This window comes from Halichoerus grypus, chromosome 2 (assembly GCF_964656455.1).
Source record: "Halichoerus grypus chromosome 2, mHalGry1.hap1.1, whole genome shotgun sequence".
NCBI lineage: Eukaryota > Metazoa > Chordata > Mammalia > Carnivora > Phocidae > Halichoerus > Halichoerus grypus.
Window position 1 is genome coordinate 45,531,678 of NC_135713.1, and position 72,089 is coordinate 45,603,766.

The following is a 72,089-nucleotide window of genomic DNA, read 5'->3' on the forward strand; positions in this document are numbered from 1 at the left end:
TAAAATTAGTACTAGCCATCAGTGTTTATCATGTGCTAGGAACTCTAGGGTGTGGTACATTAATTATTTACCCACCACTGACAGAATAAAGTGGGTATTATTCTTTTCATTCTAGAAGTAATAACATCAATTTTATTGAGCCCTTTTAAGTGTCAGGTTAAGTATTTTACTTAAAGTATCTTATTTGAGTTCCTTAAGAAGCCTATGAGGTAATTATGGTTTTTATTCCATTAACCAGTGAGAAAACTGAGCTCTGGAAAGTTATGTGACTTCCTCAAGGTCATTGACCTCATATTAGAGTTAAGATTTAGACTCAGGTTTACTTGACTCCACAGTCTCTGCTCTCATCCCATGGCTTATAGTTGTTGGTTTTTTTTAGGAAATTCTGCCCTCTAACATCATGTATCCTAGTCTTGTGCTTTTCAGTTAAAATAGTGGAACCTAAATGTGGATGGCAAAGTTTTTGTCAAGTATTTTGATGGTACTGATCTTAATATCAGGATGTAAAATGGTGAACTTGAGATAGAGTAGGAGAAATGAGCCAGTAGGAGAATAGATTTTTAAAATTCTTTAGCCTGGGGGAGCCTGGGTGGCACTGCTGCCCGCTCAGTGGGGTGTTTGCTTCAGGATTCTCTCTCTCCCCCTCTGCCCCTCCCCCTGCTCACGCTTGCTTGCATTCTCCCTCTTAAATAAATAAATCTTAAAAAAAAAATTCTTTAGTCTGAATGGTTTAAAAACTAAAAACAAAGGCCTTGCTAAGTGTATTATCCAGTTGCATAAACTGTGTGAAAATCTGCCAATTTACAACAACTTTGAATATTTAAGTCTGGGTTAAATACTCAGTATCCATGTGCCAGATTTTTTTTTTTTTTAAGATTTTATTTATTTATTTGACAGAGAGACACAGCGAGAGAGGGAACACAAGCAGGGGGGGTGGGAGAGGGAGAAGCAGGCTTCCTGCTGAGCAGGGAGCCCGATGTGGGGCTCGATCCCAGGACCCTGGGATCATGACCCGAGCCGAAGGCAGACACTTAACCGACTGAGCCACCCAAGCGCCCCTCCATGTGCCAGATACTGTCCTTAGTGCTAGATTACAGAGGATGGTATACTTGCCTTCACAATGCTCAAGTGCACATTTACTACAGGAACTCATTCTTATACAGCCACCTTAGAGTACCATAGTTCCAACTCGCTGCTGCATGGCTGGTAAGAACAGAATACGAAGATAGTGGGAAGAATGGTTGTCTGGGAGAAGGGATCAGGTGATGCCTTGCATTGAGGTGACAATTGAGCTGGAGCTTAAAACAGGATAAGCATTTCATTCAGGAGATGATGATTGAGGAAAAAACAATATAATCAAAAGTATAAAGATACGAAAGTATGTGGTTTGTTCAGAGAACAAGGAATGTTTGTGTGGCCAGGCCATAAGGTGAATGAGCCAAGGTGGCTGTTGGGGTTAGATTATAAAAGGCCTTCTGTGTCTTCCTAGGAATTTAGACTCTATATTTTGCACAGCAGGGAAACACCAAGTTTGTGTGTTATTTGGATATACCCAGACGTACAAAAGTAGATAATATGATGAACCCTCATGAACTTATCACCCAGCTTCAACTCATGGCCAATCTTATTTTATCTATGGTCCCTACTCTCTCCCATCATATTTTGAAACAAATCCCAGACACCATATTATTTAATTCATAAATATTTCACTATATATCTCACTAAAAAGTATCAAATATCCAGTTAATGTTCAAATTTGCAATGGTTAAATAACTGTTGTACTTTTAAAATTTTAATCAACACATTGAAATTAATTGATATTTCTTTGAAGTCTCTTAATCAGTTGGTTCTTTATTCAGCTCTTTCTTTTTCCCCTTGTAATTTATTTGTTGAAGAAAGTGGCCTGTTTGTCTTGTAGAATTTGTACAGCTTGGATTTTGCTGAGTGCATCCCCCTCATATTGTTTAATGTGTTCTCCTGTCTCTCTATTTCCTGTATTGAATCTAGAAGCTCCATTAATTCAGGTTTGTTTTTTGCAGAAAGACTACTTCATGGATGGTGGGTAGTGATTTCTTTCCTCAGGAGGCATGTAATGCCAGCTTTATCTTTTAATTTCTTAAGGATTACAAAATATTGTGATTTGTCCTGCCTACTCCACAAAATTGAGGAATTCCACAAGTTAGGTCAGGGATCCATTGTATCTTCTTTAACTCTGTTTTAGGACTGAGCTGGCTTATATTAAAGAGTCAGTACTTTTTGGTCAGTCAGAGCAAGAGATCTTGAGGTAATATCTGTTTATTATTTGACTTAACGCTGGTTATCAACGTTTTACTCCTAGCTTTCAGTGAACTAGCTCTCTATGGTATTTTACGTAAAATTGTTCTCTGTTAATTAACATCTAGACTGTTTCCACTTGTGATCCTTAAAGAGTTTTGATCAAAATGGAGCTGATGTGATTCAGGAGATTCGTAAGCTCTGGAAAAGATTCTAAGTGTCTTTTGTTTTACAGGCTTCTTTCATCTCATAATATTTTACCCCAATCACATATCCACACAAGTGGGTCTCTGGACATTTCTCGAAGATGGGAAAAGAAGAATAAAATTGTTTATCCTCCACAATTGCCTGGAGAACCTCGGAGACCAGCAGTAAGTTTGTGGGTAGAAATAATCTCTTGGGGCACCTGGGTGGCTCAGTTGGTTGAGAGTCCAGCTCTTGGTTTCGGCTCAGGTCATGATCTCGTGGTTGTGGGATTGAGTCCTGCATTGGGCTCTGAGCTCGGTGCAGAGTCTGCTTCAGATTCTTTCTCCCTCCTCCTCTACCCCTTCACCTCTGCTTCTTCCCCTTGAGCGCATGCCCTCTCTCTAAAATAAATAAAATCTTTTTTTAAAAAAAGAAATTATCTCTTAATTTTGATAAAGAGCTGTTACTCTTATGTGGCTAGCATTGATTTATTGTTCCATGTGAAGAAAGGGAAAAAGTATTCCACAATTTGTGTGATCATTAGACTGTTACAGAGGATGTTCTAGATTTATCTTCTTGTTAGTTTTAAAAGATTGTCTTTGTTTTACATATTTGTTTGCCTTGACTTAACCTTCTGTTTGGGGACCTTAACTCTAAAACTAAGCTAATAGCTTGAGACACACTGACAGCTTTTTTTTTTTTTTTATTTGTGGGTTTTTTTTTTTTTTTTGACAGAGTAAGAGAGAGAGACAGCGAGAGAGGGAACACAAGCAGGGGGAGGGGGAGAGAGAGAAGCAGGCTCCCCGCTGAGCAAGGAGCCCGACATGGGGCTTGATCCCAGGACACTGGGATTGAGCCCTGCATCATGTTTCCTGCTCAGCGGGGAGTCTGCAGCTCCCTCTGCCCCCTACTCTTGCTCTCTATCTCAAATAAATAAATAAAATCTTTAAAAAAAAAATCATGTTTGGTTTTCCAACATCTTAAATTTGAACATAGACACACTTATTTGTGATTTTTGTTTGTTTGTTTGTAATTCACAAACCTTTAAACTAAGGTTTGAATTTAATCATTGGATTCCTTTCAGAGATACCGAGTTTTATCTCAGCTGCTTGGAATTCTTTTTTTCTTTTTTTTTTTTTTTTAATTACTCCTTTGGGCCTACTGGCTTTTTAAAGAGATTTATTTATTTATTTATTTGACAGAGAGATAGAGAGCACAAGTAGGCAGAGTGTCAGGCAGAGGGAAAGGGAGAAGCAGGCTCTCCGCTGAGCAGGGAGCCCGATGTAGGGCTCGATCCCAGGACCCTGAGATCATGACCTGAGCCGAAGGCAGCCGCTTAACCAACTGAGCCACCCAGGTGCCCCTTAGCTGCTTGGAATTCTTTTACCCTCTCCAAACTGCTTGTGAGTGCTCTAGTCTGAGATACAAGACTAATTTCCAGCTTAATGTGAATTTGCTGTGGAATACATAGGTATCTGTTAAAAAGCTTAAACAAGTAATGATAGCATAAACAAGATGGAAACATTTGGATCCTTAAGAAAATAAATTGTGGTGCTTAGAATTAATTATTAATTAATTAATAACTATTAATATATTCAGTGGTGTTAATTATAAATCATTCAGTTCAGAAAACATCTTTTAAAGGTCTTTGGGATTTAAGGCTACTGGATAATGTATATCATCTCAGTAATGTCATTTGCTTAGTTTTTATATGAATTTGACAGCTTGCCTTTCGTTAGGATTCAGTTGGTAAGTATTGGTCTGAGTTAGTACAGTTTTATGTTTTCTTTTTTTTTCTATTTAGGGGAGTTAATTTATTGATTTAAAGAGCTCCCACCTCATTGGGGAATAAGGGGGAAAAGAGATGCTAATAGTTTAAACAAATAACTTTCTTTCATATTTTATTTTGCCATCAGAACTTAATAGTTAGATTTGTGACAGAATCTGTGCTATTAAGTATTGACTCCATTTTATAATGAACCAAAATTCAGGAAAAATTGCATATTTGTACAAATATCATAAATAAAATATTTCCTATTATTAATGAGCTTTCTTCTTACTTGAGTTCTTTGAACTTAGATATTAATTGAGAAAGAAATCATAACATTTGTCAGGTCCAGAATCTAAAAGCAAAATTTTATATTTTATAGTACTAGTCTTTTTGTATATTAAACTAAATGCACTTCAGGATATATCCCAAGCAGCAAAATTCAGGTAGTTAACAGTAGATTACAGATTTTGTTTGAGTGAGTAATCCTTTTGAGAACAAATTATGACTTTTAGAAAATACTTTAATGTTTTCTGACTTTAACTAGTACTTGGTAAATTGACATTGGTGCATCATTTATACCTGTTATGATTGAAATATTAATGCCCTTCATTAAATACATAGCTTAATAATGGAATAGTGTGCACACCTAGCCACATAGTTCTTATGCTGCCATTATGTACAGTGTGACCTTGTACTTGCCAGTCTGCTAACTGCAAACATCTTAAAAATTAGTTTTATCCCTAATTTAAAAGGGGGTCAGACAGAGGTTGCTGGGTGGCTCAAACATCCAACTCTTGTTTTTGGCTCCGGTCGGGATCTCAGGGTGGTGAGATTGAGCCTGGTGGTGGGCTCTGCGCTCAGAGGGGAGTCTGCTTAAGATTCTCTCCCTCGGGGCACCTGGGTGGCTCAGTTGTTAAGCATCTGCCTTCGGCTTAGGTCATGATCCCAGGGTCCTGGGATCGAGCCCCACATTGGGCTCCCAGCTCAGCGGGAAGCCTGCTTCTCTCTCTCCCACTCCCCCTGCTTGTGTTCCCTCTCTCTTTTGTCTCTCTCTCTCTCTGTCAAATAAATAAATAAATCTTAAAAAAAAAAATTCTTTCCCTCTGCCCCTCCTGATTTGTGCTCTCTCTCTCTTCCTCTCTCTCTAATGAATAAATAAAATCTTAGAAAAAAAATAAAAAGAGGTCAGATAATATTTACCATTCTAACTCATTCTGATCTTCAGCATTGAAATATGCAGTTAAATAATAGTGAATCAGGGGTGCCTGGGTGGCTTAGTCGGGTAAGCATCTGCCTTTGGCTCAGGTCTTGATCCCAGAGTCCTGGGATTGAGCCCTGCATCAGGCTCCCTGTTCGTTGGGGGGCCTGCTTCTCCCTGCTTATGTTCTTTCTCTCTTTCTCTCTCAAATAAATAAAATCTTTAAAAAAATGATAGTGGATCAGTAGTGAGTAAATCCTATAGCGGTAAGTTAAAATGAATGTCACCAATTTGGGCATGTTTTAGGCCACTCCTATTATCTTTAAGACTATTTTCCTAATTTAGCTAGCACCAATTTCCAAACAATATAGATTCCCGTGTAGACTTTATCTTACCTGTGGCTTCATCATGGTGAAGAAAATAAGCCAGAGAGAAATTAAATGGCTTTCTTCGTAATAGTCAGCCCTTGTTAATTTGGGCTTGGGTTTACTTTTGCAATATCTATGAAGAAAGCTATGTTAAATAAACTAAAAATATAGTGAGACTATATCAAAACTGAACAACCCTTTCTTTTTTTTTTTTAATTTTTTTATTGTTATGTTAATCCCCATACATTACATCATTAGTTTTAGATATAGTGTTCCATGATTCATTGTTTGTGCACAACACCCAGTGCTCCATGCAGAACGTGCCCTCCTCAATACCCATCACCAGGCTAACCCATCCTCCCAACCCCCTCCCCTCTAGAACCCTCAGTTTGTTTTTCAGAGTCCATTGTCTCTCATGGTTCTTCTCCCCCTCCGATTTCCCCCCCTTCATTCTTCCCCTCCTGCTACATTCTTCTTCTTCTTCTTTTCTTTCTTAACATATATTGCATTATTTGTTTCAAAGGTACAGATCTGAGATTCAACAGTCTTGCACAATTCACAGTGCAGCCACTCTGGAAAACAGTATGGAGGTTCCTCAAAAAGTTGAAAATAGAGCTACCATACGATCCAGCAATTGCACTACTGGGTATTTACCCCAAAGATACAAATGTAGGGACCCGAAAGGGTACGTTCACCCTGATGTTTATAGCAGCAATGTCCACAGTAGCCAAACTGTGGAAAGAGCCAAGATGTCCATCAACAGATGAATGGATAAAGAAGATGTGGTATATATATACAACGGAATATTATGCAGCCATCAAAAGGAATGAGATCTTGCCATTTGCAACGACATGGATGGAACTGGAGGGTATTAATGCTGAGTGAAATAAGTCAAACAGAGAAAGACATGTATCATATGACCTCACTGATATGAGAAATTCTTAATCTCAGGAAACAAACTGAGGGTTGCTGGAGTGGGGGGTGGGGTGGGAGGGATGGGGTGACTGGTGATGGACACTGGGGAGGGTATGTGCTCTGGTAAGCACTGTGAATTGTGAACAACCCTTTCAATAGGAGGCATGTTTTTAATTTATGGAATGACATACTGATAATAAGTCATACTTATAAGTCATTATGTGGATCCCATAAGGCCCTAGTTTGGACTCTTATTAGGTGACACTGTTTTTTTGAGAGAGAGAGAGTGTGCGGGTGGGGAGGGTAGGGGAGGAAGGGGTAGGGAGAGAGGGAGAGAAAATCTCAAGCAGGCTCCATGCCCAGCGCAGAGCCCCATGTGGTGCTCAATCTTAAGATCCGGAGATCATGACCTGAGCCGAAATCAAGAGTCGGATGCTTAACTGACTAATGACACTGAGTGTCATTAGGTGACACTTTTTTTTTTTAATCATTTGAGTTATTATATGCATTTTAAAATAAATTAGTTTCTTTAAAAGTTACTGGTTTAGACATTTCATAATTTAGACTTACTTTTACTTCATTTGATATTGCTACTTTGCACATTATATCCTAACTTAACTTTATCTGATTTACTGTATAGCTTGGTTAATAGTGACATTTAACTGGACCTCCTGTCCTCCAACTTTGCCACTTTATCTATTTGCTATGATAGGTTTGTCTGGTTTATCTTTAGAAAATGCTTTTAGACATTGCACCTGCCTAAAGGAAATGTTGAGCTTTTTCGTTTTAAAAGAGCATGATTGAATAACTTTCTTCTTTTTTTGGTAAATACTTGATTCCTTTTTTCCCCATGCTCCTGCCAGGAGTACAGTATCTTTTTTACAAAATTTGAAGATAATCATATATGGTTCAGGTTTGGAAATAGCCCACCATGGGAAACCAAGAATTGAAGGGTTTCTATATAAAAGATTTTATTGAGTGTATTAATTTTTGCAGATAATATTTTCAGTCACGACAGTTCTTTCCCCTCCAGTGCTCCCCTGGACACTTTATTGCTGAAAACGTAATTAGGCTATTGCTATAGTTTTCAGCCTGTCAGCTTCTGTTGCAACTGAAATGAAATCTGCTACATATTAAAAGATGGCCACTTGAGAAAACTCTGCTGTTTCTAAGGCATTTGAAAATTTCCAGCAGGAGTCAGAATGTTAGAAAGTTCTGAGGTCTCCTTGCTATTATTTGCGTTGACAAATGTTTTCTAATTTTTTTTTTTTTAAGATTTTATTTATTTGACAGAAAGAGACACAGCGAGAGAGGGAACACAAGCAGAGGGAGTGGGAGAGGGAGAAGCAGGCTTCCCACAGAGCAGGAAGCCCGATGCGGGGCTCGATCCCAGGACTCCGGGATCATGACCTGGGCTGAAGGCAGACATTTAATGACTGAGCCACCCAGGTGCCCCAAATGTTTTCTGATTGTTTTGAAGGGCCAATATAGGTGTAGTAGTGGAAGGAATGTGGGTTTTATACTCATAGGGGAACTTTAAAGTTACACTTGCCAGACATTGTGTTAGACACTTCATATACTTCCTGTATGGCACTTTGACTTCCAGCTTTGTCTCTCACAAACTTTGTGGTCTAGGTAAGTCATTTGATTTTTCTGATTTTTTTTTTTCTGGTTTTTACTTTGTGAAAGGATTATTATTATTTTTTTTAAATTTAAATTAAATTAGCCAACATATAGTACATCATTAGTTTTTGATAAATGTTCAATGAAAGGATTTTTTTTAAAGATGTATTTATTTATTTGAGAGAGAGAGACTGGGGCGTGGGAGGGGCAGGGGCGGGGAGGGGCAGGAAGTGACTGGGGCAGGGAGGGGCAGGAAGAGAGAGAATCTGACTCTGCACTGAGCGTGGAGCACAACACGGGGCTCTATCCCACAACCCTGAGATCATGACCTGAGCTGAAACCAAGAGTCTGATGCTTAACCAACTGAGCCACCCAGGCGCCCCTGTAAAAGGATCATAAAGTGTTTTCTCTCCCAACTCATAGAGTTAGATCAAATGAAATAATGGGCTTGGAATGTACTTTGTCAACTGTAAATTGTATAATCGATGATTGATTAAAAAAATTAGATGGGATATACTTACTACTCTAAATAGAAGATAATAAAAACTGATATTTACTAGGATCTTACCAGGTGCTAGGCACTGCAAAATGCTTTCTTTACATAGATTATTTTCTTTAATTCTTACTATATTTTTATGTGGTTGGTACTATTATCTTCATTTCAAAAAAGAGGAAACTTAGGCAGAGAGGTTAAAGAGCTTGGGTTCTGTAGCTAGTAGATGGTAGAATTAGAATTCAGACCCAGGCAGTCTGATCTAGGACCTGTGCTCTTGACCAAACACCTAGAATGTCCTGTGAAACCAGTTATTTTGTCTCTTTCACCATATTCTCTTATTTTCCCCACTGAGAGGAAACTTTTTTCTTGTACCTTTTCTTTTGTTCTTTTATCCAGCTAAATGTTTTCATTTAGATCTTTTACTATTCCTCTGGATAGAAATGTTGCAAATTTTGGCACAAAGTAGCCATTTTGTAGTTTGTATCAGTGCCTTAATGATCTTTTTAATATAGTGAGACTTTGGAAAATACAACGTAGCATTTTTACTTCTTGTGGCAGCATTTTCATTAGGCATAAAAAGTTAAAGTTTTATTGACAGTGTATGTTATTGTTATTTTGATAAATTTGCTAACGTTTTTTTCCCCCCTATTTGTAAGGAAATCTACCATTGTCGAAGGCAAATAAAATACAGCAAAGATAAGATGTGGTATTTGGCAAAATTGGTAAGCTAAAATGACATTACTGTATAATACTTAGGAAAAGAAGCTGTGACTTTTCCCCCAGGATTTGAAAAATCGAAAAAATTTGTCCTGATTTCTCCAAAAAGTGAGGAATATAATTACATGTTCAGACAGTTGACAGGTAATCCACAAATGATTGCTCAGAGATGAGTGATTTTGCTTAATTTTTACTTTTCTTCTGAGAAACTGAATCATGTTGGATACATAGATATTTAGAACAAAGACGTCAGGAATCTATACACTGAAAGAATCTAGGAAGCAAGCTTATTTATCTTAAAAGTTAATTCAACCTATTTCAAAACCCTTGCTTTTTAAGATTTTTCCTGGGAGAATGAAATTTATCTATGAGAGAAGACAAAGCCCCAGATAAATATAATACACTTATCCTGGAGAAGAAGATGCCTTTCACTCCTAGTGTGGTGCTCGCCACCCTGTGATTTCTGTTATGTCTGCTCTCTCAGTATTACTAAAACATTTATAATCTAGGTTTTATGGTTAAAATATTTGTTTGATTTTGACTTAAAGAGAGTGGCACCCTTCTCAAACTTGTTTTCTTCTTCTCTGCCTACATTTAGTTAGCTATTTTTAATTTTTTTAAATCCGCCCCCCCCAGTTATATTAACTAGCTAGCTATATGTCAATTGAGATATAATTATATGTCAATTGAGATGTAATTGACATATAGCTAGTTAACTATTTTTAGAACTTGTTTGTATTATGTAAAGCTTTTAGTTTTCATTGCAAAGGGAACGTTGACTTTGTAAACTAATTTGTTTATCTTTTCTTGTCTGTTACCCTTTAATTCTAGATACGAGGAATGTCCATTGACCAGGCTTTGGCTCAACTGGAATTCAGTGACAAAAAGGGAGCCCAAATAATTAAAGAGGTAAACTAAGATTTGTGGGGAGGGAGTGCATAGCTGTCTTGCTGTGTTAGTAAGCTTAGCCTAAATCCTGAATTCCCTGGTGTAAATGCATAATTCATATAATACAGATTCAGGGCACTCAGTTTTATTAATGTCCTTATACCTTAGGAATGTTGTATGCCTTAAGTTTATTTTTTTTCCTGACATGCTTTTATTTGTGCCAGACATTTATTCATTTTTTACTGTCTATGTGATAAATCTTTGTTTTAGTGATTTGGGATTTGATAGATTTTTTTAGAAGATTGTTTTTTGGGGTTTTTTTTTTTGTCAATTCCATAACTGAGAGCTTATGATATTTTAACTAATTGGGTGGAAAGAGCACTTGCTGGGACTCAGGAGACTTATTAGAGTCTACTCTTTTTTGTGACAGTTTCTATTTTGATGATGGGCAAAACACTTAACCTGTCTGGTTCCATTTTTCTTATTTGTCAACTGGGTGGAATTGGATTAAATGATTTCTAAAGACCCTTCCAGCTATGAAAGTAGCTGAATCACTATGTACAAATGTGCTAATGGTATTTGTGCTGACTCATTGTAGGCACATGGTGTTTGTTGGTTTGTTTGTTTTGTTTTGTTTTGTTTTTTTTGAGGTTTATCAATCATTAATCTTTTCAAAGAACCAGTTCCTGGTTTCTTTGATCTATTGTTTTTTTTTTTTTAGTTTCTATATCATTTATTTCTGCTCTGATCTTTATTATTTCCTTCCTTCTGTTGGCTTTAGTCATTGTATGTTGTTCTTTTTCTAGCTCCTTTAGGTGTAGGTTAGGTTGTTTGAGATTTTTCTGCTTCTTGAGGTAGGCCTATATTGCTGTGTACTTTTCTCTTAGGACTGCTTTTGCTGCATCCCGAAGGTTTTGGACTGTTGTATTTTCATTTTCATTTCTTTCCCTGTATTTTTTAAATTTCTTCTTTGATTTCCTGATTGACCCATTCATTGTTTAGTAGCATGTTGTTTAACCTCCACGTGTTTGTGGTCTTTCCAAATTTTTTCTTGTGGTTGACTTCTAGTTTCACAGTGTTACAGTCTTTAGAAAAGGTGCATGGTATGATTTCAGTCTTTTTGTATTTGTTGAGACCTGTTTTGTGACCTAATATATTAGGTCATATATATATTAGACCATAATACATTCTGGAGAATGTTCCATTTGCACTTGAAAAGAATGTGTATTCTGCTGCTTTAAGATGGAATCTTCTGAATATATATGTTAAGTCTATCTGTTCTAGTGTGTCATTCAAAGCTGTTGTTCCCTCGTTGATTTTCTGTTTAAATGATCTGTCCATTGGTGTAAGAGGGGTATTAAAGTCTCCTACTATTGTATTATTATCCATTAGTTCCTTTATGTTTGTTATTAACTGTTTTGTGTATTTGGGTGCTCCCATGTTCAGTGCATAAATATTTACAATTGTTATATCTTCTTGTTGGATTGTCCCCTTTATGATTATATAATGCCCTTCTTTGTCTGTTTTTACAGTCTTTGTTCAAAGTCCAATTTGTCTGATATAAGTATTGCTACTCCGGCTTTCTTTTGGAATTCATTTGTATAATAAATGTTTCTCAACTCCTCACTTTCAACTGCAGATATTTTTAAGATTAAAATGGGTCTCTTGTAGGCAGCATATAGATGGGTCTTGTTTTTTTTATCCATTCTGACACTCTATGTCTTTGATTGGAGTGTTTAGTCCATTTACATTCAAAGTAATAATTTATTCTTTTAAAGTAATTATTGATGTATATTTACTGCCATTTTATTACTTGTTTTGTTGATGTTTCTGGAGATTTTCTCTGATCCTTTCTTGTCTTTGTCACTTCTGATCTCTCCTTTGCACTCAGAGTCCCCTTTGATATTTCTTGCAGGGCTGGTTTAGTGGTCACGAACTCCTTTAGTTTTTGTTTGGGAAACTCTTTATCTCTCCTATTCTGAATGATAGCCTTGCTGGATAGGGTATTCTTGGCTACAGATTTTTCTTATGCAGCACATTGAATAGATCACGTAGTTCCCTTCTGGCTTGCCAAGTTTCTGTTGAGAAATCTCCAGCCAGCCTTATGGGTTTTCCCTTGTAGATTAAGGACTTCTTTTGTCTCTCTGCTTTTGAGATTTTTTTTCTTTATCACTGTATTTTGTAAATTTAATTAAATATGTGTTGGTGTTGGCCTTCTTTTGTTGATTTTGATGGGAGTTCTCTGTGCCTCCTGGATCTGGATGTCTGTTTCCTTCCCCAGATTAGGGAGGTTTTCTGCTATTGTTTCTTGAAGTAAATTTTCTTCCCCCTCTTCTCTCTCTTCTTCTGGGACTCCTATAATACAAATGTTATTATGTTTGCTGGAGTCACTGAGTTCCCTAAGTTGGTTCTCGGATTCCATAATTCTTCTTTTTCTCTTTTGTTCAGGTTCATTATTTTCCATTGTTTTGTCTTCTAGGTCACTAATTCATTTCTCTGCTTTTTCCAGCCTGCTATTCATTGCATCAAGCCTGTTTCCAATCTCCTTTATTGCATTCTTCATCTCTCACTTTTTTTTTTAAACTCTTATCTCTATGCTAAGGGTCTCGCTGATGTCTTCCATTCTTTCCTCAAGTGCAATGAGTGTCCTTATGATCATTGGTTTAAATTCTTCGTCAGGCATGTTACTTATATCTGTTTCACTTAGATCTCTGGCCATGGCCTTATTTTGTTCTTTCATTTGAAATAAACTCCTCCATCTTGGCATTCTGTCTAAGTCTCTGGCTTCTTTTGTGTGTTAGGAAAGTGAGTTATGTCTCCTGTTTCTGAAAGTAATGACCTTATGAAGAAGAGATGAAGCCCAGGGCCTGGTGCTTCAGGGAGTGTCTTTGGTGTGTGCTTTGTGTGTTCTGCTGTTGTGTTCTGGCTGTTCTATCCTTCGGGTCATCTGCAGAGGCTCTCCTTGCCTGTTGTGGGCAGTGTTTGGTCCCTGGCCTGAATTTGGCAAATTTTAACTAGATGTGCTCTGGTCTGCTTGTGAAATGAGACCTGTCACCACCTCCACTGGAACTAAGGCCCTGCAAAACTCTCTGGTCAGGAGACATGGTGTAGGCAGGGGTTTGTGCTGGTCTTCTGGGGGAGGGGCCTGCCACACTGGGTCTGAGCCAGCCTTGACTGAGAGGGGCAGTCCCACCAGAACACAGGGGATTGGGGTTTGGTGGAAGCAAATTAGGCAGTCAGTGTTGGTGCTGAGCTGCTTCCCTCAGGTGGCTCTGAGTTTATGCTGAGGGGTGGGGGTGGGGAGGAATGCCACTACCCAGCTCCTTTGTTCCTAGAGGTCTCTGTGATCGCTGCCTCTCAGGGAAGTGCTCTGAGAAGAGTGAATAATTTCCCCACTGTGTGCCCTAGGTGCTCTTCAGATCACTATTTCCATGATGTCTTCCCCTGGGTTGTTTGCCTGCCTTCTCTGCAGGAGTAGTACAGTACCCTCTGGGGTCTCTTCCCAGCCAAGCCTGATGACCATTAAAACTCCAGGCTTTAAGCCCCACTGTCTGTAAGAACTCACGAAATTCAGCCCCTCTTGTTTTCCAAGCCACTGGCTATGGGGAAACGTTCTTGTGCATTCCCCTGTGTGCTCCTCTCTCACCCTTATTTGCGACGATGGCTCCCTCCCCTCTGCAGCACCTGCAGTCCATTTCTCCCCTAAACCATGTCCCTGCACGTCCTATCTTCCTCAATGTGGATACATGGTATTCTTCTTTCAAAATGCTGGGTTGAGGACATCTGGGGATATCAGCAGTATTTTCTCCATTTCAGTTAGTTCTCACTTAAAAGCGAGATTTTTTAGTTTAGTAGTTCAACAGTTGAGATTGATGGGTTCAGACTTCAAGAGGTTCCACTGTAATGCCTATATTTAATTTAGTTCAGAATACAATGACTAAGTATCTTTTGTGTACTCAGTTTTTTGTTTTTTTTTTTAAAGATTTTATTTATTTTTGACAGAGAGACAGCGAGAGAGGGAACACAAGCAGGGGGAGTGGGAGAGGGAGAAGCAGGCTGCTGGCCAAGCAGGGAGCCTGATGTGGGGCTCGATCCCAGGACCCTGGGATCGTGACCTGAGCCGAAGGCAGATGCTTAACAACTAAGCCACCCAGGCTCCCTGTGTACTCAGTTTTGTATTGTATTCTTTATCTTTAAATGAGTGAAAGATCTAGGTTTTGATTTTTTTTTTAAAGATTTATTTTATTTATTAGAGAGCTTGCATACATGAGTGAGCAAGGGGAGTGGCAGAGGGAGAAAGCGAGAAAGAGAATCCCAAGCAGACTCTGTGCTGAGCACGGAGCCTGACAGAGGGCTCGATCTCACAACCCTGAGATTATGACCTGAGCCGAAATCAAGAGTTAGTGCCTAACCGACTGAGCCACCCAGGCACCCCACGGTTTCTGTTATTTTTAAAAAATGTGTTCTGGAGCAGGTTAACTTAATTCAAAATATCTACAGAGTATAAATTTAATAATTCTTAAAATTTTCAAGTATGATTTTCTCTACTTGTTTAATGTTGTTTAATGGTTATTTTGGATCCAAAGTTTAAGAATTTTCAATAAGGGTTAGCTCTTAAGCTTCTTGAACTTTTTGACAATCTCTGACTCAAAGGCATAATGCTTATCACCAAGGGTACTGCCAGCAGTACTGCTGTTTCCTCCTTTCCAACTCATACATTCCATCGTACACTTAGCAGGATGGACTGTGTTGCCTGCATTCGCAGTTCTTATCTGAGGAAGGAAAGCTCAGTGTATCCCTTCTCCTTAGTACTGTTATCATTTAATATTCTCTTTTTAAAATTGGCTATAAAACAGAGGCATTTGATTAGCAGTCATATTATAGAGATAACAACAAGAAATGAGGAATTTAATTCCATTTTAGTTCAGGGTCAGCCGTATCAATGCCTGTCTTTTCTTTGTTTAAGATTCTCTTAGAAGCACAAGATATGGCAGTGAGAGACCACAATGTGGAATTCAGATCCAATTTATATATAGGTAAGATGTTTAATATTCTTAGCATTGGAGAATGTCTTCCAATAGTGATGCCGAGTTCATTATCTAACAATAGTCTTTGATATTTAACTACTTAGGACTGCGTTTGCCAATGAAAATTGCTGGTAATAGCTTATTCTTCTGCCTTCAGCATGCTAATGTTAGTCTGTTATAAATGGTAATAACCTCACTGCTTTCTTGTTACCTGTTCTGTAATGCGAGTGAGATCATGAAACCTATTGCCAATAATTACTTAATAATGGGTACAAGATTATGGTACATGGAGTGGTCCTTTAATCATGATAAAAGTGAGAAGGAACAGAACTGATTTTTTAAAAAATGAATTCTTTGTCAGCCTGAAGGAGGTAAATAAAGAATCACAGGTGGACTTTAGAAAATCTTTATTTATAATGGGCCAAGCCAGGTGCCTAATCCATAAAGGTGTCCCATAATTTAACGTTCCAATTACCAGAATGGAAAATCTGTTGAATTGTAAAAGCCAAGGCTCAGATGACCCAAACGTGTTTGTTTCCCTTTGTTATTACATTCTGAAGCATTATCTCAGGTTTTGTATGCTTGTTCCATATCAAATTAAATTAATGTAAGTGAAAATGCTTTGGGAAGCATGATGCACCATACAAATGTGAGGGATTTTTTTGTCGCATACCTTCATACAGGTCTTTTTCTAGAAAGAGATCAGTGCTTATTACAAAGCCCCCTTGTCCCCCTCCCAACACCACAGTGAAGTGGAGTGCTGGGTAGAGTTGCTGTTTTCCTTTTCACTTCAGCAGCAATTACTCCTGACCTCAGCAATTTTGTAATCTAACAAAGATGTTGATGTCAAAGTAAAATTTTCTCAATCTGCCAAACCTATGTATAAGAAGAACTGAAGATATTTTAAATTCAAGATACGGGGTACTGCTACTGTCCAAATAGAGGAAAAAAGGCCGAATCATTATGGGAGAAATTAGTTGTGCCTTATGATTTTTTAACTATTAGAGTAAAAACAAATCATCTAAATTCTACTTTGTCACATTACTTCTACCCTCCTGGAGATATTTATTCTGGTTAAGTTAAAACCTACCTCAGCTCACCTGGAATTGGTGCTGGCAACCACACCTACTCCTGAAATTCAAATGAGTTATGATTTTCAATTGAAATATCTTATTTTAAAGCTGAATCTTGTATAACTGATTATATTCTGCTACATGCGTAGATGCAGAGAGAGATCAAAATGGCATCTCAGAAGATGCAGGGCCATCGTAGTTACTCACTCATAAGCTTTTTCTTCTGAGAGCAGCATGAATAAATAATGCAGGGAGGGCCCAGAATCATTGGAAGAGATGAAATGGATGAAGAGCAAGACCATTTGCTTAAAACCTCTTGGTGACCTTTCCTGCTTTATGATTGGATATCAAATCCAATTTAATTAATTTTATTCATTTTCATAGGAATATGGCCTTCTTAGCTGACAGACAAAACTTTGTAATGGAATTCAGATACAAATGAAATAGAATTTGTTTTTAAATCCTTTTCAGTAATTTTAGTAAAGTGAGAAAGGGTGAGGAGCTTAATCTTATCTTCCCAAACAAAGGAGCAAAGTCCAGTGTTGCCATTAAGCAAAAATAAACTTAACCAATCCTACGTGAATGGGCCTTTAATTCATCGGTCTCCTTATGCACATTTCTGCTGAAAAATCTCTACTGACCTGCACCCTTTTTTCATTCAGTTTTGTGTAAAAATCTCTTCTCTTGAGTAGGGCTGATAAATTTGGATTTGTCTTATGATTATAAAAACTCATTTGCTAAGTATTTTGCTGCCTAATTCTTTTATGAAGGTAAAAGAGAGGAGTACCCTCAGGAAGATGAAGTATCTTACCATGACATATCAGACCTTTTGTCCCTGGATTTGCCAAACTTCCCTTATAAGAATCATCTGAGGTTCTTAGTAAAAAAATACAGATTCCCAGGACCCACTGTAGACCCACTGGGTCTGAAACCTCGGGGGAGGCCTGGAGAGCTATTTGTTTAATTAATATCCCAGTGATTCTTACCTATAAAATACAGGAAACTGATTTTTCTCATTGTATTCTTGGAAAAGGCCTAGACATTTCATTCCATAGATAATTGTCTTTTAGAGTTTTGAAAGACTAGTCACTTCTTGGCCACGATTTCAGCCCAGCAATGGCTCCTCAGTCTCTTGACGTAAGTAAGTGTAGGCATTTTAAGGCAAGTGCTTTTTTCGTAGCATATGTTCTCATTATATGGTAATTCCTTCAAATGACTGTCATCAGTCTAAAGCCAATACCTGGTGTTGCATGACCACAGATTTTGAAAATTCATTTCCTTTTCAAACTTACAGTGATGACTAATGGCACTGTGAATAGACCTTAACAAGTGGACATGGACTAATAAAATGTCACTGCTTAGTGATTCATGACATCTAAAGTGATTCACTTTAGGGAAAGTGATTGACTAACTTTGTAAATCAGTCTTCTGGGCTAAGAGTGATGAAGGGGGAAGAGGGTTTCCAATTTTAAAATGTCAAGATTTACATTTACCTAAATACTAGTAAATAGCAAATATTGACAATATTTTAAATATTCTTGATACCTGTTGGGCATCATCTTTAGATGAGCATCATCTAGGGCATAATCTTTAGGCTGTTCCCATTTTTGAGATGTCTTAATGTTTTTTCTCTGATTCAGAAAGTATTTGAGTATCTTCCGCGTGCATACTGCCCACACAGTTTGGTGATGGTATATCTTATTAAAGCAGTTTAAAACATTTAGCACATATAGTTTTGTTCTTTGACAGTAGTCCCTTGGAAGGATACATAAATTGTGTTTCTGAGTTGGAACAAACCATATACGTTATTAGTACTGTATGTACTAATACATAGTTTCACCTAGGGCCTCCGTGAGATAAGGAAAGAGCTACTGTCCTTATAGCAACTTCATCACTGGGTGCTAAAGAAATGTGTTGAAAACTTTGAAACTTATTTTAGAATTTGAGCAAATTTACCAGATAGCTATATTGAAAAAATGGTATTAATTAGCAGAGGTTGTATTTCAAAATCATTTCTATTCTTTATTGAACATGAACTTTAGGGGCAATACAAAAGACATATAAGTTTGGTTGAGGAAGTGACTTTTACAGATTACACATGAACACTTATACAGGATAGCATATGGTTTGAGACCAAAAAGTGTAATATAGGTAAATAGTAGTAGACAAGAGGAGGTCAGTATCGGTTAGAAAAGTCATGGTAATTTTCTAGAAGAATTTAGCTATTGAAGATAGGGGTTTGGGTATCCAAAGAGCATCCAGGAAGAAAGAAAGTTTTCAGAGTGGAGTAACCACGTGAGCTAAGGCACATAGGTTGAAATGAGCAGTAATTGTGTGGTCCAGTGAGTAGAATAATTGAAGGAGGCAGAGGGTTGACCTTGAGTAAATAAAACTGAAAGGTGGATTGGGCCTAGATCCAGAGGGCTGAGCATGGCAGGCTGTGGAATTTGGTTCACACGATAGTGGAGAGGAACCACAGAAAGTTTTGGGGTAAGAGATTTATGTTATTAAGGCAGTGTTTTAAGACTATTAACTGTAAAGCAATGGTTTTGAAATTGTGCCTTGGGGCCTCCAGGGGTGGGGCATAGGGCAAACAGAGGGGTTCCTTGATATCTGGGTCACTGTCGCAGCCCTGGAGCCCAGGATGGAGCCCAGCACCCTGCAGGAACTCAGAAATATTTGGTGAGTGAATGAATGGCACGGTTTTGGATCTCTCCCTACTCATGTTTCAATTAGAACAGAGCCACAGGACAGTAGGCTTCTATTTATTGTTTCATTTTCATTGAAATGGTTCTATATAAAAGCAGTTAAAATCCCTAACATACAGAATTAGTAAAAGAGACTGGAGGAGGGGAGACCAGAAACCAATTTGGAATCTATACTCCTAAGTCCTAATTTCATTCAGACCTCACAGTGGCTGTGTTGCATATTCCCATTACATTGTATTAAAGAATCCTGGTGTTTCAGAAGAATTGATGCTTTTGTTCTGACATAAAAAATGTGGCATTATGTACTACAAGATAGGCAGATGGTATTTTATGGCTTTAGGATGAAATCATGACTGGCAATTAGCAGATATTGATGTTTGCTTTTACATATTTGGGGGAGATGTAAAATGGTAGTTAACCCAGATCCTGATAGGCTGATCATTGTGCTTGGATAGGTTATGTAGTACTGCATAGTTAGCTAGTTCAGATACTATTTTCACTGGAGTAGTGTTCCTTTTCCTCAAAGTATTTGGAAATGGCTGCTCAAGTTGAGTTGAGTCATAATTTTGGATAGAAGCAGCCATCATGTTTGTAAAATGCCTTTTAGAGGATTTCTACACTTTTCTAGTGACATTGTGCTTATTTGTAGGTTTCCTCCTGACAGGTGGATCCAGAGGAACTAGTGGTACTTCATTCTAAAGTGATTTGTGTAATTTGGCTTTCTCTTTGGAAATCCTCAAACACATTTCTTTAGCGCCCAGTGATGAAGTTGGTATAAGGACAGTAGCTCTTTCCTTATCTCACGGAGGCCCTAGGTGATTTCTTAATCACTTTCATCCTTAGCTTTCTCTCTGGCCAAGCTAGGACGTTTCTGCTGAAACCCATTTCATGGAGGACTGTAGTTAGAGGGTTGTCAAGTGTGTACTTTGACATAGTCCCTGTATTTATAAGGTTATGTCACAGTAAGAATATAAGAATGGTGAGTATTGAAGTAGATTAATTTGATATGTCTTCTGTAGGTTTTGGCTTATTAAAAGGCTTATTAAATTAACTCAAGGAGTAACTGACTGGGACACCTGGGTGGCTCAGTCGGTTAAGTGTCTGCCTTCAGCTTAGGTCATGATCCCAGTGTCCTGGGATCAAGCCCCAGGTCGGGCTCCCTGCTTAGCGAGGAGCCTGCTTCTCTCTTTCCCTCTGCTGCTCCCCGTGCTTGTGCTCTGTCAAATAAACAAATAAAATCTTAAAAAAAAAAAAAAAAGGAGAAACTGACTAAATTCAGAAAATAGTAGAAGGTGGTTACTCCTCTTATTTACTGTGGGTGAAAACTGGTGAACAGATTTCTTCTTAACTAGTATTTGAAAAAATTCTTTAAATTTACAAGGTCAGATGTTGACATGCAGAATTGGGGAGGGGAGATGAGGGAGCAGTTGTGATGTGGGAGTTCCTAAAATTGGCTACAAATGAGAATTACTGGGGTAAGGGTATTGGTGTGTGTTCAGAATGTAATTTCAAAGGCCCACCCCAAATACAGTAAATTAGAATCTCCAGAGATGGGCTCTCAGCATCTGCATTTAAAATATGTTCCGTAGGTTAGTCTGATGTAGCCAGAGGACCAGCATTTGGGAACCTTTGGTTCCAGGGGCTTCTTACCACAGTTGGAGTGAAATAAAAACTCTTTATCTCAGCCTTTAGGGCTCTCCGTAACCTTGCCTTTACCACTGATCTCCTTCCCTTGTTTGTACCACTCTTTGCCTTGTTTACTGTGTTTCAGCAGGCTGGTGTTTTTTCTGTTCCTAAAACAAGCCAGCACGCCAGTCAGAATGGCTAAAATTAACAGCTCAGGAAACAACAGATGTTGGCGAGGATGTGGAGAAAGGGGAACCCTTTTACACTGCTGGTGGGAATGCAAACTGGTGCATACACTCTGCAAAACAGTATGGAGGTTCCTCAAAAAGTTAAAGCTAGAACTACCCTATGAACCAGCAACTGAACTACTAGGGATTTATCTGAAGAATACAGAAATAGGGATTTGAAGGGGCACCTGCACCCCAATGTTTATAGCAGCAATGTCGACAGTAGTTAAAGTATGGAAAGAGCTGAGATGTCCATCAACGGATAAATGGATAAAGAAAATGTGGTATATATATATATACAGTGGCATTTTATTCAGCCATCAAAAAAATGAAATCTTACCATTTGCAACGACATGGATGAAACTAGAGGGTATTGTGCTAAGCAAAATAAGTCAGTCAGAGAAAGACAAATACATGATTTCAGTCATATGTGGAATTTAAGAAACAAAACAGATGAACACAGAGGAAGGGAAGGAAAAATAAAATAAGACGAAAACAGAGAGGGAGACAAGCCATGAAAGACTCTTAACTATAGGGAACAAACTGAGGGTTGCTGGAGGGGAGGTAGGTGGGGGGAAGGAGGAACTGGGTGATGGGCATTAAGGAAGGCACTTGAAGTAATGAGCACTGGGTGTTATATGCAAATGATGAATCATCACTAAATTCTACCTCTGAAACTAATAATACACTATATGTTAATTGAATTGAATTTAAATAAAAAATAAAACAAACCAAGCACATTCCCACCTTTGGTCTTTGCACTTGATTTTCCCTCTGCCTGGAATACCATGCCCCTATATATTTGCATGGATGATTCATTCTGGTCTTGGATCGAATGTCTCTTCCTCAGAGATGCCTGTTGACACCCTCCGGTCTGATGTTGCCCCCAGCACCCCATCAGTCTCTCTCACGTCACTGTTTAATTCATTGTACTTGTCACTAACTGGAATGATCATGTTTATTTTCTGTCTCTCTCCTCTAGAATGTACACTGCATGGAGGCAGGGTCCTTGCTAGTCTTGTTCACTCTTCTCTCTCCAACACCTAGAAGAGAGGCTGGTCCTTAATAAGTACTCAAGAGACACTTGTTTTGAGACAAATCTGCTCTTACCAGCCAGTGAACTCATGTAGTTTTAGAATCTAGTTGAGGAAAGGACAGAAGTTGCTCAGGTGATCGAGCTATAGTCTTTTTATTTTTAATTTTAATTAAAAAAAATTTTTTTTTGAGCTATAGTCTTACGGATGCAGTCATTTCCTATAACTCTCTTTGTCTTCCTGTTTAGCTGAGTCGACCTCAGGGCGAGGCCAGTACCTGAAACGCATCCGATACCATGGCAGAGGTCGCTTTGGGATCATGGAGAAGGTTTTTTGCCATTATTTTGTGAAGTTGGTGGAAGGCCCCCCACCTCCACGTGAGGCACCGAAGACGGCAGTCACCCACGCCAAAGAGTATATTCAGGAGCTCCGCAACCGGACCATTATTCACACTCTGTGATAGGGGATTCAGACTCCACAGTGTATATATTTTGCCATTTATTTCTTAAAAACAAACTGAAATTAAAGACAAATGCTTTTTATGATTTGTCATTGAGTTATTGCAATATGAAGTATAATTGCTCATTTTATATGAGTATTTATAAGGCTTTGCCCATCCCTTTTGAACCTCTGGGTATATTTATGCATTTGCAACTTGGAAGGGGAAATCAGCTTTAAACAGAGTATAATTCAGAAGGTTTATTTGAGTACCTTTGGCAGGGAATGTTAACTTTCCAACTGCAGGTGGCAGTTTAGATACTGGCCTTGAGTAGAATGTTACAGAATAAGAAAGCTTGTTCTTGTTTCACTTGGTTTTCTCTTGGGACTGGGGAGGAGGTAGTGGAGGTGAGCATAGCTACATGTATTTTAGGGCATTCTGTAATTCTGTTTTTGCTTTCACTGTTGGCATAGGCCAATAGGTGAGGCATTATATTTTCCGTTACTGCTTTAGCAGTAACTTGGAATTACAGAAGTTTATTAGATACATTAATCTAGAACTCCAAGAACGCTTTAACTGAGAAAGTTTTCTTCTAGTTAAGTCTGTTTTCATGTCTCCTTCCAACAATGCTTTCTTTCTACTGCTTGAATATCTTGTTCTGGATTGATTAATTTTTCACAGTGAATTCAATTACTGAGAGAAGAATTGAACCAGTCTGAGCGTTGCATTCCAAAATAAGGCAGTAGGTGGCACCCATTTACCTCTTATTAACAGAAAATTGTTAGTATTAGAGTGAGTGTTCAGCACTAGCTGGCTTTCATTGATACGAGTGTTTTCACTGACAAGAAGCCCTAGTCCAATGTTGCTCAAACTTAAGTGTACAGAGGAAGACCCTGGGGTACTTGCTTGTTAATACAGACTTCTGGGTCTTGCCCCCACGATTCTGATTCACCAGGTCTTATGAGGGGCGAGTTTCAGAAGTCTGTATTTAAAAAAAATGAGGACTTCTAGATGATTCTGTTTATAGGGAACCACACTTGAGAATACTCCTCTAGTCTGAAGAATGAAGTTGAAGTGCCATGTTTTAAGATGGCATTAATGATAGCTACTATTTACTAGAACCTCATTATTTAGCAAGCTCTGTGCTAGGATTTTACATAAGTCTTCACAATATCCTGCAAACCATAGGTGTTATTTTGTCACTTTATAAAGGAAGAAACTAAAGCACATAGAATTCAAATAACTATCTCAGTGTCACATAGTGTGTAAAAATATTGGAGCGATGATTGATTTAGAAACTAGTTTTCTAAAGTACCTGGTTCTGTATACCTAATGAATATACAGGTGGGTTTTTGTGCCTTTCCAGTTAACCTAATGCATGGGTGAAAAGGCAAAGGGCTCAGTGGAATAAGCCATTAGGGCTTAGGACAGATTCATTCTGGGTCCTAAGTTATTGTGGCATGAATTCATGGAAATAACACTGGAGTGGTAAAAGGCGACCTTCATTCTCGTCCTGGCATACTCATTAACCAGAAAGAAGACTCTGGGCAGGTCCCTTCCCTCCCTGGCCTCTATTTTATTCATCTACAAAACAAGAGGTTGTTTCTTGTAGACCACCTTCAGAATCACTCGAAGAGCTGGTTAAAAAAATGCGAATTCCTAGGTGCTACTGTCACACTAAGTGAATAAGAATCTGATGTGGACACTTGAACTTTTAATAAGAGCCCCAGTGATGTGCATACTGGAGAATCACTGGACCACAGAGGGTCTCTGTGCTTTCAGTGCAGATGTTCCATGATTCTTAGCCTGGGAGTTGTGAATTCCTCAGGCATAACTAAAACAAACCAGGTGGCGATGTGGACTCCATAACTATTTTGAAAGAGTTAAGGGCAAAGGAAATGAAGGAAATTTGCTGTGATCTAAGCTGAATCCTTCATTCATCTGGAAATGCTTCTGATGTGTTAAAAAGTGTAATAGTAGCTAACATACAGCACTATGTACCTAGCACTGGTATAAGAACTTCATGTACCTCATCTCAATGACTCTTTCCCATTGTGACTGGTGCAGTGTACTTCTGATAGTTTCCATGGCCAAGACTGCATTTTCTTTTTCTTTTTTTTTTTTTTTAATTTGCAAAGTGAATTCTAAGTCTTACGTTTATTTAAATAACCTCCAGTGAGAGGAGAGTGGGCCAATTACTACCCTTTCCTCGTAATACCAATGGACCAAGACAGGGAGAGTAAGCATACCCTGCAGCCAGCCTGCCAGCCACTCGCATGAGGGGCAGGGTGCCTCTCAATGAGGGCGGCCCCGGCCCTGGCCCCGGCCCCGGCCCCGGCCCGCAGCTGGGGGAGCATCCACTGTTGAGCGAGGGTTTTTGATGGTTTCATCTACTGACAGGATAAGGCAGGCGGCCTCAGAGGCTGCGGTCAGGGCACTGATGTGCACCATGGCTGGCTCCCACACGAAGGCCTTGACGTTGTCAACAATGTCCTCGTACCACATGCCCCCCTGGGCACGCTGCGCCCGCAGCTTGTTGAGGATGTTTGTGGCATCAAAGTCAGCATTGTCACACAGCTGGCGTGGGATAATTTCCAAGGCCTTGGCATATGCCCCAATCAACAGCTGCTGTTTTCCTGGAATGGTCCTTGAGTAATCCCGCAGGGACTTGGAGAGCTCCATCTCAACGGCCCCACCACCAGCCACCACTGAATCGTTCTTGATGGCCTTTCTGACAATCATGATGGTGTCGTGCAGGGACCGCTCTGTCTCCTCCATAAACTGCTCAGCACCGCCACGAAGGATGATCGTGCAAATCTTGGCCTTGGGAGAGCCAGTGAAGAAATTGTACCTCTCGCCTCCAATCTGGGTCTCTTCAAAGTCCTGGCAGCGGCCCAGCACATCTGACGACAGAGCATTCACACTCGTTTGGATGGAGCCTCCGCAGGCCATCATCGTCCTCTTCAGATCCTCCTCCGGCACTCGGCCAGCACAGCACGTGTCCCTGTCGACAAAGTACTGGGTGGCCACATCCCCGATCGGGAGTTTGGACAAGATGACTTTGGCTCCAGAATGATGGATCCTCTCTAACTTGTCATAGAGAATGTTCCATTCAGCATCAACGATTGCCTGATAATCCTCTACCGTGTGGACTCTGATTTCAGCATTATCTTTCTCAGCTTTCAGCTCAAGCTCAACATTTAAAAGGGCAATCACCGGATTATTGTACTTTTTGGGTTGCATTTCAAACCCAGCATAAGAGAAAGTCTTCTTGAATGTGACGCCAGCTACCAGCTGGGACTCCTCTAGGGCACCACCTTGCACCTTCTTGATTCCAATCATTTTAAGCTGCAACAAATCATCGAGCATTATCACTGCATCCACCACCATCTTATCGAAGAAGGCTTTCTGCTGGGAAATCAGCTTGGAGCTCAGAGCGGTCATGGCACACTTCTCCAGCAGCTTCCTCTGTTCCACTTTATCTTCCTTCTTCACGTTCACAGCAATCTCTTTGATCTTGTTAATTGCCAACTGGGTGGCAGTGCGGAAAGCTCGGTTGATGATCTGTGGGTGCAAACCATTCTCCATGTAGGGTTTCACTTGCTTCAGAAACTCTGCAGCCAGCAGGGTCACTGAGGTGGTACCATCACCGACCTCAGCATCTTGGGATTTGGCAATGTCCACTAAAGTCTTTGCTGCAGGATGGACAACATCGAGCAGTTTCAGAATTGTGGCCCCATCATTAGAAATTATTGCTTTGCCTCGGCCATCTACAATCAGCTTGTCCATGCCATGAGGGCCCAGGGTGGTTCTTACAGCCTCTGCAATCACCTGGCAGGCACTGATGTTACTTAAAAGCTGGGGGATGCCTTGGGAGCTATCGGTCCCATCTTTCAACAGGATAACTGGTATGGGCATCATTTTGGAAGCTTATTCAGTGGCCCGCTACTCCTGTCTTCTCTGCGTCCGGGCGGCCCAGCAACCCCACCAAGACTGCATTTTCTGACATAAACGAACATTTTGGTTCTTAAAGTTTAACTTTACATGTTCAGAAACAATGTCTGTTAATTATTATTATTATTTTTTTTAAAGTAGGCTCCATGCCCAACGTGTGGCTTGAACTCATGACCCTGAGATCAAGAGTTGCATGCTCTACCCACTGAAACAGCCAGGCACCCCTGTTAATTATTTTTAATGGCAATCTGAATGCTTGTAACTTCCTGCTTCATCAGATAATGATAGACTTGAACTTCTTTTGCTGGAGTGTAGCACATTCAGAAAGTGCACTAATTACTCAACTGATGAACATGCTCAAGTAACCTGATGGTTAGAACATGATAGCAGCCCTGAAGTCCCCTTCCTGTCCCATCCCAGTCACTACCCTCCTTCCTCTTGACTTCTAACATAAGATAGAGTTTTAAAAAGTGATTAGCTTTTTTTTCTTTTTCCAACTTGTTGGACAACCATTATTTGCCTGGTGCTGAGGATTTAAGCAGCAGAAGAGGAAACAGCCCTGCCCCATGGAGACTGTAAATCAGTGATTGCAAAGGTTTACTGTGTTGAGTGTTAGGGAAGGGGAGGGACGAGGCTATGTGGGCAGACATCAGGGTGCCCTGAAAAATAGTGCTTTTTGGGAAAGTTTATGTCCTTAAGGAGATACAATGAGGGGAAAGGGTAAAAACGACAGATGTCATACAGATCAGTAAAGAGTTGTGTTAGAATGTCAACTTGGGTTCTGTTTTTAACAGTATGAACATGAGGACCACTTCATTCTTCCACAAGTTAAGATGGATATGGGATGTGGATGGAGAAAATGCTGTCTTTGGAGCTGACTCAAATTTACCAAACCTTGTAAGGCTCCAACTAAGCCCAAGGGGAAAGACACGTGAATTGTACTGTAAACATTCCAAAATAAAATGGGTGAGTTTTTCTGTAGGTGATGAAAAATAGTAGACTTTTTTCTTTTAATTTTAATACAGAAGTTGTAATAATGATTTTAGTTGATTAAGATGGGCCCAATTACATATGTAGGTTTAAAATAGGAAATGTTTTTGGAGTAGATGAGCTTTCAGACAGATTCCAAAGCAGGAAAAAGTTGCATAGGTGACATTATTAACACTTCTGGATTGGGCTCCTTTTCTTAAGTCTCTGTCTTTGATGTAACTGTCCAGGGTCAGATCTCTATATGAAAGAGGTTTCTTTACCTTTAAGTCAAGCCAGCCTACTGTGAATTCTGTTTATATATATATATATATATATATATATATATATATATATATATATATACACATTATATATATATAATGACATATCTATAATGGAAATATCTGTTAATATGTTATATTAATATTAATATGTTATATGAAATAATCTGTTAATGGATTACAAATACAATGGATGGAAGAGAAGAAATATTTGTAGGTGAGTCACACTTGTGTATGCAAGTAAAATTTTTTTTTTTTAGATTTTATTTAAATTCAAGTAGGTTAACATATAGTGTATTATTGGTTTCAGTGGTAGTATTTAGTGATTCATCATTTGCATATAACACCCAGTGCTCATTACTTCAAGTGCTCTCCTTAATGCCTATCACCCAGTCCTCCCTTCCCCCTACCCATCTCCCCTCCAGCAACGCTCAGTTTGTTCCCTATAGTTAAGAGTCTCTCATGGCTTGTCTCCCTCTCTGTTTTCATCTTATTTTATTTTTCCTTCCCTTCCTCTATATTCATCTGTTTTGTTTCTTAAATTCCACATATGACTGAAATCATATGATATTGTCTTTCTCTGACTGACTTATTTTGCTTAGCACAATACCAGTACCATGTGCATCCATGTCGTTGCAAATGGTAAGATTTCATTTTTTTTTTTGATGGCTGAGTAATATTCCATTGTGTGTGTGTGTGTGTGTGTGTGTGTGTGTGTGTGTGTGTGTATCACATTTTCTTTATCCATCTGTTGATGGACATCTGGACTCTTTCCCTAGTTCAGCTCTTATGGACCTTGCTGCTGTGAACATTGGGGTGCATGTGCCTCTTGGAAGCACTATTTTTGTATCCTTTGGATAAATACCCAGTAGTGCAATTGCTGAGTCGTAGGGTAGCTTTATTTTCAACTTTTTGAGGAACCTCCATACTGTTTTCCAAGTAGCTGCACCAGTTTGCATTCCCACCAAGAGTGTAAGAGGGTTCAACTTTCTCCCCATCCTCACTAACATATCTTGTTTCCTGAGTTGTTAATTTTAGCCATTCTGACCAGTGTGAGGTGATATCTCATTGTGGTTTTGATTTGTATTTCCCTGATGCCAAGTGATGTTGAGCATTTTTCATGTGTCTGTTGGCCATTTGTATGTCTTCTTTGGAGAAATGTCTGTTCATGTCTTCTGCCCATTTCTTGACTGGATTTTTTGGCGTTTTTTGGGGTGTTGAGTTTGTTAAGTTCTTTATAGATTTTAGATACTAGCCTTTTATCTGATAGGTCATTTGCAAATATCTTCTCCCATTCTGTAGGTTGCCTTTTAGTTTTATTGGTCATTTTCTTTGCTTTGCAGCAGCTTTTTATCTTGATGAAGTCCTAATAGTTCATTTTTGCTTTCATTTCCCTTGCCTCTGGAGATGTGTCTAGTAAGAAGTTGCTGCGGCCAAGGTCAAAGGGGTTGCTGTGTGTGTTCTCTAGGATTTTGATTGATTCCTGTCTCACATTTAGTTCTTTCATCCATTTTGAATTTATATTTGTGTATGGTATAAGAAAGTGATTCAGTTTCATTATTCTGCATGTGGCTGTCCAATTTTCCCAATACAATTTGTTGAAGAGACGGTCTTTTTTTTCCATTAGATATTCTTTCCTGCTGTGTTGAAGATTAATTGACCATAGAGTTGAGGGTCCATTTCTGGGCTCTCTATTCTGTTCCATTGATCTATGTGTCTGTTTTTGTGCCAGTACCATACTGTCTTGATGATTACAGCTTTGTAATACAGCTTGAAGTCTGGAATTGTCATGCCTCCAGGCTTGGTTTTCTTTTTCAACATTACTTTGGCTATTCAGGGTCATTTCTGGTTCAATACACATTTCAGAATTATTTGTTCCAGCTCTGTAAAAAATGCTGGTGTTATTTTGATAAGGGATTGAATTGAATATGTAGATTGCTTTGGGTAGTATAGAAATTTTAACAATATTTGTTCTAATCCATGAGCATGGAACATTTTTCCATTTCTTTGTGTCTTCCTTAATTTCTTTCTTTAGTGTTCTATAGTTTTCAGAGTATAGATCTTTTACCTCTTTGGGTAGCTTTATTCCTAGGTATCTTACGGGTTTTGGTACAATTATAAATGGGATTGATTCCTTGATTTCTCTTTCTGTTTCTTTACTGTTAGTGTATAGAAATGCAACAGACTTCTGTGCATTGATTTTTTTTTAAAAAGATTTTATTTATTTGACAGAGAGAGACACAGCAAGAGAGGGAACACAAGCAGGGGGAGTGGGAGAGGGAGAAGCAGGCTTCCCGCCAAGCAGGGAACCCGATGTGGGGCTCGATCCCAGGACCCTGGGATCATGACCTGAGCTGAAGGCAGATGCTTAACGACTGAACCACCCAGGTGCCCCTATTTCAAACTTTGTACCCTACAGAGAGTACTTATCTGTATCAGATGGCTTTGATTTACAAATCAATTTGTAAAATTGATTCCAGGCTTATCACAAAGAAGACCTCAATAGATTCTCCCAAATAAGAATTATATAGGCCACTTTTAAAAATCCTACTGCCTTAAAACTAGAAATTTGTTCTTTTTAAGAAAATTTAAACATAATCTACTTGATAATGGAACACTCTTCTTTGTTCTTTGAAAAGAAAAAAAAATTCCTGAAATGGATAGATCCTGTGAGTCCTATCAAGAAATACAAATGAAAAAATAGGTATGAGAAAGAGGCATAAAGCATGCAGAGAAAATGAAGAATCTTATGTAGGAATGTGCTGGATCATCCTATTGCTCACTTGGTTGACCTGAAACTACATTTCCTGCAGTCTCCCTTTCTATATGGTTCTGGGCTAGAGATGGCCAAAAGCTGAACTTGAGTGATATTCAAGAAAGGAAATGAAGCCGTCGTAATCATTTTGGCATCCTGACAGCTCTCACAGTGGTAAGACACCACACTAGGGCAGCGAGCTTCCAATTCCAACATCTTATATACTAACATAAACAAAAGGGAATTATTTGAGAATGTTAGATAGCTGAAAGGATTTCTTTCTTTTTTTTTTTTTTAAAGATTTTATTTATTTATTTGAGAGAGAGAGAGAATGAGAGACAGAGAGCACGAGAGGGAAGAGGGTCAGAGGGAGAAGCAGACCCCCCGCTGAGCAGGGAGCCCGATGTGGGACTCGATCCCGGGACTCCAGGATCACGACCCGAGCCGAAGGCAGTCACTCAACCAACTGAGCCACCCAGGCGCCCGATAGCTGAAAGGATTTCTAAGAGGGCCTAAGAACTAAGATTTTAAGGCTACATGCAACCAGGATGATCCAGCCACAAAAAAAACTCCCTCTACCACAACAGGACTGTTCTAGTGGAAAGACCACTCATAGCATTTCAATACTATACCAGTATAGTAAATATAGTAAATGCTATGGACTCAATACCAGGATCATTGTAGCTGCTCTACAAGGTCCAGATGTCTGTGCATTGTGCTTTCTAGAATACGTACTCTCTCAGTCTTTGACCACCTCAGATTGTTCTCTTTCTTTCCTCAGTCTCTCATGGGTATAAATCATTGGCAGGAATGTCATATGACTTGAACCTTAGCTATAAGGGTGTCTAGAAAAGTACTTTTTAATTTTCTGTACTCTTAAAGCATGTCCTTGTCCTCTAGCCAGAGACTACCATGAACACAACCATAACTGAACAAGGTGGGTTTTCCTAACTTGTTGCAGTGAGGGAGAACACACATCTCAGGAACCATGGGGACCCCTCAACAAGAGGGTGTTAGATAGAACCTATTATAGGATTTGGCCTTCAGTTGGGTGATTTGTGGAGGGTCCGAGGAACCAAAGAATCACTCTACGTAGGATGCCATCCGAAAGTGTGTTTGTGTGTGTGGGATTTTATGATTGAATATCTCAATAAATAAATACATTTTATATATAGGCAAACTAGAGTGAGAAAAAAGGTGTCATTGGTAAAGAATTAACAGTCACTTATTTTAGGCAAGAGAGGGGTATGTTTGGTATTTTGTGGGTGGCACAGTGAACTTATTTTTGTCTGTGTTTAGACAAAATTATGGTTTGGACTTGCTTTATCTCATTTAATCATGGTCTCAGAGTGACCTTGTCTGAGCTGGTATTCTGTGAGATGGTTTATGTCCAACAGGAGAACAACATAGCTTAGTGTTGAATGGCTGGCCAGCTTCCGAATGTCAAAGGCTGTTCTTTTCTTTCTCAGGTGCAATCTAGGAGGTGACTGGAGTGGCTGTTGAGTAAGCAAATTTACTGTATTTGCCCCAGGTATCATCACACTTAATGGTGAAACTCTGGTGTTTCCCACCAAAGTCAAGTACAAGTCTAGTATGCCTGCTATCCATAGTCATTTAATATTTCCCAGAAGTTGAGTGAAAGCAGGAAGACAAAATGAAAGAAGAGAAAAATCTTCAGAAAGGAGGAGATAAATTATTACTTGCATATAATTCCCTACCTGGGAATCCAAGAAAATCAACCAAAAAATTATTAGAAGTAAGGAGTTTAATAAGGCAGTTGGTTACAAAATCAGTATACACAATCAATGCTTATCTTTTAAATCAACAATCATCAGTTAGAAAATACAATTTTAAAAAAGGCATTTAGATAGATGCTAAAATAGACAATATCTAGGAATAAATGACATAAGAAAAGTATGTAGAACCCATATAAATAAAACTAAAACTTCACTGGGAGATGTGAAGACTTAAATAAATGGTAGGGCATAGCACATTCTTGGATGGCATAACTCAATAATTCTGCCATTTCAATTCTAATAAAAATGTCAAAAGTATTTTTTTTTAACTAGACAATATAATTCTAAGGTCACCTGGGAAGATTAATAAAAGGCTGAAGAATTTTTGGAAGATTGAAGGGTGACTTACACCACTAGAAAGAAAGATTTATTATCAAAGTAGCATGATTCTTGCGTAAGAATAAAAATAGCCCCCCCCAAACAGGCTCAAGTATATACATTTGGTATAGGATAAAGGTGGGATTTAAATGTTCTTTTACTTCTGCTTCAGATATAGAAAGCTGTTGAGCACATCACTCCTGCCCTAATAACGAGGAAATGACAGGTAAACTCCAAAATCATGAGTTTTGTTGAGCCCGGGAGGAAGATGAGGATGTGAGGCCACCGAGTCAGCTGTTTCAGAAGAGACCCAAATCCCTCAGAGGTGAGGTGGGCTTCATAGAAGGCGGAGGCACCCCATTCTCTGCGGGGGTAAGAAAGCAGCGAAGCGTAACCTGTCAGCATCCACCTGTGTGTTAGTGTGCACACCCGGAGTGGCTGAGGCAGCTGAGGAATTCAGCCCCAGCGGGAGACGCTTTCCCACAGACTTCCATCAGGTGCTCACAGGGAGTGCTCTCTCCATCCCGCCTCAGAGGTGCAGGCAGGGGAGGGGCAGGTCATGGTTGTTGGGGACACAAAATGCCATGTACTTCCCTGGACTCTTCTCTCGTAGGAATCAAAAGCCTTAGGCTCCCAGGGGTGGGGCAGCAAATTCACTTGTTCACAGGATTCAAAGTGAGGTGGGGCACGAGGCCCTGTCCACTTCACTGGACAATTTTCACTATGTCAACTAAAGCTTCTAGTCTCTAGGGTGGTGAAGTCTCTTACTCCCAGGGCAGACAGACAGAGATACAGAGCTCAGTAGATGCAGGAGAGGCATTTGATAAAATTGAACATCCTTTTGTGATAAAAAACTCTCAGCAAACTAGAACTTCCTCAGTCTGATAAAGGACATCTACCAAAGCCCTATAGCTACCATCAACCTTAATGGTGAAAGATTGAACCTATAATTCTTGACCCATCCATACCACGGAATACTACTCATCAATAAAAAGGATGAATTACTGATGCAAGCAACAACATGGATGAATCTCAGAAGCATCATGCTAAGTGAAAGGAGCCAGATTCAAGAGACTCTATGCTGTATGCTCATATGAGGTCGATTGTCAGGAAGAGGCAAAACTGTAGGAACAGCAAACAGATGTGTGGTTGCCAGGGGCTGGGGTGTGGGACTGGGGGGCTGACTACAAAAGGGCGCAAGTGAACTTTGTGGGATGACGGAAATACTCCATCTCTGTGTCCTGCTTGTGGGGGTGACGACGCAACTGCATGTGTTTGTCAAAATTCATAGAACTAAACTCTTAAAAAGGATGAATTACATCCCAAGAAACCTGACTTTTATTTATTTATTTATTTATATATTTTTAAAGATTTTATTTATTTATTTGAGAGAGAGAATGAGAGACAGAGAGCATGAGAGGGGGGAGGGTCAGAGGGAGAAGCAGACTCCCTGCCAAGCAGGGAGCCCGATGCGGGACTCGATCCCGGGACTCCAGGATCATGACCTGAGCCGAAGGCAGTCGCTTAACCAACTGAGCCACCCAGGCGCCCTGAAACCTGACTTTTAAAAGCCTGGTTCAGGAAAGGGGCGCCTGGGTGGCTCAGTCATTAAGCGTCTGCCTTCGGCTCAGGTCATGATCCTAGGGTCCTGGGATCGAGCCCCGCATCGGGCTCCCTGCTCAGCGGGAAGCCTGCTTCTCCCTCTCCTACTCCCCCTGCTTGTGTTCCTGCTCTCACTATCTCTCTCTCTATCAAATAAATAGGTAAAATTTTTAAAAATTAAAAATTAAAAAAAAATAAAAACCTGGTTCAGGAAGAAAGTATTGTGCTATACACAGGACCTCAATAATCACTAAACCATCTGAAGAAGAAGAACTTTGATTTCTCACATCATAAAAGAAGATAAATTCTAAATAGATTATAGATATGAATGAAAAAATCAAACCGTTAATATGTGGGAAATATAGGTGATGAATACATAGCGGATAAAAGCATAAAGCACAACAAGGAAGTAAAAACCTTAGCACAGTGATTATACACAGGATAGTGATTGCCAAGACGTAAGGGGAGTGTGTCCTTGAGAAAGGACCCGCTGCAGGAATCTCTCTTCTCTCTCCCTTCCCCCTTTCCTCCTTCCCCACCTCTTCCCCTCCATCTCTATCTCCATCTCAGTAATACAGATGACAGTTACATGGACAGTTGTCTTATGATTAGTTATCACTGTGCAGCCTTCTGTATATGTGCCATATTTTATAATAGGAAAAAAGAGGTAAAATTGGGGTCCAAATGTAATTTTCTATATTTTACACATAGAGGATTTAGGCACAGAGAGGCCAAGTCTATTGAAGATTAATTTCGCCTATTTCCCTAGTCTGAGTCTCCACTCCCAATCCAATGCTCTGCTAGCCGAAAAAGCCACACGGCTTAGCACAAGTTAACAGACTCTGAGTCTTATAAACCAAGGCCAGTTTAAAAGGACCTAGGTTACCGATATGAGATGTTTAATAAAAAAATGAACAAATGGTGAAATATGAGTTGGAATGGCAAAAGCCTTTTAAACATCAAAGTAAAGGCAGAAGCCATAAAGGAAGAGATCAATAGATTCAACTACTCTCACATTAAAAATGACATACAAATTTAAAGTATCAAAACAAAATCAAAAGACAATATGCAATTGGGGAAAATATTTTTAAAGTACATGGCAGGTAACAGGTTAACATTCTGGAGATCCAAAGAGCCCTTAAAATCAATAAGACCAATATCCCAATAGCAGAATAGGCAAGGAATATAGATCGGCCTTTTTTTTTTTTAAGATTTTATTTATTTGTCAGAGAGAGTGAGAGAGCACAAGCAGGGGGAACTGCAGGCAGAGGGAGAGAGAGAAGCAGGCTCCCCACTGAGCAAGGATCCTGATGCGGGACTCGATCCCAGGACCCTTGGATCATGACCTGAGCTGAAGGCAGACGCGTAACTGACTGAGCCACGCAGGCGTCCAGATAGGCCATTTTTAAGGGAAGAAATACATATTTCTAATAAGCATTTAAAAATATCCATCCTCTCTAGTAATCAAACAGTTGCACACTAAAAGTGTGCACTTGCCACACATTCAGTTGTCTAGGGTTAGAGAGAACGGAAACATCTGGTATTGAGAAGCTTGAGAGAAGAGAGCACTCTGAAGCGTTTGGTAGGAGAGCAGTTCAGCAATAAGAGCCTCAAAAATTTCGTATTCTTTCATTTAACCAGTTATGCTCAAAGATATTTATAATAGTGATAATTGGAAGTGACCGGAGACATTCCAGTGATGGGGAACTGGCTAGGTTATGTTATTTTTGGGACATTTTCTAGCCAAAATGGCACCTCTGTGTGGCTTAGAAAAGGCTCCTCTCACTCCAGGGAGCTCTTACGCCACGCCTGTCCCGCGGCTGGTGTGGGCTGCAGCTTGTACGCTGGATACCGTGGCTCTGAAAACACACAGGGCAGCCATTAAAGCATGTGTGAATAATTTTGAATGACATTAAGGATATGTTCACCATATGCTATTAATCACATAAAATGTATGATGTGCCAAGAATAGTTTCTGGAATGTAATAAAAGCTATTATTTAATTTAATTTATTTTTATAGAAAACCTAAATTTATTTGTTAAACTATTACGAAGACTAAACAATGATCATCTGAAGTACTCTGAGGACATCATCCCAATTTCACTTGTTGTGGAAACCAACTTAAGAGGTTAGCCATTGAAGGCTATAACCTAAGAGGTTATAACAAAACAGACTGGCGAGACGTGGTGGAAGGAGGCAAAGCTATGAGAAGCACTTGTGTTAGTGGTAGTATATGTGGCTGGGATGTTTCCCAAGAGGCTCCCTAAAGATGCCCGAGTGAACTTATCTGGGTCCCAAATTAGTAAAAAGACCCTGTGGAGAATGAGCAGAGGCCAGGATTTCTCTGAGATCTCTGTCTTTCTTTTTAAGGGGTTGGGGGATCCTTAGGCTCTAAAGGGGTGTATCTTAGACTCAGCCTCCCTCCTTCCCATCCAGTCTACCTACACCTCCAAGCGCCTGGGCAGTCTCAGCATGTGGGCCTGCCGGGTTACAGAAGATGCGTAGAGTGAAGGTAGGAACTGGAGGTCCCCTGAGAGGGGACCTATACACAGAAAGTTTGGGGTAGATGATAAACTACAGATGCCCTCTTGGTTAAGTTAATTCGCCTTTATTAATAAAGGTCGTAGTTTCTTCTGCTCATGACAACTTTTTGTCTCAATATAGTCTGTCTCAAAAAAGAACGGGCTCAGGTAAGTTTTGGAGAAGGAAAAAGACTTTCATCAGCATCCACTCCACAGAAGAGGCACCAAGGTCTTTCCTACATTCTTGAGTAGAATCCCACAGCAGCATAACTCCTTCTCAGTGATCCCCATCTACATCCTCAACCTGGCCAGCAACTGTTGGTGTAGGGTCTACTCCAGGCCATCTTCATAGCCTCTTACTGACTCTTCTGTCCGGACTCCAGCCATGTTATACTGGCTGCTCACAGCCTGAGAAAGCACATTTTGTCATCTCCCCAGTGTGTTAAACGGGATAGTCCTTCTTCATCAGTGTAAAATGTAGGGATGTCTCCCTGCCCTTGTTCAGGTGCTTCCATATCCTATTCTTCTCCATGGTCATCATCTGAATCTTCATCCTCAGGAGCTGGATGCAAAGCCTGGACGTTGCCTCCAGTGTCCATTTATCACTAGGCACAAACCTAAATTCAGCAGTAGCTTCAACATTATCATCACTGTCTTCTTCTGCAACAGATTCTTGTGATTCTTCTCCAAATTCGGCATTCACCATAACATACAAATGCTCTCATGGATAGGCATTTTAGGTCCCTGGACACCACATGCAAACTAATGGTGGGATATTCCAGGGAGAATCCTAATCCAGAACCATCTAACCAAGACAGGCAGCTCCCAGCAATGCCAAGGGCACCGGTGCCCAGGCCCTGGCCGATCAGCACCACCTCGGTATCTGGTTACAGCCGGAGCCCCTCAGCCAAGCTGGTCTCGGGGAAACTTTGGAGGAAGCTCACAACTGCTTCCCCTTGTCCTGCCCCGGTAAGAGCTATTATTTGAAAGGTAAATTTTTAAGTGTGTACACAAGCCCAACTTAACAAAGAATAAGTAATATATGCATAGAAAGAAAACTAGAAAAAAATTAGAAGGATATATACCCAGATTTTAAGGGTATTACATCGGGTTGATAAGATTATAGACAACTTTTATTTTTACTTTTTGTGTTTTTCTATACTTTTGATATTTTCAGGTTGGAATATATATTATCTAGGTAATTAGAAAAAAAAGTTAAATTCAAAATAAATCTCATTTATTTATTTTTATTTTTTTAAAGATTTTATTTATTTATTTGACAGAGACAGTTACAGCAAGAGAGGGAACACAAGCAGGGGGGAGTGGGAGAAGGAGAAGCAGGCTTCCTGCCGAGCAGGGAGCCTGATGCGGGGCTCGATCCCAGGACCCTGGGATCATGACCTGAGCCGAAGGCAGATGCTTCGGCTGAGCCACCCAGGCGCCCCCAAAATAAATCTCATTTAAAGGGCCGGGCAGAAGCAGGTCAACAATACAGCTTAGCCAGGAGAAATGTGTTCTTTTGGCTACTTTCATTATTTTGAGTTTTCACATAATAACTTAAGGCTTATGGATGGAGAGAAAAATTAAAGGAGAGCAACTGTTTAGAATGACGTTAAGTGTTAGTGGTGGAAATGAGCGCATTAGAATGTGGAAATGAGAGTTGTGTGACATGTGCCATCCAATGGTGCAGGTTGTAACCTGAGCAAAACTGTCTTCTGACCCAGCCCTGCTCCTCACAGATGTTCGGGGTCTAAATAAAGCTTGGCATGGGGCAGAGAACAGATGGAGAACATGGTGGGAAGCCTCTGTGCCCTCCACCCAGTGATTAAGGGAGGAGATAAGGAGAGAGCAGTCTTTTTGGAGTTCATGCATAAGCCTAAATTGACTTTATAATGTGGCTAGTTCCTTCTTTACATCTGAGTTCCCCATTCTCATAGAGTGTGGGGCGCAAAGTGAGAGTGTTAAATGTGGCATGGTTTCTTTTCCCTTAAGCCACTGGTGTTAATTACTGGTGTTAATGGAGAAGAGAAAGCCAACAGACTGAGTGAAATAATGAGATGTCCGTGTTCTTAAAACTGAGCTTAATATTTACCCCTTTCCCTCTCTGTCTCCTTCTCTAATATTTTCCTGCACTGTTTACAACCCTCCAGTGACCCCTCACAGGCCTCAGAACATCTTGGCACAAAAGACCTACTTTTCATTCTAAAATCTTCCCATGTCACCACATCCTCCAACCATACCAAACTAGCTTTAGTTCTCTTAAACATGGATGGCGTGTTATCTCATGTCTCTGGGCACTTATAGACTTACTAATGTTATCAAATACCTGCCGTGTGCTAGGCACTGTGCTAAAGGTATTAGCCTCTGCCTCATGCCAATCCTATTCTTGTCTCTGTTTTACAAATGAGAAATCTGAGTTTCAAAGACACTAAATAATTTCCCTACAATCACACAGTAAGTGGCAGTGTCAGAATTTGAACCCAGATTTTAAAAAAACTGCTTTATTGAGCCATGATTGACATACAAAAAGCTGTAGATATTTAGTGTGTACAACTTGATGTGTTTGGAGATAAGTATACACCTGCAAAACTATTATTACTATCAGTGCCATAAATTGATCCATCACCTTCAAAAATTTCCTCCTGCCCTTGGAACCCAATTTTGACTCCAAAGCTTGAAATCTTTTTGATAAAAATTCTGGTGAAATAGATACAACACAAAACTTACCACTTTAACCATTTTTAAGTGTATGCTCTGCGGCATTAGGTCTGTTTACATTGTTGTGCAACCGTCATCACCATCCATTTCCAGAACTTTTCATCTTACCCACCTGAAACTCTGTTCCCGTTAAACACGAACTCCCCAGTTCTCCCTCCTCCCGGCCCCTGGAAACCACCCTTCTACTTTCTGTCTATGAATTGGGCCACTCTAGGTACCTCAAGTAAGTGGAATCATACAATATTTGTCTTTTTTGGTGATCGGCTTATTTAATTTAGCATAATGTCTTCAAAGTTCATACATGCTATAGCATGTGTCAGAATTTCTTTCCTTTTTAAGGCTGATTACTATCCCGTTGTGTGTATACATCACATTTTTTTTTATCTGCTCACCCAGCAGTAGACTCTTAGGTTGCTTCCACTGGCTCTTGATTGCTGTGAACACGGATGTACAAATATCTGTTTGAGTTCCTGCTTGCACTTCTTTTGAGTATTTACGCAGAAGTGAAATTGCTGGCTCATCTGGTAATTCCGTGTTTCATGACATGGACAGGGTTGAAGATTGTAGGCCAGTCATTTTGTAGACTCTCCCTCAATTTGGTTAGACTCAGGCAATGGCTTGGGCTAGAAGGTCACAGATACTGTGTTTTATTGCATCACACCCTACCCGGTGTCACACGACGTCTACTTGGTTACTGGTATTTTTAACTTTGATCACTGATGATGCTGGGGCCCGCCAAGTGTCTCTACTATAAAGTCTTTTTGTGATTCATAAGTATCTTGCGAGGAGATACATGAAACTATGTAAATACCTCTTTCGGCATAAGCCTCTCACCCACTAGAGTTTGGCATCCATTGATGTTTCCTGATGAATAGATTACTATGATGGTTACCAAATGGTGATTTTCTAATACCATCATTTCTCCTGCATTTATTACTTATCTTTCTGCTGTAAAGAAGAGCTTTCTCTTCTCATTTATTTATGCTTCAGTTTCTATCAGTCTGGATTTATGGGGTACTACTCTATCTAAGGGGTTCTAATCTGTTACAATCATTATTTATTTAAATGCTCATGACTTCTCAGACTCAGTCAGTGGAAGCCACTTCAAATTGGTTCTTGTGTCCTCTTGACATTTCTTCATCATTGGGCACTTCCATACTTCATGACACAAAAAGATGGTTCCAGGCTCATCTTATTTTCCCCCTAGATTCGGTGATTTGAAGACAGCATATTTATTTATGGAAATAGGGCTACTCCTAAATGTTTGAAATGCAAAAACAGTGCGAGACAGCCTGCTTCGTGTGCACCCACCTTCTAGCTACGCAGCCTTCAGATATCACTGCAGTTGGTTCCCGGATTCATTAGGTGTCAACTCCAACATAAGATGTGTGTGTTTTATAGCCAATTAAATGTTAGCTGGAAACCTGGCCTCCCTAGGGAGCCCCAAGAGGGGCTAGCTCTGATGGGTGAGGCAGGATTGCTGGGTTTCCTTCTCCCAGATACTCCAGGGCCTGCCAGCACGGGAGCTCTGTTCAGAGGGAAAACAGTCTTTACATATTTCTTCTTAATGGTAATAGAAGTGAAACTATTGTTGTAAAGAGACACTGGGTTTAGACTGCGCCATATGGCACTGAGAGGCGTTCATCAGTACAGCTTGCAATGGCTGAACTCAAAATAGCCCATATTTCCGCCTTGATGGAGAATTAGCCCTTGACTGCCAGGAAACACTCATTGTAGCAGCGCTTCAGCCATGTAATCTAAAATAATTACTAATTAAATGAGAATAAAATAGAGTCCATAATAACAATAATAATCACTGTAGCATTGGCCATTATCCAAGTTACTGTTTGGTGGAGCGTTACCTCGGGGAAGACGGCTTGCCAAAGTGGGGAAGACCCGTGTGGGAGCCGAGGTTTTCTCACTGCCGCTGAGGTAAGGGTTCGGGACTGCTCTGGGGGTCCTGACAAGGCAGACCCACGTTCACATTCCATCTATATGGCCGATGTCATGTTGTTTCAAGGCATTTCTTCACTAATACAGCAGGCAGCGTGGAAAACAAGGAACAGGAACAGCTGGGCGGCACTTGTCAGCGAATTTGTATCATCTTAGACAATAACTCAAGCAGGTACCTTGTCTTCGACAGGCGACAAGCTTAAATCTTTATCCCCTTCGTGGGAAAAGCCAGGCCCTTTCGCCAGAGGGCCTTTGGGTGTGTCTGTCCAACACCTAGTGGTTGGAAGCGAGTATGTGGGTTGGCTAGGGGGGGTGGGTTTCAGATCAGGTGCACAGGCCTGCCCGACTCTCTACGAAAGTAAAACGTGGAGGCTGTGTGGGTCAGAGGCAGGCTTTCTGCTTCCCACTGTTTGCGTGACCTAAAAGAACCTGCATTCCTTTACCTATTGGTTCACCCGACAAGTGAGTACCTACTGTGTGCCCGACATCATACTGAGTGGCTGGGAATATGGTTCAAGACACACATGCGTGCTGCCCTCAGGGATCTCACAGTCCCCCAGGTGGGGAGGATTATACAAATATAGAAGTGTAAAAAGGGCCAGGGGGACAAAGAAGAAAGGGCATGGGAGGAGAGCAGGGGGCTCTTTGCAATGTGACATCCGTGAGGGACCCTTGAGGGAATGCCGTTTATGATGAGGCCTGAAGTCACAGGAGTGTTTGGCCAGGCAAACAACGAGGGGAGAATGTTCCCGGCCAAGGGGTGCCATGGACAAAGGCCCTGCATGATGATGGACCCTCGTGAGTTTGAGGAGCTAGTGGAGATGTGTACAGAGAGACACAGAAGTACTGAGTGAGGGAGACCTCGGGGGGGGGTCCCCCAGCTTCAGGGCTTCGGTAGGCTTGGGGAGGAGCCCCGATTTGGTTCTCAGTGGTAGTGGGAGCTTTGGGGGTGAGCGGCGACAGAACCTGGTGTCTGTCTGTAAAAGCTCAGTGTGGTTGCTGGTGGAGAACGGCCTGGAGGGGGCGGGGCCTGGGCTGATCCCAGAGACTGGGTAGGAGGTCAGTAGAGAATCCAGGGAAGAGAGGACAGTCACTCAGGGAGATGGCAGGACATGGCAGCAAGTGGACTGATGGGGCTTTCATTTAGGCAGTAGACTCCACTGGGGGTGACCAGGGCTTGGGGAGGTATCAGGGTTGGTTCTCGCGTCTCTGGCTTGAGTGACTGGATAAATGGATGTGCTGTATGCCCAGGTGGGAACTATCCAAGGACAACTTTATCTGAGGGTTAAAATATTGTTTATCTTTATTGTGGCAAAATATACGTAACAAAATTTACCATCCTAACCACTTTTAAATGTACACTTTTGTGGCATTCATTCACATTGTGCCACCATCACCACCATCCATCTCAGAACTTTTTCAACTTACCCCTGAAACTGTACCCATTACACACAAACTCCATGTTCCCCTCCCCATGACTCCTGGCTGCCACCATTCCTCTCTATTTCTGTGAATTTGACTGTTCTAGGAACCTCAGATAATCATACAATATTTGTCCTTTTGGGACTGGCTTATGTCACTCTGCACACCGTCTTCAAGGTTCATCCATGCTATAACATGTGTCAGAATTTTCTCTCTAAGGCTGAATAATTCTGTTTTATGTATATACCACATTTTATTTATTTATTCACCCGCTGATGGATATTTGAGTTGCTTCTTCCTTTTGGCTATTGTGAACATTGCTGCTATGAACAGGAGTGTACAAAATCTGTTCCAGTCCCTGCTTTCACTTCTTTTGGGCTTATACCCAGAAGTGGAATTGGTGGATCATATGGTAATTTTATATTTAATATTTTGAGAAACCACCAAACTGTTTTCTTCAGTGGCTACAGCACCATTTTACATTCTCACCCAGTGTGCAAGAGTTCCAGTTTCTCCACATCCTCGCCAACACTTGTTTTTTATTTATTTATTTCTTGGATAATTGCTATCGTAATGGGTGTGAAGTGGTATCTCATTGTGGAAAAACACTCAGATTTTTAGATGAGAGATATTCACATGGTGCTGTCAAGTGAATGGTTGGCGATACCAGGTAGGATTTCCAAAGAGCGGTCTTCTGGCCCACAGATCCCTTCAAATTCTGTTGCTCATGCTGTGCAGTGGGCTCTCGTGAATGCCTCATCATTGTGGAGCATCCCTGTTTGTTGTTAGGTGTCCTCTCTCTGCCAGTGTGCTTGCTATATGAGGATGGGAGCATTTGGGCATTTGGATTCACTTCTGGTGAACAAATGACATTTTGTACTGGTTCGCCCCTTTGTTATCCGTATTGCGGCTCCAGGGGAAATTAACCAAGAATAACTAACTATGAGCTGCAAATAAAAATGGTAGAAAGCTTCAGAAAGGGAATTTATTGCCATGGTCTTGGGAGGTATATCTAGCTGAAATCAAATAGACTTGATGATCTTTTGGAGTGAATGGCAGGCATTTTTGTTTGTTTTTCTTTTGTTTTGTAACGAAGAAAATGCAGCTTTAAAGTGTTTTTCAATTTCTCTCTCAGCTTCCTTTCATTCTCTGATTTCTTTACTCTTAATGGGATAACGTAAACCATTTTTCTTTCATCTGTTATTCATCAAAGCTGTCGATTTACCCTGAACAGAATGAAGGCAAGGATGTTATTAAAATAAAACAACTTCCAATTGAGCTGCTAATAAATGCTGAAATGCATCCACATTTCTCCTATTGATTATATCCTGCTGACAAAAGCAAACACAAGCATGTACCACATGCTGCCCGTGGAAATGAAAGATTTAATTAGATGAAAACCGAATGAGCTGGAAGATCTACTGCACTCGGCTATCAAACAATTGTTATTCATAATTGGCTGTTTGAAATGTCCCTGCTTCTTGAGCTTTTTTCCCTTAAAAAATTCCCTACCATGCAGTAAGATGAACATGGTCGTTAGTAAATTTTCCCCTGTGCATTTTACAGGCTCAAGGTTGTGGGCTAGAATGAGCTCTGTCAGGCCATAAATCAGGTATAATAGAACATCTTGAAATTGAGAATTAGCAGGCGAGAGCAGAGAGACGGCATGTCTTCTCCATTTCAGGCCCATCTTCAAGTACTGCAGGTGGGAACAGAGGTGTTGGTGGAGAGGGTGTAAGAAGAGGTCCATAAACTCAGAGAGTGGGATTCTTTTGAACTCACTAGGTCTGTAAGTGTGCCCATGTAAAGTTTAATGTCTGGCAAATGCACTGCTGTTTAGTGATGGCAATGTATTAAAAAGTTGGTATTCACTTTGCCAGGAATGTTTCAAGCACCTATCAAGTGGCCTGCTTTTTAAGATAGTGAGGAAAAGAAAAATGGACAGAAATCACTGCTTGTGGCAGCCACGTGGCAGTTAGCTTATGCAGATTTTCCTTCTTGGAACCCTGAGGCTTAATTTCCTCATTCCGCACAATGGGGATTTTTTTTTTTTTAGATTTTATTTATTTATTTGACAGAGAGAGACACAGCAAGAGAGGGAACACAAGCAGGGGGAGTGGGAGAGGAGAAGCAGGCTTCCCGCTGAGCAGAGAGCCCGATGCGGGGCTCGATCCCTGGACCCTGAGATCATGACCCGAGCTGAACGCAGATGCTTAACGACTGAGCCACCCAGGCGCCCGCACAATGGGGATATTAATTGTACCTATCTCATCGATTTGTTATGGGGATTAAGTGAGACAATGTGGGCAAAGCTTTTAGCACCGTGACTGGGCACACGGTCTGCACTAAATGAATGTCAGCTATTAGCAATAAGAATTCACTTTCCACATGTACAAGGCCCTGAAGGGAAGACATCATTTCTTCTATTTTCCATAGCATCTTTTTTTTTTTTAATTTAAAATCAATTTAATTAACATATAGAGTATTATTAGTTTCAGAGGTGGAGTTTAGTGATTCATTAATTGCATATAACACCCAGTGCTCATTACATCACGTGCCCTCCTTAATGCCCATCACCCAGTTACCCCATCCCACCATCTCCTTCCCCTCCAGCAACCCTCAGTTTGTTTCCTATAGTTAAGAGTCTCTTATGGTTTGTCTCCTTCTCTGATTTCATCTTATTTTATTTTTCCTTCCATTCCCTTAAGGTCCTCTGTTTCATTTCTTAATTTCACATATGAGTGAAATCATGGAGTATTTGTCTTTCTCTGACTGATTTATTTTTGTGTAGCATAATACCCTCTAGTCCCATCCACATTGTTGCAAATGGTAAGATTTCATTCTTTTTGATGGCTGAGTAATATTCCTGTGTGTGTGTGTGTGTGTGTGTGTGTGTGTACACACACACACACATATATGACATCTTTATCCATTCATCTGTTGATGGACATCTGGGCTCTTTCCATAGTTTGGCTATTGTGGACATTGCTGCTATAAACATTGGGGTGCAGGTGCCCCTTCAGATCACTATGTTTGTATCCTTTGGATAAATACCTAGTAGTGCAATTGCTGGGTTGTAGGGTAGTTTTCAGGAAAACTTTATCTGAAATAAATGAAGTGTCAATCTCTCAGTCTTGAGGTTCTTACAGATTCGGAAGGGAGTTGATAACCTTTCAACAAAATGAGTATTTAACATCTTAAGTCATTTAAAAAATAGTTTTTCTGACTACAAAGTTTTTCTCATTACAAAAGAAGTAACAGCTGATCCTTGACAGTAGCAGTGAGGGTCATGGTTAAGAGGGCAGGTAGCAGAGCCAGATTGTCTGGGTGCACGTTCCTGCTCCCCCACCAACTGTATGAAGATCGGATGAGTTAAGACACATAAAAACACTTGCAACTGGGGCTAGCACATATTATATGCTCAATAAGTTCTAACTAATATTTAATAAAATACAGTAAAAATCAACTAAAAGATCCCTTATCCTCAGGACCCTGACATAACTGCTAATAAATACTGAAAGTGTGCTATGTGATTAACACAGCACAAGCATCGTGGGGCATTTACTAATATCAGCGTGTGCACTGAACTCTTATTGCCACCAGACTCTGCACTTGGTGCTTTGCATGTGTTATCTCATTTAAGTCACACAACAGTCCTATGTGGTGGGCAATATTATTATCCCCTTTTTTGAGATGAGAAAACAAGCTCAGTTAGCCCAAGGTCATAGAAGTGGTAAATGATGGAGCTAAGACTCCATTGCAGGTCTCTGGTTGCAAGTGAAACTTTTTGCTGTCCTACCTTGAGAAGCCCAATATTGCGTGGACACAGGGCAGCCCATCTGAACGAGAGAAGCATGACCTAAGTCAAGTGGGAGAGTTGGTGGAGGACGGGAAGACACGCAGTTGACCATTTGCTCCATGCTATAACTGTAATTCTTCTAACGAGGCCTCCGACTCTTTTTTTTTTTTTAAGATTTTTATTTATTTATTTGAGAGAGAGAGAGAACATGAGCAGGAGGGGAGAGGCAGAGGAAGAGAGAAAGAGAGAGAGAGAGAAGCAGACTCTTCCTGGAGCAGGAAGCCCAGATGCGGGCCTCGATCCCAAGACTTGGAGATCACGACCTGAGCCAAAGGCAGACGCTTAACGACCTGAGCCCCGCTCTGACTCTTTTTCAACACAGTGATGTGGACATCAGAGCAAAGCTGGCTCATGAGATGGAACCCTTCTGCATCCCCAGCACAATGCTGCATATTAAACTGGGGCTCAAGGGACCCAGATGGGGTTTTCCAAGAAGACTTTATTAAGCTCCTACCTGTTTGGGCCTGATTCTTGGTGTCATATTGCACTGAGTTTATGCTATGCTAGAATCTCAGGCTAGATATTTTTTTCTTTAATATCTGGCCCCCTGTAGTCACCACTTCCGTATAAAGACACTGCGGTGTGTTAGTTCTTGTTTCTCAAGTGTAATTTGGTGTCAAGTTGAACAGATAAACAATGTCAATGAGAATATCTCTTGCAGACACTGACAGGACTTATCCGTCTAGAAACGAAGAGATAAAGGACGCATAAATGTTTAATTTTTCTTTGCATGTTAATGTAACCACTGAACTCTCTTGGTCCCCGAACAAATTAATCATCACAAAATGAGAGTAAATGACACATGATCTGTATTGAGCTGTTGTCTGTTGGATCAGCCATCCCTCGGCATGGTATCATGGAAGAGGCTGGCCTCTGAAGCGGAGTGGCATGACCAGCTGTGATGGATCTCAGCATATTTGAAGTCTCCTTGAAATGGGGCACCCGGTGGCTCAGTCGGTTAAGCATCCAACTCTTGATTTTGGTTCAGGTCATGATCTCAGGGTCCTAGGATTGAGCCCTGTGTCAGGCTCTCCACTCAGTAGGGAGTCTGCTTCTCCCTCTGCTCACTCTCTCTGTCTCAAATAAATAAATAAATCTTAAAAAAAAAAAAAGAAGTCTCCTTGGAAAGCTCAGAGCACTGATCTTCTAGCTTGAGGTTGGTTCTTGGCATGTTTGTGGAGTGAAGGTTCAATCTCCCTTATAGAGGAGGTCCAGAGCTGGACTCCGAAGTCCTGATGTTAAGGCTAGCTTCTCCAGCCCCAAGCAGTGTGACTTTTATAAGTCACAACCTCCCTGAGCTTTATGTGGTTCATGTGCAAAATAAGGTTGTTGTTAATAACTATATATGCACATATATAGTTGTATATATATATACTTTTTATTTTTAATTGTGGTAAAATACACATAACATGAAATTTACCATCTTGCCCATTTTGAAATGCACAGTTCAGGAGGCTAATAAACTATATTTAAAGGTAATTATAACACTACCAATCTTGCCACCACTTGCCCAGTAGAACTGTTGTGCAGAGCAAAGTACAAACAAGAATGAGAAGATGCTTGCTAACGTAAGCTGTGCTTTGCAGGCCTCAGTTGGTACTGTCCACGTGACCCTACCCCCTCTCTGGGTCCCTTTCCCCACCAGGAGCTTGAACTTCAGATTGCTTAGTGCTAACATTCTGCAGAAACACTACTTCTACCCGGCAGAGGTTCCTAAGTCAACAGGGAGGCAAGCCTTATGCTAAGAGGCCGAGTTTTCTCTAGTGAAGCATCGGCATCAGCATCATTGTGCACACGGAGGTTTTGTCAGTTTTCCCGTCACCCTTTGGAAGGAAGCCACTGGTAAAGTCTGTCTGACTTGTTGGTGACCCTGATATATCTCTATCTGTGTCTGCGTCCCTATCTGTAACCATATCTATACCCATACCTATCTTCTATTTGTTTATTTATTCAAAAATGTTTATCTAGCATCGTCCTCACTGCCGAGCACTGTTTGAGGCGCTGGGGATAGAGCAGTGAGCACGAGACAGATCTCCCGCCTTCAGGGAGCTTACCTTTCAGCGGGCTCGGCAGACAATAAACCTGGAGGTATATAAGAACGAGTTAGAAGTGATAGATGCCCTAGAGGAAAACCAGGCCAGGCCAGGAGCTGGAGGGTGACAGGGGATTGGTCAGGGCAGGCCTCCCCAGAGGTGACACTGCAGCAGCGCCGAATGAGGGAGAGGACCAGCCACGGGAACGTGCGGGGGAGCGCGCTCTGGGCAGCGGAGGGAAGAACTTCCCAGAGGCCACGGAGGCTCCTCCCTGCCCTGGGCCTCTGTGACCGTGGCTGAGCCAGGGGAGCCCCAGTGCAGAAAGACCTTGGGTTCCTTCTCTTCTCCCTGGGTTTCCAGAGATGACCCCATTTGGAGAGCTCAGAGCGACGTGATACGGAACTCTGAAGCATCCTCCTCAGAGGCCAAGAGAGCACCCCACCTCTGCTGCAGCTGAATTCCTGCAGCCCCACCCTGGGAGGGCATCAGGAGCTGCCAGGGAAGGACACAGATGCCACACTCCTGCCAAACACGGCTTGAAATTTGGGGCAACTCGGTTAGTGAGGGCAAGAGGAAATAAATATGGATTGAGGCTCTCTGATGTATCTGGCACCTAAATTACCAAAACTCATTTATAATTTTGCGTTTGTTCGGATATTGGTTTAGCTGCTTTAATGGGGAACAAACTAACAGAGTCTTTAGTAGGTGAAAGGTAGTTTTCCTGCCATCTACAAATCTGAGCTAGTCGGGGGACCTGGGGAGTAGAAGGGCCCTGTTCCACCACGTGCGTCTGGGGCTGGCTCCTTCCATTCTCTGGCCCCGCCGCGTCCTAGAGTGCCACCCTGGGCCATGGGGTCACAGGTGACTCACACGGCCCCTTAGAATGGTGTTCCTACCTGCGGGAAGGGGACCGGTAAGTGAGGACATGACCTTGGGGTTGTAGACATTACTTTGCCTTATGTTTCCATAGGCCATAGCGTTGCGATGTAGCAAACAAAAACACAGGACACACAGTTAAATTTGAATTTCAGATAAACAATTGTCAGAAGCTCAGAAGGAAAAAAAAAACAGAAGTAAAATGAATCAACCACCGAAGTAGTAATTAGTAAAAGTTTATTGTGCACCCACCAAAAAGACAGTTTGCAGACCAGGAGCACTGAAACCAAAATGTAGAATGAAGTGGACACTCTAGGGTCAGAAAACAGCTTGTGTTGTGCGGGGCTGGGACTATTCTTCACAGTGATCGGTTCCAATGGGAGAATTTTCCTAAATGACAGAAAATTGGTTAGTGGTTACCTCATATCCATTTTGGGGAACAATTTAAGTTTTGCTTATGATTTTCAGAGGCATGAGCAAGAAATGACCCAGGTCAAGTTAGCCCCGCTTTCTTGCAAAATAAGCTAAATAAAGCTTTGCTTGTGTGACTGGTTTTGTTCAGGGAATTTTCAAGTTGGGTCTCTCTCTGCGTTTGATTTTAACACAACTGATAACTTTTTTTTTTTAAATAGGGCATACCTACACTAAAACAATGATTGGACTTTCAAAAACTGTAATTTAATTTTTGTTTTAATTTCAGTATCGTTAACATAGTTCTATTAGTTTTAGGTATACAATATAGTGATTCAATTCCATATATTACTCAGGGCTCATCATAAGTGTACTCTTAATCCCCATCACCTATTTCACCCATCCTCTCCCCCAAGCACCCCCGCCCAACCCTGCCTCTGGTAACCATCAGTTTGTTCTCTGCAGTTAAGAGTCTGTTTCTTGGTTTCTCTCTTTTTTTTTTTACTTTGTTCATTTGTTTTATTTCTTAAATTCCACATAGGAGTGAAATCATATGATATTTGTCTTTCTCTGACTCATTTATTTCACTTAGCATTGTACTCTCTAGCTCCATCCATGTCATTGCAAATGGCAAGATTTCATTTCATTCTTTTTCACTGCTAAGTAATATTCCAGTATGCATATCTATACATATATATATGACACATACATATATATATGACACATCTTTTTTTTTTAAGATTTTATTTATTTGAGAGAGAGAGAGCGGGAGAGTGAGAGCATGAACAGGGGGAGGGGCAGAGGGAGAAGCAGACTCCCCACTGAGCAGGGAGCCCCATGTGAGGCTTGATCCCAGGACCCTGAGATCATGACCCAAGCTGAAGGCAGACACTCAACTGGCTGAGCCACCCAGGCACCCCTATGACACATCTTCTTTATTCATTCATCTATTGATAGATACTTGCACATCTTGCATATTTTGGCTATTGCAAATAATGCTGTACAATTGTTGAACTTTTAATTTGGGAAATACTTATATCAAAAAATTATTGGTTGGGGCGCCTGGGTGGCTCAGTCGTTAAGCGTCTGCCTTCAGCTCGGGTCATGATCCCAGGGTCCTGGGATCGAGCCCCGCGTCGGGCTCCCTGCTCCGCGGGAAGCCTGCTTCTCCCTCTCCCACTCCCCCTGCTTGTGTTCCCTCTCTTGCTGTGTCTCTCTCTGTCAAATAAATAAATAAAATCTTTAAAAAAAATTATTGGTTGTTTATCTGACATTCAAATTTAACTGGGCATCCTGCATTTTTTATGGCAATGTTAATTGTCCAGAACCTAGTCGTATAGACACATCTAGCTTCAAGAGAGTCTGGAAAACCTCATCTTTAGGTGGGCAGTATTGTGTCCAACTACAACCTGGGGTTTTAATTACTGAAAGGAAGAAGGGGAGAATGGATACTGGGGACAACTAGCAGTCTTTGCCAAAACTTATATGGCCTCATTCATTCATTTATTCACCCTACCAATATTTATTAAGCGCCTACTGTATGACAAGGATTGGATAAAAGAGATAGATAAGGCTCCTGCTGTCAGAGATCTTTTAGTGTAGAAGGCAGACAATAACAATTTATTTATTTTATTTTATTAAAAGATTTTATTTATTTATTTGACAGAGAGAGACACAGCGAGAGAGGGAACACAAGCAGGGGGAGTGGGAGAGGGAGAAGCAGGCTTCCCGCTGAGCAGGGAGCCCGATGTGGGGCTCGATCCCAGAACCCTGGGATCATGACCTGAGCCGAAGGCAGATGCTTAACGACTGAGCCACCCAGGCACCCTGACAATAACAATTTAAACACATGTAGAATTTCAAGTAGTAATAAATGTTATGGAGAAAAATGAGGCAAGTGAAGTCCTAGAATGTGATAGGAAAGCTGCTTTTTTTCTCTTTTCTTTTTTTAAAAATATATCTATATATCTATATCTATATCTATCTATATCTATATCTATATATTTTTTTCAAATGGGAAGGGTAAAGGAAGCTTCTCTGGAGAAAGGACATTTGAGTGGAGACCTGGATAAAGTGAGGGAGGAAGCGTGTGAAGCTTTGGCCAGAGGGACCAACTAGCACAGACACTAATGACCTCGGCATGTTTCAGGAACTAGAAGGCCCATGTGGAGCCATGGAGGGGTCAAGGAGGAGAGTGTAGGTGCAGCAGGCAGGGGAGGGCCTTGAAGGCCATGACAAATAATTTTTTAAATTCTAGGAATGATGAGATGCCACTGGAGGGTTTTGAGCATGACAGTTATGTTATTTCATTTATATTTTAAAAAGATCACTGTCTGCTGGGCTGACAAGGTGGCTCTAGGGGACAAGGGTGGGAAAAAGGGGAGGAGTTAGGCGCCTGTTGCTGGGGACTAAGCTTGACAGGGCTGGAGGGTGAAAGGACGCAGAAGTGGTGGGATTCAAGATGTACAGGTACTAATATCACCCTCATCATACAGAACCTGGGCTGGAATCCAGGTCTGTGTAACTTGACTGCTCTGCAGGGAGGAGGTGTGGGGAGCAGCTCCCAGGAGGAAGGTCTTGCAGCTTTGGGAGTTGGCCAGAACCATTCAGCCCTTGGTTCTGACTGTGCAGCAGGAGCAGGAGGGTGGAGGGTCGAGGATGACTAGGGCCACATCCCCCCCCTTCCCCCTGCATTCTTCTCCAAGCGTTGATTCTGCCCGAGACGCCACATCTAAGACAGTCTTACTGCTTTTGGCATCACTAGAATTAAAGCTTGTCTCCTCCTCCATGAAAAGAATAAAAAGAGTACCTGCTCTTGGAAGTTGGCAGCTCTCGGCTGTACCACCCACAGCAGTGTAAACTCTGCAAGGAGGGAAGTGACTGTTTTACTCTTTGTGATCCTCGGGCCCCTGGGTTGTAGAGGAAAGAGGCTTTGGAACCAGCCACATCTGGTCCTGAATCTCATTTACCAGCTGAGCCTTGGTTTTTTGCATCTGCAAAGTGGGATCATAACACAGCTGCTCCACATAATTGCCGAGAGCGTTAGAAGAGAAAATGTGCCTGAAACTAATAGCATCCAATAAATGTGATTCATTTTATGATTTTGTGACCATTTTGGCTCCAGCTTGCTCTAAGCGCTGTTCTTTATCTTTCCACCAGTTCCCTTACTGACCCTAATCTTTTCGTTATTGCACACCCCCTTCCCTTGCTTGCTTCTGTCATGATGTCTAGAGCCACACATAATGTGGCCTTATTGGAAAATGGAATAAAAAGTAGTGGAAACGTGCCAGGAAGGGGGTGGGGGAGAGTCAGGAAACATGGAAGGCCCTTCCATTAACCTGTTCTCTAGAATTGGGATATGAAATATTTATTTAAGTCCCGCGAAAGACATTTTGAACTTGATGTTCTCGCTCAGTTCCAGAAGCACACTGCCGACAAGAAACAAATTAGAAAGGTGAGTTTTTCCCCCAGTGTCGTCAAGATGTGTGTTGTTGGTGGAGCTGGTCTTTCCCTGTGGGTCAGTTAGGCTCTTCCTGAAGCATAAATTTGGATGGAAATGATACCGCACCCGATAAGGCTGTAGGAGGCTGGTGTCGGATTTGGGAAAGGTATTTGAAGTCCTGTGTCTTTGAATCATGTGTAAACACACCATGTGGTGCCTCTGGGGTTGCTCTTGGGGCAAGGAGGGGACAGGAAGCGGATCTTGATCAAATGCAGATCAGCTGGCCAGAGTGATTGGTTACCTGGATGAAAAGACTTGCAGAGCTGTGGACTCATAGTGGGAAGAGCCCTTAGAAACCTGGAGGAATTGTTCTTTCTTCAGCTAAGGATACTAAAGCCCAGAGAGGGGTGCCTATTTGCTCAAAGTCACACAACTTTGCCCGAAAGTAAAGCATGGAAGAACTTCGATAGGCTTTGGGATCAGAAAAGCTGGGTTCAAATCCTGGATCTATCATTATGTTCCTTGGGTAAGTTACTTAACTTTCTTTTTTTTAAAAAAAAAAATTTTTTTTTAAGATTTTATTTATTTATTTGACAGAGAGAGACATAGTGAGAGAGAGAGCACAAGCAGGGGGAGTGGGAGAGGGAGAAGCAGGCTTCCCGCGGAGCAGGGAGCCCGATGTGGGGCTCGATCCCAGGACCCTGGGATCATGACCTGAGCCAAAGGCAGATGCTTAACGACTGAGCCACCCAGGCACCCCATTACTTAACTTTCTAAAGCTTCAACTTGCTCACTTGTGAGATGGGACTGATGGTTGTTCTTACTTCACAGGGTGAATATGAGGATTAACAAGAAAATCCATGTAAAATAGCATAATGCTTGGCACTTAGTTAAGTACTCGGTAAATATTTTGTCATGTTGATGATAATACATTTTTGGAGCCCCGGGAACTGATAATAGGAAGATCTTTTTGTTGCTAACATGCCACAGGGCTCTGGTTTGGTCCTTATGAGAGAGTGTGGCGGGTTGACTTGTTTTACCCCAAAAGAACCCTTCAAGTAACTCCCCGTACCTGTGAATTTGGAAATAGGGTTTTTGCAGATGTCATCGAGTTAAAATGCAGTCATACCGGATTAATGTAAGCCCTAATCCAATGCCTGGTGTCCTTACACGAAGAGGGAAATTTGTACACAGACACATGGTGGGGGAATGCCACGTGAAGACAGAGGCAGAAGTTGCAGTGACGCTACCATGAACCAAGCAATGTCAAGGGTTCCTGTCAACGCCCAGTAGCTAGAAGACACCAAGAAGGATTCTTCCCTAGAGACTCTGAAGGGAGCATGGTCCTGGCAACGCCTTGATTTTGGACTTCTAGACTCCAGAACTCTGAGACGATCAGTTTGTGTTGTTTGAAGCCACAAGTTTGTGGTAATCTGTTATGGCAGCCCTAGGACACTAATACAGAGAGTATCAGTTGGAGGCGGGGAAGTGGAGAGAGTTCTGGGCTCCCATTTTAGCCTCTATGATTAGGATTGGTAGCTATAGATCCTTATTTATGGATAGAGCCTCTGAGGAATATCCTTCCAAATAAACCTTGATATTTGCCTAGTGACTTAGTGATGCTAGAGGGGTGTGTGTGTGTGTGTGTATCTGTGTATGTGCGCACGTGTGTGTTTGCTGTTTGGGTGGTAAACACAAGTACCGTGATTAACGAGAGCCAAGAGACTTCACAATCATGAGTGGATATTCAGGATCACGGAATGCCAGGAGCACACTGGGAAAAGACAGGAGGGGTCACGGTAGGACAGAAGGCAAGGGCTGCTGTGTCTCATATACCCCGGTTGTCCCTCCTTCCCCTTCCCTGTCATGTGAATATAGGTATTTTCTTGTTGGGCTGAGATACAGAGAAAATGGAACAGACTTGGGAAATTGTTGGGATTTGTAAGCCTTTGGTGAATGCTTCTTTCTTCGAGTCAGGTAAGGACCAGGAAAATACTGTCAGGGATGTGTCTTGTGCCCATATTTCCCAAAGACAGCCAGATGGCTCTGTCTTAATTCATGTTTCTGCAGGATGGTCCTGAGAGTAGTAGGAGTCCCTTTTCAGTACAGAATCCCTCCACCCCCTGTTGACCTCATTGGTCCTGCCTCTCCATCAGTCATTCCTTCTCTGCCTCTCCCACTCTGCACTCTGGCATATAATTTTGGGTAGCTTTGAAGTTCTCCTCTTCCTTTTCCAACCAGAAGGGAAAACATTCACAGGTGGGAATGAGAGATCAGTCTTACTGCTCACTGCTGCAGCTACTATGGGAGTACTAGCATTCATCCAGAAAGAAGAGGTGATACATTATAAGGATGTATGCAGTTTTCAGGGCTCCTGTGCCAAGGGTGAGGGCTAGTAGGGGTGGAGGTGGAGGGAGGTGACAGTTCAATTATGTGCTCATTGACTGAGGACTCCTGTAGGAGCCCAGGCTAAAAGTCACTATTTGAACTGGGAAACTCCAATCCAAATCAGTGCCATTTGGTCTTGACCCTCTTGACCCAAAAGAAAAAGGAAAGGAAAAAGAAATCCAAAAATCATTGGATTTCTCAGGTTATCTGCTTAAGAGGAGACACAATCCCTGGCACATTGATTGAGAAGGGTTTTTAGAGCAAATGTGAAGGGGGAGGATGGGAGAGAGGGTAGGTGGCCAGTCAAGGAGAGAATAACCAAGAGGCAGCACAAGGGCAAAGTAGGAAGTCAAGGTGGGCAGTGAAAGGCAAATTCATTCCATCCTGTGCTTGAACTTCTCCTCTGTCTACAAAATGAGTGACTTGCGAGAGTTGCTATCACCCATGAGAAATCTCCTATAGGTGATTTCATTTGTCTGAAATATTCAGAATAGGTAGATCTCTAGAGAGAGAAAGCAGATCAGTGATCATCAGAGGTGGGGGGAGGGGGGAACAGGAAGTGAGTGCTTAGTAGGGTTTCCTTTTGGGGTGATAAAAATGTTCTGGAACTAAATAAGAGTGGTGGTTGCACACCACTGTGAATGTACTAAATGCCACTGAATTGTATAATGTAAAATGGTGAGTTTTTTGTTATGCAAATTTTCCTTAAGAACACAGAAGCCAAAAATACCCCTTCTCCACCCCAGTCCCTTTCAACCACATTGATGCTGTCGAGGTAGCCTCTGGAAAGATAAAGACTATGGCTGGGCTCTGAGTCTGGTGGAATTACCCGGACTGAGTGCTGTGGGAGTGTGGGGGTCCTCATTCCTCAGACAGAGTCTGCCCTTCCTCCCTCTCCTCAGAGGAATTCGCAGGGCTGTTGGCACCAGTGCAGAGAGGTTAAGGACTTAGGCTTTCAGGGACCTTAATCTAACTGTGAATCCTGACCTGGCCACTGGCGACAGTGTGAACCAGATACTACACACCCTCTCTGGGCCTCAGTTTCCTTGCTTATAAAATAGAGGTGACAATATCTATCTCATTGGATTTGTAAGTCTGAACTGGGTAAAGCATTTAACACAGCACATGGTACATTATTACTGCTCAATACATGCTAGTGGCTATTATAAATAATAATTCTATTATCTTTTGTATCTGCCTCAGCATAGTCTTGACTGCTGAGATCCAGAGGTGGCAAGAAGTTGTGCCATGAGCCAAGTCCACTAAGCAGAACCCCAAACCCCAACAGCCTACATGTGGGGTGGGGAGAAGAGATTCAGCAACAGTGGAGGATATTATCGTCTTAGTGGTTTTGAAGGTGTCCGATAAATAGCATCCTTCCCTGCCTGAGTCCCACACCAACAGAAAAATAAGGTAGAACCTAAGAAGATAGGTGACCAAAATATCACCTTTATACCAGTCAAACTGATTTTAGAGAATGAGGGGCATTTATATGGCTGAACCCCAGAATGAGACTTGGCACTCTGTGATAGATAGCTGGATGATTGCAGAGCTGCCCAGACTGGCCCCGCCAACCCCTACTAAACTTGCAGCAGGAAGGAACGGAGAGGCATGCTGTCCCCCAGTGAGGGCTCCTTCCCAAGCCCACCAATCAGGGCAGGCACTCACCCTCCAGGTGGACAGAGGCCAGGAGCACTGCTAACAGAGCTCTGTCCAAATAGAAGTCATGAGACGGACGGAGGTAGCTTAACACTGGGTTGCTATAGGCCCCAGAAGCTGCGTCCAAGGCAAGGCAGAGGCTTTCCCCATATCTAAATGGTGCTCCTCCCTCCTTCCCCATGGGATCTGACATGGTGAAGGCCATGGCTGGTGCCTCTTTCTTTTATGGTCGCAAGGAAATAAAATAGCAAAATAACCAAGGAGACAAACGAAAACAAAACCTGGAAACAGCCTCATTTTGTCCAACACTTGGGGAATGGTAAAATAAATGATAGAATATCCATTCCACAGGATGTTAAGAAGCCACATTACAAAGGGTTTGTAATGATGTAGGAATTACATGATGATGTCAAGTGATAAAAGCATGATACAAAATTGTACACAGACTTTGAACTCAGCTATATTAAAACCTCCCTAGGATTATGCATAGGAAAATGAAAAAATTGGGATGAAATTTCCAAAATGTTAACAGGGTTGTCTTTCCTTTTATTTTCCCCCCGTAGTTTATAAATTTTCTGTAATAAGCATGTATTTCTTTTGTATTGGAAAAACTCAACTTTATTAAGAAAAATAAAACTACTTCTACAATGGCGAGGGTTATACATTATCACATTATCAGTCAAGCCAACGATTTAGAACTTCACAGATTCATAAGATTACAGAATGCTAATAGTATTCAGAGTATTGTAATTTCCTAGTTGCTTGTATTGAGATTTTCCTAGTTTAAGGATCAAAAAATATTTTGAAGCTCTCCTGGAAACTATGGCTTCTCCCCTCAAAACATCTCATATATAAAAGTACTATCATTTAAGTTGCTTTTAGTGTCAAGTTACAGAAAGCCTTATTCAAAACAGCTTAAATAGTGGAGGTTCATGTAACTAAAACTTTAGGGATATCAGGTGAAGCTTGATCCAGCAATCCAACAATTTCACCAAGACTCTCATTTCTTCTGTTTCTATGCTCAGTCTCCTACAATGTCAGCTTCATCCTAGGGCTGGCTACCCTGTGGGTTCCAAGATGGCCAGTGGGAGTTCCTGGAACTTCATTCTTACTTGTTCTCATCTAGCAGAAAAGAGCTTCTGTGTTTCAGTATTCCCAGCAAAGGTTGTAAGATTTGATGATTGTAAGGTTTAAGCACATGGTTCATCTCTGGATCAATATCCTGGCCAGGAAATAGAGAGCACTGATTGCCTTAGCTCGATCACTTGTCTGGCCATGGAGCTGATATGGAATTGGTGTCCCTGGGACCACATTATTTTCTAAATAGAAATTAGGACACAGAGGTCCCTTATGCACACAACTTACTGCATGTAATTTAGGCTTATTCTTAAATTCCTCAGAGCTTGCCCATGTACCCAGGTTAAGAATTCCTGGTCTAAACCAATCCCCTTATTTTAGAGATGGGAATTCGAGACCCAAAGATCACAAATGCCCAAAGCCATACAGTCACCCCACTGACAGTCTGCTGTGTGTTTCCCCACCAAACTCCCTCCAACTTCCCATGCAATCGTGAGTCAGAGATGAGGAAGGAGTAAGTAGAACCCTTAGCAAATCCCCCTCTAGGACCCCGGACAGATGAGTTTGATGAAGAGATGGGGAGGACCTTATGCCAAGGGGATATAAGGATCCAGAGTGGGAGAAGTGACTGCATTAAGCTTCCCATCTAAGACAGCATGGAAGGGAAATGATAAAAACAAGGAGAGAGGAGGAATGATTGTATTATTCATGCCTGTATCTTGAAGATAATCATTGTAATTTCCCTTCTAAAAACCCTGCTTGCTCAGAGGAAACGACTGTATTCTAATAAGCACTTGTTTATGAAACAGTAATTGGATTGGAATGTGAATTATTAAACTGTATGAGGGGTTGCACTTCTTGCTAGGTGTTTAATGATTATGTTCTAATGTGTGGGGCTGGCCTGTTGGCTGCGAAGATAATACTCCTGGGGAGAAAATTGTTTATCTCTGGGTCAGGGCTAGGGTGTCTCTCACAGACTTCTGAAAGAGCTGGGCTGAAGAGACCCTTACAAACCACATGGATCAGTTGTCTCATTTTAGAGATGGGGAAACTGAGGTTCAACGTGGAAGGTACTTGTGGAAGCCTGTGTAGTGATCACACTGGCAATGAATTTTTCCTTTACCTGGTCTCTCATAGTATTTATGGATGTCTTGTGGTGGGAGCTGTGACTTGACTTCTTCCTCAATGGCCATTTCTTCTTCCTTCTATCTGGAGAGATTAGAAAGCTGACCCACCTTCCTTGCAGCGAGGATTTCGGATGCAAGGTAAGTTCCACCCATTAGCTGTCCTTGTAGAGGTGCTAGAGATGTGTTAGGGGGAAGCCATGGTAACTGGATTTAGTATCCCAATGGCTGGCCACCAGCCTCCAGGACTTTAAGGGGTAGTGACAGCAACATGTTCCTGATGCTGGATTGTAGCTCTGGTAGCGTGTCCTTGAGCTCTGTGGTCCCTGGGGGACCCCCTGACTTCTGCCCCTTCTAGCCTTCCAATGCCTTTTTTTCGTGGGGTGGGGGAGGTAATTCCCTGCATTAAGCCTTTTTCTGCTTGACATGCCTAGAGCGATCTCTGTTTCCTGCCCTGAACCCTGACTTATCCCTCTGTGTTAGCACAAATCATATTTATGACAGGTAATAATGTTTCTCTCCTGGCTCCTGATCTTATGTTTTCTATGTCCTAGAGAATATAGCCCCATTCATGTCATCCCTGAATCTGAAGCTCATAAGATCCAAAACTAGCTTCATTATTTTCCCTCCAAAAGCCACTTTCCCTATAGACTTTGTTTTGTCTATCCTCATCTCTACTTCCTCCCCATAACTCAAGTTTGGAGGTAGCTTTGGCTTTCTTTTTAGTGCTGTCATATACTTGTGAAATCTTATTGGTTCTATTTTCTCTGTTAGTTAGGACTATTGGTTTTAAGCGACCCAATTATATTGGATCAATGAACAGAGAGAATGTAATAGATAATATGTATGTGATAGATTATTTGCCTAACTGGAGAGACTGACATCAGGTATGGTTGGATCCAGGGGCTCAGAGAATGTCATGAGGACTTGTTGCATCGCTCCTTCCTTAGGCCCTGCTTTTTGCCAGTCCCTCTCCAACGATGATGGGCCCTGACAGCTCTAGGTTTACATAATTTTTACATCAAACCTTGTGGGGATATGGTTGATCTTTGTTATTATTCCCAAGAAAAGTTCTAGAAAAAAGTCTTTTTGGGTAAGATAGAGCCAACCACTTGTCATGGGTTGAATTGTGTTCTCCCAAAAGACACGTTGAAGTCCTGACCACCAGTAGCTCAGAATGCAGTGTTTTTTGGACATAGTTTTGTTGCAGATGTAATTCGTCCAGTTATGACGAGGTCATAGGGGAGCAGAGTGGGCTGTTAACCCAAGGTGACTGCTGTCCTAGTAAGGAGAGCAGAGTGAGACACAGAGAACAGAAAGCCACACGAAGACGCAGAGACACAGCAAGAAGAGGGCCATGAGGCAGAGATTGCAGTGATGCCACCACGAGCCAGCGAATGTCTGCCAGCTACTAGAACTTCTTAGCAGGCAGTTCTCACTGGCCTCTGAACTTTGTCTTCATCTCCACTAAGGCATTTGTAGTGGTCAGCTTGTGCTGCTGTAACAAAATACCACAATTCTCCTGAGGCCTTTCTCCTTGGCTTGCAGGTGTCCTCCTTCTGGCAGTGTCCCCAACTGCCCTTTCTCTGTGCCTAGGCATCCCTGGTGTCTCCTCTTCTTATAAGGACACCAGTCCTCTGGGATTAGGGCCCACCCTAATGACCTCATTTTAACTTGATCACCTCTTTGAAGGCCCCATCTCCCAATAATGTTACATTCTGAAGTGCTGGGGGTTCAGGCTTCCACATATGAATTTGGGGTAGGGGGGACACAGTTCAGTCCATAACAGTACTTAAGACTTTCTATTTTATTTTATTGATATTTGTGTGCTTATTTTAACTCCCTTAGAAGGTGGTAAGTTCCTTGAAGGTAGGGAGGTCTATATCCTTTTATCTCCCATAATATTTAATATGCTTCTTGGACTTAGTCAAAGCCTAAATTTCTTGTTGAGTGAATGAATGGAATATGAAGTAATTCTTGATTAATAAGAATTTCTCATTCCCCAAACTTTTGGGGCAAAAAGAGCTACATAGCGCAGACAGCATTGGACTTGATGTCAGAGACCCAGGTTCTTTTCCTAGCTCTGTCACTTTCTAGCTGTGTGATCTTGGGCAAGTCACTTAACCACTCCGGGCCTCAGTTTCCTCATTTGTAAAATGGAAATAATGATGCTTTCCTGTTTGTTTTACAAGGTTGTTTAGGAGAATTAATGAAATCGTTTAGTCATTCAGAAAATACTTTGGGACCCCTACTGTATACAAGGCACTGTTCTAGGCACATGGGATATGATGGTGAACAAGCTAAACAACGTTCCTGTCCTCATAGCTCTTGTTGGGGGAGCAGCTGATTAATAAGATCGTCAGTATAGAAAGTATTTTCAGAAAGTGCTAAGTTCTGTGTAGACAATAAAGTAAGAGATGTGATAGTGAAGTCTTGCCTCCTAGAAAGGGTAGTTAGGGAAGACCTCTCTGAGGAGGTGACATGTAAGCCAAGATGTGAATAGTGAGAAAGAGGGGTGCCTGGGTGGCTCAGTTGGTTAAGTGTCTGGATCAGTCGGTTAAGGTCATGATTCAAGGGTCCTGGGATCGAGCCCCACATCGGGCTCCCTGCTCAGCGGGGAGCCTGCTTCTCCCTCTCCCTCTGCTGCTCCCCCTGCTAGTGCTCTCTCTCTCTCTCTCTCTGTCAAATAAATAAATAAAATCTAAAAAAAAAAAAAAAGGTTGATCTTGAATAGTGAAAAAGAATTGGCTATTCGGAGCATTCTGGGCAGAGGGAGCAGAAAGGCCCTGAGCGCGGAGATAGTGAGTGAGTGTCATTATAGCAAAGTAAGGACATTCGAAACGCGAAGCTCAGTAATGGGGAAGGTTTTCCGGACATTGCCTAAAGACCCCTGGAGTTGGGGCTTTATCCTTGATTCAACTGCAGTGTATGCTTGGGACATCACTTCCCATGTGTGCTGCTTGGGGCACATCACTGCCTCTCCTGGGCTCCTCCTCCCTGCTCTGCCAGGCTGCCAGCATTGGGGGACCGTGCGGAGGAAGGCACTTTGAAAATATAAAGTGCTGTTCAATTTCCAGGTGGTATCATTATTTGAAAACATGTTACCCATGATTAAGGGATTTGGACTTTGAATTCAGCAAGTAGCTTGCTGATCAAATTTTCTGAAGAGAGCTGCAGTCACCCCCATTTAGGGCTCAGAAGTGCCTAGGTCAGGCTTTTCAAAGCAAATTGATAAGAATTAAGTAGATGCTGGAGCAGGGAACTGCAAGCTGTCTTTCTTCCCTACTTTCTCTCCTATGGAGCCTCTATACAGAAAATTTGGTATGGGCAATCACCTCTTTGGGGCTTTTGGGTGCCTATGAAACTATCTTAGGGTGAGGTCACTGGATGTGAGTGAGTGTGTGTGTGTATAGTGTTTTGTATTGCAATAGAATATTCCAGAAAGGATATCTTAAGCATTCCACCGCCGCCAGAACTGACATGATTGAACATGATGCACATATTTTTTTTTTTTTTAAAGATTTTATTTATTTATTTGACAGAGAGAGAGAGACAGTGAAAGAGGGAACACAAGCAGGGGGAGTGGGAGAGGGAGAAGCAGGCTTCCCGCCGAGCGGGGAGCCCGATGCGGGGCTCGATCCCAGGACCCTGGGATCATGACCTGAGCCGAAGGCAGACGCTTAACGACTGAGCCACCCAGGCGCCCCCATGCACATATTTTTTGAGTAGTGAAATTGCACCCAAGACACATATAAATGACATAGTAACAGAGCATTCTTTTAAGAAGAGCTGATTACTTCAAAGTTCTTGGTAGTAAAGTGTATTGCCTTTGAACTTCTTCCCAGGTTTCTCCCCCCCACCTCAAGAACTACCTTCCTTTCCCCCAATCTCATCTGTGTTATACAGAGACTTTCACATCGTAAGCATCTTGAGGCACGCAGTGACTCCCGCCCTCCGCCCTCCGTATTGCTCACTCGGAAGGTTGCCGGATGCCGAGGCCTTTAAGATAATGAATATGCATGCTGGAAAGGTCACTGTCAGGAAAAGGGAGCACTGTTTCCTCTTTTCATCTGGGGGAGGTGCCAGGGAATTTTACCAAGCCCGAGTTTAGAAAACAACCAGGACAGTGCTAAAAACCTTCCTGGGTGATGCTTTGGCTGTTGGCAGTTTGAAGAATGCATCCTCTCTCTCTCTTTCTACCTCCCTCTCTCTGTGCTTGTTGGCTGGACTCTAGTCTCTGTCCCCATTTCTCTGTCTCTCTTTCCTTCTCTTGCTCTTCCCTACCCCACCCCTTTCATCCCTTATTGATTCACCTCATTGGAATAAAGTTCTGTTTAACTAGCGGGCCTTCCGTAATTAAAGCTCTGGGGCATATCAAATGGAACAGCTAATGGTGACTTTTCTTTTTTCCCCCAAGGCAGGTTATCAATTATGAATGCCTAGGCAATCAGACATCAAAAGAGCCCTGTTTCCCCAAATGAAGTAGTGGATTTTAGAATGAGATGAAATGAAATGGAGCTAATAGGCTTTTTTTTTTTTTTAAGAGACGGCTGAGGCATTTGGAACTGTAGGCATGAAGCTCAGGACCGTGGAAACCTCCTTGCTTTGGTTTCAGAGTTTTGGACAACTTGTGCACAAAGCCCAAGCATGGGCAGTGTGTGCTGGGATGAGCGGGGGGAGCAGAGACACTGGGAGGGTGAGCAGGGTGGCAACTGTGTGAATAGACCTCTGCAGTCCAAAGGGCTGATGGGAACCTCACATGGGCTGCTGCGGCTGTGTCCTTGCTCTCCCTCACTCCTGTTAGCCATCTCCACGCTGTCCCAGTGGCCTGGGACTGGTGATTTCCAGAGAAGGATGACACCAGGAGATTCTCTCAATACCCACCAGGAGGAAACACTCTTCTCAGGCTGTTATCTTTGCTGCTTTCCTGGGTTTACTCATCCAGGGGAAATGCGACAGCTCTTTGTCCATCTGTCCATCTGTCCGTCCATCTGTCTGTCTCACACACACACACATACACACACACACACACACACTCTGCACAGTAGCTTCACTTCTCAGCGTAACCAGAAGCCCATGCAGTCTCAGCTGTGGGGACAGGAATCCGGTGGAAGGGCACTGGGCTAATTAGTTAAGGGAAGTGATGGATGACTGTAATTTTTTATAACTTTCCGAATTCACTAGAAGTGAATTAATGAGGATGTACCAATAATGCATGTTCAATAGAAAAATTCGAAAATATAGATCAACAATGAAAAGAAATTCACTCCGTGTATAAGGAATTTCTTGCTTGTTAAATACTAGTTTCTTAAATTGAAAAAGTAATCTATGAGCAGTAAAAAACATTCAAACACTTCAGAAGAGCATGATATAGAGTAAGATCTCCTCTCAATGGACTTCCAGAAAGAGAATTCCAGACCGAAAATCCAGAAATTGGCTATGACTGTATGAATGTATAGATCTCGAGGTAAATGAACTTAACCCCCCTCCACGAGAACATAATGTACTTAATGTTTTGCACCCTACTTTTTAACTCAATATATTCTGGCCATCTTTTCACGGTAATACACATAGATAAATTGCTTAATGTGACAAATATTCCGTGATCACCATGTGCTTGAATATCATGAATACCATGCTAATTTGTGAATATTGTGGAATAATATACTGGAACACAAAGAGAAGCAAAAAAATGGATACTTAGCACTACCGAGAAATCATACTTCATTATTCAAGAGTCCATCATGTTTATGCTATCTTTGTGGAAAAATATAAGAAATTAATTACTTTGTCTTTCTCCAACCTGAGCCCTCCCTCTGCACAAATCCCCCTTGCACTCTAAATTCCTGTCTGTCTTTGATGTCAGCAGAGCCATAACCCACAAACACTCAGACTCAGTCATCTTTTGTTCAAGGACTTAGGGCAAGAGGTGACCAGAACTGCTTCCCTGGGGCCTGCATGGTGTTCGTCTTGAGAGCAGGTGTTTAGGGAGTGGGCCATGCTTGCTAGTGTTGAATACTGATGAATGAAAAGTGTCCATGTGCTCTTTAATGAGTATATTTTTTTGTGACATGTGAGGTCTTCTAAAATGTGGGGACCAGACCAGGGCCCCTCCTGTCCAGGTCTTTGGGTGGTACGGTACCCTGGTATGACCATAGTGATTGTTAAAATATTAAGTTATATCCATACAGTTGGTAATAGATGCTGCTCTGAGACCCAAGAGATCCCTTCCCAGGATTCTTGCTGCCCTGGTCCTCCTCAAAGACCACCTCCCAGGTCCTCCCCATGATCTAACAACTAAAAGGTTGATGGTGAGCACAGCAAAGGTCTCCAGAACACTCCTCTAGAGCTGCTGCCTGTATCTCTTCTGATTCGATGATGGATGTGCCAATCTGGTTGTTGGATATTTTGACTATTACCTCTGTTTATGAGTAAAAAATCAATGAAAACTCTGCCCTTGCCTCTGTAGAGACAATTTAGTGAGATGGAGACCAGTGATGATAGGAGCAAGGTGGGTACGATGACAAGACCAAGCCCAGGTGCCAGGCTGGGTCATCCACTTGATCAGATGGCACATCAAGGCCACCTTAACCACTTTGGTTTCCCCAGAACAAGCATCTTTGGCAGGAACCCAGCAGTAAGGCAAACTGGAGTCACAAGGGGTGAGTAACTGCAACCACTGCTGGCCATATTAGCTTGAGGGTGACGCTTAGGATCTTGGAAACATCCTGCCCAAGGACCAAGAGTAGAGCACTTAAAAATCATGGGGCTAATGCCAATTCTTTCTTATTTGTCTACAATGCCAATAAATTAGTCCCTTTTCCTTTTTAAGAAATCTGACATTCAGTGTGTTGAATTTAATTGGGTGGATTAGGTAGAAGTGGAGAAGGTTGATTTTCCTTGTCCTTAATTCTGTTAACTGGGAACCAACTGGAACAAAACCATTATCTGGCTAACAGGGATGATATCTTGTTAGCATAGTTTCTCCTTCCAGTCTTTTTTTTCTATGTATATGCATATAAGTAGGTATCCATATTTTTACAAAATTGGGATTATTATGTTTTATGTAGTTTTGATTATGATGTTTAAATTTAGCATTATATTGAAAACAATGGCCAAATCATTAAATATTCTTCTAGGCTAAGATATTTAATATCTATATAATATTTTATCATAGGGCTACATCAAAATTTATTTAACATCTCTCTTATTTTAGACATTTACATGATTTCTACTTTGTTGTTTTTTATTTATTTTTTCTTCTTTTTTTAAATTTAAATTCAATTTAGTTAACATATAGTATATTATTAGTTTCAGGGGTAGAATTTCAGTTGCATATAACATCCAGTGCTCATTATATCAAGTGCTCTCTGTAATGTCCATCACCCAATTACCCCGTCCTCCCAAACACCTCCCCACCAGCAACCCTCAGTTTGTTTCCTCTAGTTAAGAGTTTCTTATGGTTTGTCTCCCTCTCTGATTTCATCTTATTTTATTTTTCCTTCTGTTCCCCTATGGTCCTCTGTTTCGTTTTTTAAATTCCACATATGAGTGAAAACATGGGGTATTTGTCTTTATCTTTGTCTTTATCTGACTGACTTATTTTGCTTAGCATCCCATTCACATTGTTGCAAATGGCAAGATTTCATTCTTTTTGATGGCTGAGTAATATTCCTCTGTGTGTGTGTGTGTGTGTGTGTGTGTGTGTGTGTGTGTATGTGTGTATACACACACACATATATGACATCTTCTTTATCCATTCATCTGTTGATGGACATCTAGTCTCTTTCCATACTTTGACTATTGGTGACATTGCTGCTATAAACATTGGGGTGCATGTGCCTCTTTGGATCACTGTTTGTATCCTTTGGATAAACACCTAGTAGTGCAATTGCTGGGTTGTAGGTAGTTCTATTTTTAACTTTTTGAGGAACCTCCATACTGTTTTCCAGAGTGGCTGTACCAGCTTGCATTCCCACCAACAGTGTAGGAGGGTTCCCCTTTCTCTGCATCCTCACCAACATCTGTCGTTTCCGGACTTGTTAATTTTAGCTATTCCGACAGTCACGAGGTGGTATCTCATTGTGGTTTTGATTTGTATTTCCCTGATGCTGAGTGATGTTGAGCATCTTTTCATGTATCTGTTGGCCATTTGGATGTCTTCTTTGGAGAAATGTCTGTTCATGTCTTCTGCCCATTTCTTGACTGGATTTTTTGTTTTTTGGGTGTTGAGTTTGATAAGTTCTTTATAGACTTTGGATACTAGCCCTTTATCTGATATGTCATTTGCAAATATCTTCTCCCATTCTGTAGGTTGCTTTTTAATTTTGTTGACTTTTCCTTTGTTGTGTGGAAGCTTTTTATCTTGTTGAAGTCCCAATAGTTCATTTTTGCTTTTGTTTCTCTTGCAGGTGATTTCTACTTTTTGCCAACACTATAAATAACTGTATGATGGACAGTCATATCTTTCACACATCCTTTCCTTAGAATAAGGAATCTCAGTTTCAGAGGTAGTATTCTGTTTTTATTTTATTATTATTATTATTTTAAATTTATTTACTTGTCAGAGAGAGAGAGCACAGCAGAGGGAACAGCAGGCAGAGGGAAAAGCAGGCTCCCTGATGAGCAGGGAGCCCTATATGGGGCTCGATCCCAGGACCCTGGGATCATGACCTGAGCTGAAGGCAGACACTTAACTGACTGAGCCACCCAGGCATCCCTGTAGTATTCTGTTTTTAGTTCACATGTCAGTACTTAGTTGCCACCAGTACAATTAACTTTTTTATGTTTTCTGGACTAATCACTTCCTTTACTATTTCTGAACTCCCAGAAGCTCTGTAGAAAAAATCTGAAGGCTGATAAGCAATCCTAGTCCTTGGGCACCTCTAATTTATGGATTTTCCAGTCCATGGGGCAGACAGTGGCCATTGTCAAAAGCACCTAAATTTGTATGAATAGTATAAGCATCTAATAGCAGATGGGATCTTTCTTTTTCTCTTCCCCTCTTCCTTCTCTTCCCTCTCCCTCCTCTCTCTTCCCTTCCTCTCTCTCTCTCTCTCTCTTTCCCTCTCTGTCTCTCTCCCTCTGGAGATGACAAATTGGCAAAACCTGTGTTAGAGGCCCACTTCTAGATCCATGAACTGTAGGCCAGGTAGTGTAGGTTACTTTGAAGGGCTATAGCAGCTTCTACTACAGTCTGTGCATAATTGGATGAAGAAGAAATTCTTAGAAAATAAACACTGGGCAAACAAAACAACAGGGTTCATAACAATTGGGTTTGATAAGACAGAGTTCTAATCCAGGCTCCGCCACTTGCTCTTTGAAGTTGAGCCAGTCTTTCCCCTTCTCTGGGACTCAGTGTGCTCATCTTCGAAATGAGACAGTAGGCCAAGATTCTTTCTAGGGTTCTTTAGCTTGCTTAGTGATATAGCTGAGGCTCCAGACCAGGCCTTCGGTCTTAGGACATATCCACTCTTGCATGCAGTCATCCCCAGTCTGTGCTGTTCTTCAAAATGAGTTCGTAGATTCCACCTTTGCTCCATGGGGCCAGAATTAAGACATTGACTTTTGCAGTTAACTTCCAAGAAAGATGTGTGTGTTTCTTGATGTATGCTGCAGGTGAAACTTGAATCAGTGGGATTTGGGGGGACTCATTTTTCCCTGTTGACTTTGTGATTGCATTGTGATCCAAGACATTTTTCTTCAGAGAGTTCAGAGAATATGAGCTATTGGCAAGCCCTTAGAAGTCATTTAGTCCAGGAATTCTTCTGGATTATGTGAACTTCTGGGTCTGGGAATGTGCTAAGATTACAGGAAGAATGTTGTGTGTATGTACAGGTATGGATCTAGTGAGAGGATCCATTTTTAAAGCCAGATTGTTTGGAATTAAGTGTACATTAAAAAATGAGCATATTAAGTGTTCAATTTGGTGAGTCACCACAAATATATAACTTGGGCAACCACCATCCAAAACAGAATATAGAACATTTCTATCACTCAAGAAGGGCATCCCTTGTGTCCTTTTTCAGTTAGTCTTCCCCTGTCTCCTCCCTTGGCAAACGCTTTCTGACTTCTATCACCATAGACAATTTTTTTCCTGTTCTAAAATTTCATGTTTATGGAATTACACAGTTTTTACTTTTTTGATGTAGTGTTTTTTGCTCTGCACATGTTTTTTGAGATTCATCCATGATGTTGCATATATTAGTATTTGCTTCCTTTATATGGCTGAGTAGTAGTCAATTGTATGAATATATAACAGTTTGATTATCACTGTCCTATTGTTGGGTATTTGAATTATTTCCATTTTATGCTATAAGGAATAAGACTGCCATGAATATATTTGTATGAGTCTTTTTGTGGACATATGTTCTCATTTCTCATGACTAAATATCCAGGGATGGAACTGCTGGGCATTGGATAGATATATGTTTACTTTTAAAAGGAACTGGCAATCAGTTCTCCAAAGTACATGTACCATTATACACTCCCACGAGCAATGTATGAGAGAGTTCCAGTTGTTCCGTATCTTAGCCAACATTTGTTGTTGTCAGCTGTTGTAATTTTAACAATTCTAATATATGTAAAATGATATCTCATTGTGGTTTTAATGTGCATTTCTCTTATGACTAATGATATTGAGCACATTTTCATGTACTTATTGGCCATTTGTAAATCCTTTGTAAAGTGTCTGTTCAAATTGTTTGCCCTTTTAAAGCCAGTTTGAGTGATTTGTTATTTGCAAATGAGAATTTTGATTAAAACAAAATCCATATGTGAATATGCAGATACTCTAGAGTTAGTTGACATTGGTGTTGGTGTGTTGATAAAAAGATAACTGTTTATCATTTGGACAAAGCTTAGAAGGTGATGTCAGATAGATGGAGCAGTGTGAATCAAGCTACAGAAGTAAGGAACAATAAATTCCATTCAAAGAATGAACCATAAATAGTGGAGTGTGGCTGTAAATGGAATGCTGGAGGCAAGGAGTAGAGTTTCAAAGCATAGCAAGGCTTGGGGATGGAGAGACAGGCATTGCTAATCTTACAAATCATGCTGAGGAATTTGGACTTTTTTCCAAAGTCAATACAGAATGACTTAAGTTTTACTCAGTGGAGTGGCATGATCAGATATGTAAAATGCACAGAAAAAAAGTACCTACTTTATGTATACAAGTGGATTGAACTGTGGAAGAGCCCTGGAAAGACACTCTTTATAGAACCTGAGATATCTGTCACTGGAATGTGAAAATTTTTCTTCCAGTGAGAACAGATGAGTTTAAATGACTATGACTGCTGTGGTCAAGCAAGCTACACTAAGGTTTTGGTGCCTCTCATAAGAAATAGGCTGCATTTTTTACAACAGGAGCTAGATCACATGTTTTCTGAAAAATCATTCTTTAAAGCTCTAGTATCTAGAAATCATGCTTATTTGCATTTATGTCTTTATAACATATTATGAAAAACATGTCTTTCAGGTTTGGTGGGGGATGCCACCATGGGTTCTAAATTGCTTTCAAAAAAGGCAAACAATGAAAGGGGTCAGAACAGTCCTGTCACTTGTATCTGTGGCTATGTGAGACAATCCAGGGCAGGTGCTCAGGATAGTCTAGATGGATGAAGAATCCCACCTTCAGGCAAAGGTTGGAACAATGCCAGAAATATTGTTTCTCAGTCAGAATTTTTAGTTGCCAGCAACTGAATCCACGTTTGATGGTTTATTCAAGAAAGGAATTCATTAAAGGATGTAGGAGGCTCACAGAATCCCAGGGAAGGCTAGAGATGAAGCTTGAGGCTGGCTCTTCATTCAGAAACAAAGCCCAGATCACACTGTGGAGGCACTTCCAGGAGGACAGCACTAGGGCTCAGCATAAATACTGGTGCTTTCACTGATAATGTTTGGGACTGGCCCCCAGAAGCTGTGCTACTCTTGCTCCCTAATCTAGATACTTTCATTACTTCACTCCATTAAAACATAGGTTTGGAGTAGAGCTTGATTCCTCATGTGGTTCATTTTCAAATTGAAGCCTTGCATGTGTCTGACCAGCAGAGCTTTCTTGAGCACAAGGGAGGCTGGAAAAGTGAATTCTGGCTCCTTCCTTGGAGGAGATGGACTTTACAACATGTTCATAAGATACTGCGTGGCCAAAGTGTCCATTAAAGATGCTGACATCACTAAGCACTGCAGTTAGTTGAGATTAAAAAGAGATTGAAAACATTTTGACCAGTCTCTGTTTCTTTGTTACTTGGAAAATTGAAAAACAAAACAAAACACAAAGGATGGTTTGAATAGGGGGGACACATGCCTAATTTGACTTATTTGTATGTGGTTGTATACATTTACCTACTTATCTACTTGTT

The 72,089-nt window shown here is 41.3% G+C and overlaps 1 protein-coding gene and 2 pseudogenes across 3 annotated transcripts in view; 1 reads left to right on the forward strand and 2 right to left on the reverse strand.

Moving 5' to 3' along the window:
• Positions 1-22,676, forward strand: part of MRPL22 (mitochondrial ribosomal protein L22) — a 27,522-nt gene extending 4,846 nt beyond the window's left edge. For 2 of the 3 annotated variants that reach the window (XM_036114232.2, XM_036114233.2), the window contains exons 3-7: positions 2,510-2,645; positions 9,488-9,553; positions 10,380-10,457; positions 15,403-15,472; positions 22,380-22,676. In XM_036114232.2, coding sequence (XP_035970125.2) covers positions 2,510-2,645; positions 9,488-9,553; positions 10,380-10,457; positions 15,403-15,472; positions 22,380-22,591 — 562 coding nt within the window. In that variant the 3' untranslated portion in view covers positions 22,592-22,676. The remainder of the gene's footprint in view (positions 1-2,509; positions 2,646-9,487; positions 9,554-10,379; positions 10,458-15,402; positions 15,473-22,379) is intronic. The other variant, XM_036114234.2, reaches the window with a different exon arrangement.
• A 2,189-nt stretch (positions 22,677-24,865) lies between these two features.
• Positions 24,866-27,178, reverse strand: LOC118549683 (T-complex protein 1 subunit eta pseudogene; annotated as a pseudogene).
• A 9,867-nt stretch (positions 27,179-37,045) lies between these two features.
• Positions 37,046-42,901, reverse strand: LOC118549679 (methylosome subunit pICln pseudogene; annotated as a pseudogene).
• Between the last annotated feature and the right edge of the window lie 29,188 nt (positions 42,902-72,089).